The sequence below is a fragment of the Oncorhynchus nerka genome, linkage group LG20 (assembly GCF_034236695.1).
Source record: "Oncorhynchus nerka isolate Pitt River linkage group LG20, Oner_Uvic_2.0, whole genome shotgun sequence".
Taxonomy (NCBI): Eukaryota; Metazoa; Chordata; class Actinopteri; order Salmoniformes; family Salmonidae; genus Oncorhynchus; species Oncorhynchus nerka.
Window position 1 is genome coordinate 40,233,064 of NC_088415.1, and position 71,714 is coordinate 40,304,777.

Genomic DNA, 71,714 nt, shown 5'->3' on the forward strand with positions numbered 1-71,714 from the left:
CACTCAAATTTTGTTTTCGCATTTTTATGGAGCGTGCAATTGGAATGCTGACTGCAGGAATGTCCACCAGAGCGGTTGCAAAATAATTGAATTTCCATTTCCCTTCGATAAACTGCTCCGAACGTTGTTTTAGAGAACTTGTCAGTACGTCCAACAGACAAAGCGTATGGCGTTGTGTGGGCAAGTGGTTTGCTGATGTCAACTTTGTGAACAGAGTGCCCCATGGTGGCGGTGGGGTTATGGTATGGGCAGGCATAAGCTACAGACAATGAACACCATTGCATTTTATCAATGACAATGGGAATGCACAGAGATACCGTGATGAGATCCGGGGGCCCATTGTCGTACAATTCATCTACTGCCATCACCTCATGTTTCAGCATTATAATGTACAGCCCCATGTCGCAAGGATCTGTACACAATTCCTGGAAGCTGAAAATGTCCCAGTTTTTTTCCATAGCCTGCATACCCTCCAGACATTTCACCCATGGGGCATGTTTGGGATGCTGTGGATCGACGTGTACGACAGCGTGTTCCAGCTCCCTCCAATATCAAGCAACTTTGCACAGCCATTGAAGAGTGGGATAACATTCCACAAGCCACAATCTACAGCCTGATCAACTCTATGTGAATGAGATGTGTTGCGCTGCATGAGGAAAATGGTGGTCACACCAGATACTGACTGGTTTTCTGATCCACGCCCCTACCATTTATTTTAAAGGTATCTCAAAAACAAATGCATTTCTGGATTCCCAGTCATGTAAAATCCATAGTTTAGGGCCTAATGACAACTTAAATTGGCTGATTTCCTTATATGAACTAACTCATTAAAGTCTTCAATTGTTGTTTATATTTTTGTTCAGTATAATTAGCATAATACAAAAGTCACCATAAAAATCTGTCCATTTAAGAGAGATGTGGAGACCCCTTCAAATTAGTGGATTCGGCTATTTCAGCCACACCAGTTGCTGAAAGGTATATAAAATCGAGCACACAGCCATGCAATCTCACTGCTCAAACATTGGCAATAGAATGGCCTTACTGAAGAGCTCAGTGACTTTCAACATGGCACCGTCATAGGATGCGACCTTTCCATCAAGTCAGTTTGTCAAATTTCTGCCCTGCTAGAGCGGCCTCGGTCAGCTGTAAGTGCTGTTGTTGTGAAGTGGAAACATCTAGGAGCAACAACAGCTCAACCTGAAGTGGTACCCCACACAAGCTCACAGATCGGAACCTCGGAGTGCTGAATTGCTTAGCGTGTAAAAAAATCTTCTGTCCTCAGTTGCAACACTTACTACGGAGTTCCAAACTGCCACTGGAAGCAATGGCAGCACAATAACTTTTCGTTGGGAGCTCCATGAAATGGGTTTCCATGGCCGAGCAGCCGCACCCAAGCCGAAGATCCCCATGCGCAATGCCAAATGTCAGCTGCAGTGGTGTAAAGCTTGCCGCCATTGGACTCTGTAGCAGTAGGAAACGCATTCTCTGGAGTGATGAATCACGCTTCACCATCTGTCCGACGGAGAAATCTGGGTTTGGCGGATGCCAGGAGAACGCTACCTGCTCCAAAGCATAGTGCCAACTGTAAAGTTAGGTGTAGGAGGAATAATGGCCTGGGGCTTTTTCATGGTTCAGGCTTGGTCCCTTAGTTCCTGTGAAGGGAAATCTTAATGCTATAGCATTCTGTTGTAAAAGTTTGGGGATGCCAAAATCCTGTTTCAGCATGACAATTTCCCCGTGCACAACACGAGGTTCTTACAGAAATGCTTTGTCGAGATCGGTGTTGAAGAACTTGACTGGCCTGCACAGAGGCCTGACCTCAACCCCATCGATGAATTGGAAGGGATGAATTGGAAGGCCGACTGCGAGCCAGGCTTAATCGCCCAACCTCACTAATGCTCATGGCTGAGTGGAAGCAAGTCCTCGCAGCAATTTTCCAACATCTAGTGGAAAGCCTCCCCAGAAAAGTGGAGACTGTTATAGCGGCAAAGGGGGGGGACCAAATCCATATTAATGCCCATGATTTTGGAATGAGATGTTCAAGTAGGTGTCCACATACTTTTGGTTATGTAGTACATCCGTTTTTTTTTTTTGCATTGGATGTGTCTCAATCCACCGCATCCGCCGATGTCACACTTCCGCATCTGCGGTGAAAGGTGGCAGAGCTGCAAAACTATTATGACCCTTCTATGGAAAGATGAGACTCATGAAGAAGATGGGGTTCTCCGTTTTGCTCTACGACCCCCACAAGCGTCTTGGGACCCGTCTGAATTCAGTACAGCTGATCTGCCAACTTCTGTCTGTAGCGTCCAAACTGTTTGGGCTACACACCAATATGACCCCTCTGTGAAAAGGTGAGACTCTCACGAACATGTCGGTTGTTTTGTTCTAGGATGCACACAAGACTTGTGTGAAGGTCCCTAAGTACCAGTTGAAAAAAATGAATGGAAGTATAAATGGAGACTGTTTAGTGCCCAAAATAAGGGGTTAAATACAATGTAAAAATTATATTTAATCTCTCTCAGTTATAGGATAGGCACTTCAGTCCCCCCAAAAAAATCTAAAGGAAGTTTGTTCTGTTGTTCCTTGTAGTGAATCTGCAATTCAATTAGTTTGTATGGGCTAATAGCAGTAAAGACAAATTACATTTTTTTGTTAAAACAATTCCATAGAGCCTAGCACTTACTACACATTTTATTGCACAAAGAAATTCCAATTACAAAGATATCAGAGAACCATTTGAAATAAATATGACCTCCATTACAGTACATTGTAATTGCAACTTCATGTGTCCTTGTAAAAGAAAGGGTAAACTAAGGAACATTTTTACTGGGCCACAAACATACACATAACAAAAGGAGTAACAAATGATTATAGATTCTGTATAGCTCTTCTTCTTGATGGGAGTTCGGTCCAAAGTTCTGTGCTTTCTCATAGTCATATGAGAACATTTCCTTTACCACTGTATTCCAGCAGCAACTATAGGCCAGGATCAGATGTAGTCCTACTTGTCAACTGTCAAGTTCTGTCAACTCCATTTCCCACAATGCCAATTGATAAAGGAGAAGAAGTATCATGCAACTGGACCAGCAAAGCTCCATCAGAGCTACACAGTGAGAGATTATGTCATCGCTGTTGAGGAGTAGGATTCAGGCAGGCAGGACAACCAGTAGATCCCCTCTCTCCGTGTCTCCTGCTGTCCCTTCCTGTCTGTGTCCCTCTCTCCTCTCCTGTGAGGTGGTTTACGATGGGCCCTTGACTCCCTGGGCCTCTTGGCTGGTTGACCCTTCATCCTCAGGGGCTGGTGATGCACCAGTCTCTACTGAAAGACAGAGGAAACATGGTCCATTAAAAAACACAGAAACCACAAAGGATATTTTTCCACATAAACTGTTTCATACGGCGCAAGTGAACAGCAAATAAGGTATCATTTAAAAAAAAATGGTAATAAATGTGCAAAAAATTCAAAAAAACTGTTTTTGTCATTATGGGGTATTGCAATTTTAGAATAAGGCTGTAACGTAACAAAATGTGGAAAAGGGGAACAGGTCTGAATACTTTCTGAATGCTCTGTATAAGTCTAATATCTATGTCCATGTTTTACAGGTATGTCAATTGTAAAGTATTTTTGTCTAATGTATTTTTCATTATATGTTGGACCCCAGGAAGACTAGCTGTCGCCTAATAAAATCATAAACCATAAAGACACCTCCTGGTTATATAGCATATATGCTCACCTGCAGCCTTCAGGTCCATCCCTTCCATGCCTTTGGTTAATTCACTGGTGCTGGCTGCTGCCCCCTGTCCCTGGATGTCAGGTACTGCGTTCCTGCGGCCTGTACGATCACAATTGATGAAGTCAGAGTACGACGTTGTTGTCTCCACATCCATCATCTGTCCATGACCAGAAACCTCATTACACCTGCAGAGAGAGGGATGGAGAAAGTGGGAATGAGAGAGAGAACACAGATGATGCAAAGGACATCAATACACACTTGGGCTTTTCAAAGTCCTACTACCGTGCCAAACACGGTAGTAGCCTGGTTATGCATCCACCATAGCAGCTGGAACTGTGTAAAAATGGAAAATAAACAGTTTGGTTCTGGTTGACACACTAGTCTGAGGGTATGACTCTGTCAATGTTGAGCCATACAGGTCTGTGCCATTCTGTAGCAACAGTGAAGGAGTTCATTATTGCCATTTGTATTTCTGCACAGGGGCTAATGGAGCTGGTGTCAGTGTTAACTCACCAACCTAATTACAAAAACAAAAAAACAGGAGCGCTGTTCTGGGACTCAAACCTTCAAGCCCATCACTCACTTCGGCCGTCTAAAAACTACCCACACAAACAATGCAAGCTTGCAGGAAGTTCCTCTTTATAGGAAATAAGGAGCTTTTATTGAAGTAAAAACACAAGAAGTGATCAATATGAACCAAAGTGTCTGACTGTGCTTATAAAGCCATTCAAAAGGGCGGAGGCCGGCAAGGGGGAGAGAAAAAAAGAAAGAAAATAATGAGTTCAAGTAAAGAGCGTATTGAGCTCAGCTCACATTAGCTATCGATTCCTCCCTGCTCGGTCTTTTTCTTCTTAGCCCATATTAAATTGGGTCATGGATCCTGCCAGGGACTACAACACTGTACAACTGGTGGTTCCTAGGAGAAAAGGAGGGTGGAGGAGAAAATAAGCTGCTCCAGAAAAAAAAGACAATCATCTACTTTTCAGAGGAGGGGCCTTTCCTCTGGAAAAGAGATGGAGACTGAATCTATGAGCTGGTTAAACCAGACTGAACGCTGCACTCACCATTGTTTGAAACAACTGTGACATGTAGCAAAAAAAATGTGGACGCCAAGCTATGAATTTGTTGGCCCGGTGTGTCGGACAATTACAGGCAGCCGAACGAGTGGACCTATCCTACTCCCTCCCTCCAACCACCATTAAGAATCAGCCATGGTTGGCCTATGGTCAAGAGCCTCGTAGTGGCACTCAAAACAGCATTACAAAGAGTTGATAAGAGAACTGAATGTCAATCTCGAGCATAACAAAGTTCTACATAGTTTGATAGTCAAGGTCAGGTCGCCACAAATAAGCAACTTTGCCTGCCAAAAAACAACAACGTGTCAACGGATTCAACAAAACATTGAACCCTGAAGAATTCCCGGAGAAAAACTAAGTTGGCAGCAACAGCCTTCTCTCCTTCCATTTTAGCAGTGACACAGTAACCCTGGGTCGGGTGGTTGTCAAACACTCCACTCACATTCCTTTAGTATCACTCAGAGGAACTCATTCAGAATGGCTTCCTCTCTACAGATATTATAAATATTATAATTACCCAGTGTCCGTCGGTATGGGGCAAGGGCAGCTGTGTCTCTGCTGCTTGAAAAAAGAGGAATGAGCTGCAGGGGAGAGAGAGAGAGAGAGAGAGAGAGAGAGATAGAATTAGATTACTAGAACAGACATTTGCATTCAAGTCAACACTCTGATGGGTGGACCGGTGACCTTATTAGTCAAATTGTCATGGTCTGAAAGGTTTTATCCGTCCTCGCCTCCAGGAGAGGACAGCACCCCAGGAAATGTCACTGAGTGTAGGGCTTCCCTGGGCTGATCCAGAGCACTCATCATCCACCCATCAGCTAGTACCATGACCATGCTTCTCACAAAAAAACATCCAAAAATAAAACTAAATACCTCCTCTAATCTATTTTCTCTGCAGACAGAAATTGTGTTTAAAATGTACCTTAGATCAACATTAGAAAACTTGCTAATGCAGCACTTTCTCGGTGAAAGATGTTCCGTTGTCTGCCTCGCAACAGCGTTTGGGACCTTATCTAATTGCCATTTTTGTGGTCTCATGAGGACTTACCCACACATGCTGCTTTTCAGCCTCACACACACACACGATCATTAACAAGCTGGTTTCCATGGAGGGATGTTCTGATGTTCTGCCCTTTAGCACGTTTACTCTGCTCTGTTCCAACGCTGCTGTGGAGGCTTAAGAAGGCTGCAGCATCTCATTGAAACTACTGTGTGTGTGTGTGTGTGTGTGTGTGCATAATCTACATAGAGTATACATAGACGTGTTATTATAATGCATGGCACTGTCTGCTTGAGGCAAGCAGTTTGTTACTGTAACCAAGTTCTACCTCAGTTCACCACTTCACTTTTACTGTAGTCTATGGCTTAACAGTTTGTTTTCCCAGTGCCACAGTTTAAAAGTCACAATGGTAACTCAATACATTAGCCTAAAGGGTTCTCTTTATGTCCTGAAAGGGCAGAGCAGGGGAGGAGAGGAAACTGTACCCAGCTGCAGCTTTTAACATTACCGGAGGTCAAATGTGTGCTTTCAGCCCAGACAAAACACCTTAACTCTCTACGGGAAATGACTACTGTAGAGTGCAGTACCAGTCAGTGTGATCTGTTAGTTTAGCTCAGTGCTCGCTCTACTGCAAGACACTAATGTGTGTTTACAATGTTCTGTGAATCTCTGAGGAAGCTATGATTCTCGGAACAAGAGGCGGAGCTTTCATTGGCTCCATTTACAATACATCACTAGTTGAATTTGTGAGAGAGGGGGAGAGAGCAACCTGGAATCAGGGGTAGATGTAACATAGTAAACGTAAAGCCGAGAGACTAATTGGTATGCGTTACATTTGGCATGGCATATATTAATTTGTGGATGTTCATTTCGTATGGTATTTGTTACGAATTGCAATTTGTACAATATGTTACAAAACTTGCTAAACGTATGATATGTTACGAATTCCGATTTGTTGTGGCTAAAGCTGTTAGCTAGGTGGCGAACATTAGCTGGGTTAGGGGTTAAGATTAGGAGTTAGGTAAAAGGGTTAAGGTTACGGGAAGAGTTAGCTAACACGCTAAGTAGTTGCGACGTAACTAAAAAAGTAAGATGAAGTTGTTGCAAAGTTGCTAATTAGACAAAATGCTAAAGTTGTTCGTGACGAGATTTGAACACGCAATGTTTGGGTTGCTAGATGTTGGCGTTATACGGCCAACCAACCGTACTTTCGTTTTGGCCTTAAGTAACCTTGATCGAATCCCCGAGCTGACAAGGCCAACATCTGTCATTCTGCACCTGAGCAAAGGCAGTTAACCCACTGTTCCCCGGGCGCCGTGGATGTCGATCAAGGCAGCCCCCTGCACCTCTCCGATTCAAAGGGGTTCGGTTAAACGCAAGACACATTTAAGTTGAAGGCATTCAGTTGTACAACTGACTAGGTACTCCCCTTTTCCTTACCAAACGTAACATACAGTCTGAGTGTTCTGGGTTTACGTTTACTATGCTACGTCTTTGAAACCAGGCTGGAGCGAGAGAAGGCTCTTGATTGAATAAAGGGCTTTGTTTACAGTATTGGAACATCACTGACAAGGCAACATGATGTAATAGGACCACCATCACACATGCACCAATAATCATCAACAAATTAAATTAAATTGTATTGGTCACATACACATATTTAGCAGATGTTATTGTAGCCTGTGAGATCAGCCAGGGAACCGAATGGATATGAGTCAGCAGAATGACCATAGTGCTTTCACTGGCCATTAGGGAGAGATGCTGGTCCAATCACACCGGAGCCTTTTAAGCCTGATCACTGTAATAAACTCTACACTACCTGCAATAACCTGCACAAAGAAAAGCCGCCTTGCTGTCTTCTAAACCCCATTAGGGCAGTCTCCTGCCCAATTTGAAGTCCGGCAACTATTTCACTGCATTTATTGAGTAGAGGGGAGAAGGCCTAGGCTACACATGACTTAATCCAACTCTCTCATAGCAACAAGCTAATCTTCTGTGACTATTCTTAGCTCCTGCCTGGTTGCTTTGGGGATCTGTTCATTATATTTAAGCTAGAGTAATGGAGAAAAAAAATTAAGGTGTAATTATTATAGGCTAAACATGTTAGCTAGACTATAACAATGATCAAAACAAGAGCCCTATGCTTTGCTGATATTGGGATGAGAAACCATAGGAAACCATGTGCAACCAGCTGAGTAGGACACTCAACTTCCCTAATATTCCTGTTAAAACAGGAATGCCAAGTCCAGCCAAACACCAAAAAGCTTTTATAATCAATCCATATGCCACATTCATTCAGAATTTTCAGACAGAAAAAGATAAAGTTCTACAATTTACCAAAAATAATCTGAAGTGTAAACAAACTTGAATTTGACCCATTTTTCTCCCCAATTTCATGGTATCCAATTGTTTTTAGTAGCTACTATCTTGCCTCATCGCTAGAACTCCCGTACGGGCTCAGGAGAGACAAAGGTTGAAAGTCATGCGTCCTCCGATACACAACCCAAACAAGCCACACTGCTTCTTAACACAGCACGCATCCAACCCAGAAGCCAACTGCACCAATGTGTCGGAGGAAACACTGTGCACCTGGCAACCTTGGTTAGCGCGCACTGTGCCCGGACCGCCACAGGAGTCGCTGGTGCGTGATGAGACAAGGATATCCCTACCGGCCAAGCCCTCCCTAACCCCCATGGACCTCCCGGTCGCGGCCGGTTACGACAGAGCCTGGGCGCGAACCCAGAGTCTCTGGTGGCACAGCTGGCGCTGCAGTACAGCGCCCTTAACCACTGCACCACAAACTCCAGTTTTAGAACTCCAAACTCAGTGTGTGTAAAGCAGACAGCAGTCCATCGAGGCGCTCTCCTTCCCCTCCTCGGAGCCAGGGCTTCACAGAGACACTGGGAGTCTGGGTGCTGGCCGTTCTCATTCCGTCAGCAGCTACTGCCTGCCTGTGTTGACTACCAGCCCATTCCACAACACTGAGGAGTTGTATTTCCTCCAGCAACAGGGTTAGCATTGTTGTTCTACACAGCACTTCCGTTTCTTAAATAAATAAAATCAATAAAACAGTGTCTATTGAAAACTGGTGGCGAGTATGTGCTCTGTATATCGTTTCTCTTTTTATGAGGCCGCCGGACTTTGGTGCGAGTACTTAATTTCCCCTGGTAGTAGTGAGAAGTATAAAAGTTAAATCAGAAAGATAGCCTGGTGTGAGTTGAGGGAGAACTTGCAGCAGTTTGCGTTTGTGAAGTAACAAATTCCCTGACTGACACAGGGAGGCTTAGGCTCCAACATCTTTGCCAAGTTTAATTTAGAAGAGTAACTAAGGGCTTTTTCAGAACCTCACAATTGCAGTTGCCCTCATTGCTCCCTGTGGCGCACTATGTAAATCCCTATGTAAATCTAGCAAAAATCGTTCCCATAGCTACAGACCTAGCCTATCATTAAGGGATAATACACTACTTAATGCAATCTGTTTTCTCCCTCTTTTGATGCTGAAGAAACCATGTTGATTGGCAATATCCAATTAGCATTTCTTGAACGATCATTTGGGTCATTGTGTGTTGGCAATAAGTGGTGGGGTGAGCTGAGCAGTGCTCTGGGGGAGTAACAGTGACAAGGAGACCCAGGGGATGTGGAGTCCTAGTGGGCAGCTTGGTTCGTGTTCAGTAGCAAAACATTTTGCAACAGTAAACAAAATCTTTGATCTTATTGGACAAGTTCAGCTGGTAATTTACTGTTTCAGAGGGACTGTTTCAAACACAACCATTCTGCTTTAGGACCTTCAGCTGGAGGATGACATCACTGGAGCTTCACCCGTCGTCCCTCACATGACTCACCACATCTCAGGAAGTCCTTCATAACTTCCACATATTCTCAAGGCGCCTAATCAACTAACACAGCTTCCCTAAAAAACTTGCTGCTCCCAGGCCCACTGAATAAAAATCAACCACATCTACTGTAACACACCAATGGCAGGCCTGACATCCACTCGCGTTATGGAATTTTGACTACCTGGAAACTCATACATTAATTAACATCTAAACAGCCTTTTGAATCTTTTAAAATCCTAGTAGGCCAAAGATCCTGAGGACGTCAAACTAACACAAAGTTTAATATTCATCTTGCTTCATAGGTTCTTCAAGTCATTTCAGAATCCTCCTTGATGCCCAAAACCAGAAGGCAAAGTTAAGGTCATGAACAAGAATAAAATAGTCTCACAATACAGGTAGAATACATTCTTTACAGTAGGCCATTCTATTCTCTATTTTGGCCTAGTTCAGTGTGTTACAGGCTACCGAAAGCTAGGTCAATATCAGTGCCTGTGGACCACAGGCTTAATGCATTATAACAATGTAGGGCCCGTGGAGATACATAATGGTTGGTCTTCTCACAATGCAACCACACCACATGACCACAATGCAATAAAGTGACTTCCATCTTGAGGGCAAAGTAGAACAAAAGCAGAAAGTGTATAGTTCCTCTGGTGAATGAATGTCATCCATGAGTGGAAATAGAGTGGAGAAAGGAGCTGTACAATTAAATAAGCTTTTCCATTCTCTTCTCCAGAATACATTAGAGGGATACGTGTGTAGATTACCCTATAACCCTGCTCCGCTTTTTGTAGGCACTAACCGAGGCTAACTCCACCCTGGCTCAGTGTCCAAAGCCTATGGGGAAATGAATGGGTGTTTTGGTTAAATGACTAAAATAAAGCCTACACAGGCTTATATAGATCTTATAAGTTGTGTTCTATAAAATAATCTTCATCGGCTAACGTCAGCTAAACAATTAAAACGCTAACGATGTGCTAACATTTAAACAATAAAACTATAATTCTGGTTGCATGCCTTTCACATCTAGCTAACAGGCTTCGCTTGCCTTATCAGACGGACTCAATGTCTCCTCTGGACAACATTGTTCAGGAAGCGATAAAACGAGCACCTTCCCCCTGAAGAGATATGGTTGCAGCCTGGAGTAAATCAACATACTATCCTTGCGTTTTCGTTCAAGCTGGTAAGCAGAAAGCTAACTAGCTTTTTGTCAGACTAGTGTAGCGTAGACTAGTTTGCGTGGTCCGCGTTGTAAAATTACGCGACTAATGTTGTAGTTCCATATCTCTGGCCGTTAGCGACTAATTAGTAAATAGTTTGAGCACATAAAGGCTTCATAATTCATAAAAAGTTAATGTTAACTGACTGATATCTCATAGAACAAAACATACAAGATCTTCTAAGCCTGTGTTAACCTCAGACCTTATTTTCGGCGTATATCCCAAAACACTATTCTTTTCCCCATTAATTTCCCCCACAGGAATAGCCAACGAACCAGAGGTAGAAAATACTAACTTAATTCAGTTTTTTAGGACTACAAGCTGGCGAGCTCTATAAGTGTACTGTAGCAACATGGCCTGCCAGACCTATACAGCAAGGGGCTTCCCCAGTCCGTGTGTGCGTGTGGAGGACAGCCACAAATCACAGCTGAGGCTGAGTCAGAAGCAGGTGTTAACAGCTTTAGAAGAAAACTGCTGATGTTAACAGTCCAAAGAACTCACTCATCTCTGGGCGTCATAGAAAAGCCGCATACATATTGGAACTGGTCTCCCCCCCATGCTGCTAAATCACCATCGATTTACCATCGTAAATCAAAATGTTTAATGGGGATTAAAACATTTTTAATGTACTTTTGAGACAGACTGGGAGGATAAGCAAAGGCACAATCACTTACACTCTCCTCTTTTCTGTTGCAGAATGAGTTTATAGGAAAAAGCTAACGAGTCAGGACACCCATATATATGGTGAGGCACAGGGGTGCTTCTGAAATGGCAATCTATTCCACAAACGGTTCTGGTCAAAAGTAGTGCACTATATGGGAAATAGGGTGCCATTTTGGATGCAACCAGAAACTCACTGGAGAAGATAATGTTTCTGATATGAAATAGAAAAAAGCTCTGAAGTTCTCCTGAAGAAATGTTCCTAAAACATGTCCAAATCATCTAAGTAACATTGAGTTACACAATCAACAGATATTTTAGGATTATTTGGACAAAAACAATGTCAAACTATATTAATAGTGACATGTGCAATGTCTTTTCTTTCAGATATTATTTAATTAAAATAAGACAGACTTCAGGTTTTTAAGAGTCAATTACTCAAAAATGTCAAAATAAAATGTATAAAATACATTTTAACACACTAATCTTTAGGGGGCATTTCACCCCATAGACGGGGGCGTCTTGCCCTTATAATGGCGCAAAATCTGTTTTTATTGAACAACATAAAATATAAAATTGCCGCCTTATTTCCCTTCAAAATGTGTCTTACCAAACATAGCATTTCCCTTAAGGGGGACAGTTTCCCCCAAGTTACCTTACTGATAGGACAGAAAGAAAAGGGAGTTTTGTTCTCTGATCAGCTTTCTCTATTCAAAACTTACCTTAACATTATAATTATTTCACAATACTGACGACGGATCAGCTCCTAGAGAGATATTGCCACCTTCGGCTGCAAATATTGAGGTGGCTTATTCTAATGCTTACTCAATAAAAATGCACAAAATCACCGATTTGGCACATCATTGCGCACGTTAGGCTACACACATCATGAAAAATATAGAGACAAATTACACAGTAGCCTACAAGTAGCAAAATAGTGATTGAACATGAAATATATTTCAATATGATTGAAAAAGGCCAATACCGTTTATTTTAATGCAGTCATATCGGATTTCATTTGAAGCTTCTCTTTAAATGCCGCTTGTTTGTATAAATTGCAAAGACATTGGCAACTGTGTGTTTGTAGTCAACTTCGTTCTAAAGTTATCAGAGGTCACAGAGAGAAGGCTAAATGTGATTCTATGTTTAGCAGAGATCTTCTGTGTATGAAGTGACGCGGGGGGGTAAGCATCTAATGATGCACAGCTGTTCTATGAGTGGCCTGAGGCAGGCGTAAGATTCCGAGTATTTTCAAGTGAAACGATAAAGGGAAATTTAAAAAATGGTCACCTTCATATTCATAATTTCCAGCACTACCTGAATATCAACATACTGTATGTGAAAATGGCACATCTATGTTTTGTAGTGCAATTAGTATGCAATTAACAGGCGATACCTACTCATAATTGATTAAAATTACAGGATGCACACAGATGTCATTGGAAACACTTATCGTCTATTTTACTACAAAACATAGGAACGCTCCATTTTCACATATGTTGATGTCGGGGTGATGCTGGAGATTAAGTTGAAACTCTTTGACATTTCCCTTTAATACCAATGATTTTGGGAAACAGCTCTGAGATTTAATGATGCTCCTACGAAAGGTTCTAACGGTCAACTTACATGCTGACCACACCACTCGCGTTGCAAAATAAAATGCACACATATATTATTTAATCATTGCACCCACACTGCTCACGAGCGCCTGCATGGCCAGGCACTAAAATAGAATTTGCTTCTATTTGTGACGCTCAACGCGCTGAAAGTCCGGCCTCTCCCATCTCCTCATTGGTTGTTAGTAGCACATACACACGTGGGTAATTGAAAGATGAACTGAGGTTCCCGAGTGGCGCAGCGGTCTAAGGCACTGCATCTTAGTGCTAAAGACTTCACTACAGACACCCTGGTTTGAATCCAGGCTGTATCATAACCGGCCGTGATTGGGAGTCCAATAGGGCGGTGCACAATTGGCCCCGCGTCATTCGGGTTTGGCCGGTGTAGGCCGTCATTGTAAATAAGAAATTATTCTTAATTCTTAACTGACTTGCCTAGTTAAATAAAGGTTAAAAAGAACTGAGGTCCACACTCCAGTCAGTTGTGGTAACGCACCGAAAGTTTGTGGCCAACCGCCATATAAAATCCAAAATATGAAGAACCCTAAAGGAAGGAGAGACGACTGGAAGCCGTTTTATCTGTGGATTAATTGTCGGAGTAGAGATCCTTGTGCATTTTAGGTAAAATAACAACCCAATGTTTATATCCCAGGACAAATGAGCTAGCGACAGCAAGCTAGCTAGCTAAATTGCCATACATGCTTAATGCTTTTCGACCCGTCCCCAAATTAATATAATTGGTTCAGAGTTTGTTTTGATATTTCAACCCGTATGTCCTGATCGCGTCCGGTGTGGGTGGACAAAATCAAATTGCGCGCGATGGCGCACGCGGTCTGGTCAACATGTTAGCCGTAAGATGTTTTTTGGGGGGAAACCGAACACAGGCGACATTGCAAAGACGAGACAAGCAGATAACTCTGAGAAGGAGTCAAGAGAGTGGGAATATTTAGACGTCTCTTTAGCTCTGTTCACTATCACGGTGGTAGAAAGGGATCATGGTGACAGACTAAGTATATTTCTGCTCCCATATTTAACATACAACTCTGCTAGAGTTGTTTATGGACTGGCTTCTCCAAACCACCCCGTCAGACTTAAAAGTAAAAAGAGGATGGGACTGAACAGGACCACCATGCTTTACTTCTTAGAATAAACAAGGGGAGGGAAGAGAGGAGAGGAAAGAATGCATGTTTATTATTGTGGTTGTGGCCAAATAAGGCAATCTGTTATTGGATCATACTGGAAAACACCCTGTTATGCATGTATGTGTATAGCGACTGAACTGGTATCTACACAAAACAACTAGTAGGTTGCAGCTTTTTTTCAACACCTGTTACAGTAAAGGTCCTCCCCAACCAAACTGAACACATCTCAATCACTTACCAGGGCTAAAACATATCCACAGCTGCACCAGGTCTCGCAGCCGCAGCCTTGTCCTCTCCAACAAATCTACCAGGATGTGGATGTCCAGTGATTCGATTTGCTTTGTAAAGAATGAGGAGGGTGGAAGTGAAGGCCCAACATTCCCCGTAAGCAGCAAGCCTTGAAACAGCAAACTTGGGTCATCATTATGGTTTGTTAGAAGTAATCAAACCAGCTCTTCACTATAATAACTACTAATGTAGTACATGAAGATTATTGAGAATTGTAATCTTAGTAGCTAGTTATTTACTCAGGTTACCCAGTCATGTTAATGAGTTTTTAAAGTCAATCATAACCGCTTAGCACTAACTAACTAACCCTTTACATGTTCTTAATGACTAAGCCTACGTAGTTATTTTGCTAAACCAATTAGCATCTAGACTTCCTGAAAAAGTTTGAAAACACAAAGTGATGTGTAATATGAAAATCATGACTCAACTTAACTAAAGTAATGCCACGATTAAGTTAGAGACTTAAGAAGCAGCAAACAAGCACATTCGGACAAATCTTAAGTCTGGTCTACAGATGAGGTGAGTGTACGCATATCTATGATGTCTTTGTGCAGTAAAATACATTTATCTTCCTGCCAGTCATTTGGTCATGAGAAAGTGAAGGAGCTAAAAACAGACACACAACCAAATGTCCTCCAGCCTGGTCTAACTACAGAGCATATGCTCTACAAGTCCATCAAATTTTCAGAGGGAGCTCACTAGTAATTTTGAAGGTAAAATCAATTATGAGCACCACCAACACAGTGAATGGGAAAATGGATTCAAAGAGAACTCTGCTGGTGATTTGCTGAATGTACACTATTAAAGGAGGGCTGCGATTGGTTAATGACATACACTACCGGTCAAAAGTTTTAGAACACCTACTCATTCAAGGGTTTTTCTTTATTTTTACTATTTCCTACATTGTAGAATAATAGTGAAGACATCAAAACTACGAAATAACATATGGAATCATGCCGAAACCAAAAGAAAAAAAAGTGTTAAATCAAAATATATGAGATTTGAGATTCTTCAAATAGCCACCCTTTGCCTTGATGACTGCTTTCCACACTCTTGGTATTCTCTCAACCAGCTTCATGAGGTCGTCTTTCTGGAATGCATTTCAATTAACAGGTCGGCCTTGTTAAAAGTAGGAATTAAGAAGGAATTTATTTCCTTCTTAATGCGTTTGAGCCAATCGGTTGTGTTGTGACTAGAGGTCGACCGATTATGATTTTTCAACGCCAATACCGATTATTGGAGGGCCAAAAAAAGCTGATACCGATTAAATTGGCCGATTTGTATTTATTTTTTATTTGTAATAATGACAATTACAACAATACTGAATGACCACTTATTTTAACTTAATATAATACATCAATAAAATAAGTTTAGCCTCAAATAAATAATGAAACATTTTCAATTTTGTTTAAATAATCCAAAAACAAAGTGTTGGAGAAGAAAGAAAAAGCGCAATATGTGCCATGTAAGAAAGCTAACGTTTAAGTTCCTTGCTCAGAACATGAGAACATATGAAAGCTGGTGGTTCCTTTTAACATGAGTCGTCAATATTCCCAGGTAAAAACTTTTAGGTTGTAGTTATTATAGGAATTATAAGACTATTTCATTAACCTTTGACTATCTATCGGATGTTCTTATAGGCACTTTAGTATTGCCAGTGTAACAGTATAGCTTCCGTCCCTCTCCTCGCTCCTACCTGGGCTCGAACCAGGAACACATCAACAACAGCCACCCTCGAAGCAGCGTTACCCATGCAGAGCAAGGGGAACAACCACTCCAAGTCTCAGAGCAAGTGACGTTTGAAACGCTATTAGTGTGCACCCCGCTAACTAGCTAGCCATTTCACATCGGTTACACCAGCCTCATCCCGGGAGTTGATAGGCTTGAAGTCATAAACAGTGCAATGCTTGAAGCACAGCAAAGACCTGCTGGCAAAACACACAAAAGTGCTGTTTGAATGAATGCTTATGAGCCTGCTGCTGCCTACCACCGCTCAGTCAGACTGCTCTATCAAATCATAGACTTAATTATAACATAATAACACACAGAAATACGAGCCTTAGGTCATTAATATGGTCAAATCCGGAAACTATCATCTCGAAAACAAGACGTTTATTCTTTCAGTGAAATACGGAACCGTTCCGTATTTTATCTAACGGGTGGCATCCATAAATCTAAATATTCCTGTTACATTGCACAACCTTAAATGTTATGTCATAATTCCGTAATATTCTGGCAAATTAGGCGGCCCAAACTGTTGCATATACCCTGATACTGCATGAAATGAACGCAAGGGAAGTGACACAATTTCACCTTGTTAATATTGCCTGCTAACCTGGATTTCTTTTAGCTAAATATGCAGGTTTAAAAATATATACTTGTGTATTGATTTTAAGAAAGGCATTGATGTTTATGGTTAGGTACACATTGGAGCAACGACAGTCCTTTTTCACGAATACGCACTGCATCGATTATATGTAACGCAGGACACGCTAGATAAACTAGTAATATCAACCATGTGTAGTTAACTAGTGATTATGATTGATTGATTGTTTTCTATAAGATAAGTTTAATGCTGGTTAACAACTTACCTTGGCTTACTGCATTCGCGTAACTGGCAGGCTCCTCATGGAGTGCAACAAGAGGTAGGTGGTTATAGCGTTGGACTAGTTAACTAAGGTTGCAAGATTGGATCCCCGAGCTGACAAGGTAAAAATCTATCGTACTTCCCCTGAACAAGGCAGTTAACTAGGCAAGTCAGTTAAGACACAAATGTAAAAAATACATAAAACATCCTTCCTCCCAATTAGTGTGAGAATTGCTTAGGTGGGATCACACATTCTTATTTTCAATGACGGCCTAGGAACGGTGGGTTAAATAAAGGTGTAAAAAATAAATAAATAATAATCTGCCAAATCGGTGTCCAAAAATACAGATTTCCAATTTGTTATGAAAGCTTGAAGTCGACCTCTAGTTGTGACAAGGTAGGGGGTATACAAAAGATAGCCCTATATGGTAAAAGACCAAGTACATATTATGGCAAGAACAGATCAAATAAGCAAAGAGAAACGAGAGTCCATCATTACTTTAAGACATGAAGGTCAGTCAATACGGAACATTTTAAGAACTTCGAAAGCTTCTTCAAGTGCAGTCGCAAAAACCATAAATCGCTCTCATGAGGATCGCCACAGGAATGGAGGACCCAGAGTTACCTCTGCCGCAAACGATAAGTTCATTAGAGAGTTACCAGCCTCAGAAATTGCAGTCCAAAGAAATGCTTCAGAGTTCAAGTAACAGACATCTCAACATCAACTGTTCAGAGGAGACTGTGTGAGTCAGGCGTTCATGGTAGAATTGCTGAAAAGAAACTACTACTAAAGGACACCAATAAGAAGAAGAGACTTGCTTGGGCCAAAAAACAAGAACAATGGACGTTAGACCGGTTGAAATTTGTCCTTTCTTCTGGAGTCCAAATTGAAGATTTTTGGTTCCAACCACGTCTTTGTGAGACGCGGTGTGGGTGCTTTGCTGGTGACACTGTCTGATTTATTTTGAATTCAAGGCACACCACATCATTCTGCAGCAATACGCCATCCCAACTGAATTGGGCTTAGTGGGACTTTCATTTGTTTTTCAACAGGACAATGACCCAACACACCTCCAGGCTATGTAAGGGCTATTTGTCCAAGGAGAGTGATGGAGTACTGCATCAGATGAACTGGCCTCCACAATCCCCCGACCAACCAAATTGAGATAGTTTGGGATGAGTCGGACCGCAAAGTGGAAAGGAAAAGGAGCCAAGAAGTGCTCAGCATATGTGAGAACTCCTAGAATGTTGGAAAAGCATTCCAGGTGAAGCTGGTTGAGAGAATGCCAAGTGTGCAAAGCTGTCATCAAGGCAAAGGGTGGCTATTTGAAGAATCTCAAATATATTTAGATTTGTTTAAATCTTTTTTGGTTACGACATGATTCCATATGTGTTGTTTCATAGTTTTGATGTCTTGACTATTATTCTACAATGTAGGAAATAGTAAAAAAATAAAGAAAAACCCTTGAACTTTTGACCGGTGGTGTATGACATTTTATACGTAGAATATCTTTAATAGTACCTGAGAGCCCACTATGGAAATGTAACGTCTAAAGAGTATTTTGTTCCAAACAATATGTCTAAAAAAGGTACTTTTCCGATAGTAATATGAATGTTTAATGTTGAAGAAATGTATGTGAAAATTGTTATTTAAGAATCTGGACATACTCCATATTTGAGAGCACACGATAAGGAGTATAATGACACCAAGATGTTGTCTGTATCATGTACAGTTCACAGATCATAGGATCTTGCATGTATAGCTCTAAAAGGGTCTAAAATGGCCACTTTCATCATGATTTTCTCAAACACTGTGACACAAATGTAAAAATACATAAAACATCCTTCCTCCCAAATAGGTTCCTCTGTGAGAATTGCCAGAACAACCAGAGACACCAAAATAAGCCTATCCTGGCGTGGGATCGCCCACGTAACCAGATTTACACTAGAGACTAAAATAATGTACTTCCTGAGGGAAGAAAGTGATGGCCACCACACCCAAAACGATAAACAACCATACACAACAACAAAACACACACACACACAGTACTTTACACTCACCCAGAGTAGGCCTACTCTACAGTGGATTCAATCTGAAATTTTCCTGGCTAATAATGTTATTGTTACTTTGGCAGCTATCAACATACACACAGATATGACATCCATTAGCTGAAGTGGGAGTTGTAAAAGAAAGAAGAGAGTGGTTCTGCTGGTGCTACTGCAGATACACAGTACAGACTTACAGTACATTAGCATTATTGTTGATCCATGAAGCCTTAACTTCATCTGAAAGATAGAAAATGACTCATGCTTTTCACCCCTGGTCTTAAAGGTGTGTGCAGGCTTTTGTCCAAGTTCATATCATCGCCTACCTCCTCATGCCTTTTGCACACATTGTATATAGACTCCCCCTTTTTTTTCTACTGTGTTATTGACTTGTTAATTGTTTATTCCATGTGTAACTCTGTGTTGTCTGTTCACACTGCTATGCTTTATCTTGGCCAGGTCGCAGTTGCAAATTAGAACTTGTTCTCAACTAGCCTACCTGGTTAAATAAAGGTTAAATTAAAAAAAATCTGATTCAGCTAATGGTCTTGTTTATCAAGTGATTGTGCTGCTGGCCTTGGAACAAAAACCCTGCAAATACACATGGCATCCCTACAGGACCAAGAGGGAACATTGACCAAAGCAAGAGGGCTATATTTTTCTAGCAGAAACATGGAGGGTGTATCCACTAGAAACCAAACGACAAGTGAACTTGTCCACTAAGAAATTATTGTTTTTTGGTTACAGTTCGCACTAATTAATACACCCCAGGTTCCCTTCATCTACTACTGGGTCAATAGGCAACATCTCCATTTACACAAACACACCCAAATGATAATCATGTGTTCATACAGATAACCAGATACAGCAGTACCTGTTCACAAGAAATCCCCCTGTCAAGGCAAATTGTAAACTGCATATGCAAATGTGATGATCATGATCTTAACAGAGGGTATTTGTTGAGAATGGTTATTTTAAAGAGGACTATGTGAAAACACCAATAGCAATCCTCTTTAAAGTGAACTCTTGGGGTAAACAAAAATAATTAATAAAATAATAAAAACTCTTCTCTTTGTATTGATGCTCCCCTTGCCTTTGAAAGAGGACTCAACTCTTTTCCCAGTTTACTTCACCATTTTGTGGTCTGAGTCCCCTTTGCATTCACTATGTTTAGAAAGGAACCAATCTTTTTTTTTCAAACATTCACTCAATGCAGGACAAGCCATTCCGTCAGAACGTGTTATTGGACAGCTAGATATACCTACTTACATTTTGGAAGCTAATAGATGGCGCTTATTATTTGACCCTGCTGGCCATGTATGAAAGTTTGAACATCTTGAAGAACAATCTGGCCGTAATGCCCATGTACTAAATCTCCACCCGGCACAGCCAGAAGAGGACTGGCCACCCCTCAGAGCCTGGTTCCTCTAGGTTTCTTCCTAGGTTCCTTTACCTTAACCATTTAAACTGTCAACTTCAATGGGGTCCCAGGAATCCAAGATAGCAATTACCTTTATTTTGTACGCTATTTTGTGACTCTCACCAAATATGTCGTCGTCTTCTCACACTATTCAAACCCCACAATCGCATAAACAGTTTATGAAGCTCGCTTAACATATAGAACACATAGTGCAAACTAATAATCTGAATGTATTAATGTATCAAAACGACACATATATTTCGGAATTTCTGTGCATTCAGTCGCTAAATTGACAGTCGCTAACCAATATCCCAAAACAGCACAGTTTTTTTCGAAGTTCCTTTGGAATGTTCACACTGCACACAAAACATGACTCGAACCGCACTGACTTCAAACAAATTGGCTGATAGGGGCCAAGTGTGAAAACGCCCATTCTTTTGAAACTGTCATTGTACAGGATCAGTTTTATCGGTGCTGAAAGCTGAACTTATTTATGTGTTTACCTGATTATGGTGCGCAATACGCAAAACTGAATCGAATGTTGAAATATTGGACGAGTACATAAATCGCCCAGAATACTGAAAAGAATAATAGGCATTGATAGGCTATTTCACCAGACGACAGTACTTTCGGGTCAGATAATATAGCCGCTATAGATAGGAACTCCAATGAGCAAAGAAACAAATAAAACGTCCCTCAAATCCCCAAATGCTTGCCACTTTGACGAACACACGGCCTGCATCAACATAAGAATTGTAGGCTAATTGCTCTTAGTCTAAAAGCACATCCGCCGAGGTCGTGCCGCTACAATCATTTTCACAACAATGTGTTATACTGTAACCAAAATACACATTACTAACCTTGATTCGCAAGCCTTTCTTATCTACTTGTTACAATCGGATCAAACACCAATTAAGTTTCCGGGATCATCTGCAACACGTAGTGTAAATCTTATAAAGACGTTGGTCTGGATTAGTGATAAAAAAGTATCCGAAAGCGGGATGTTTCTCTGGGAACCTCAGGGAAACAATGAGGGAAGGGTACTTCTCAAACAGCTGTTTCCAAAATGGAGTTAGCCACCCCACAGCCAATCAAACACCGTCTTGTGTTTCAGGCGTATTATTGTATTGTGTTCTGTTCTGGGCCCGGTTTCCCGATATCGATGGAATTGAGTCTTTTCGTGATCTTTCCTACAACAGACCGAAAGATGTAGGCAGAGAAAACGGTCGTTGTTGGACCATGTGTCAATACTGACAGGATCGAAATAAATGGAGTGCTGCTCTCAGATTAAAATATTTCCTTAACATATAAAACGTTTAAAATTGATTTAACACACGAATCTTTAGGGGGCATTTTGCCCCATAGACAGGGGCGTTTTGCCCTTATAGTGGCGCAAATAACAACATAAATTGTCCACTTTTTTCCCTTCAAAATGTTGTTGCCTAAGGATAGCCAGTATGCACATATCTAAATCTTACCAAAAGTAGCTTTTTTTTTTCTAGCCTCCTTTTTCAATTTTCGCCTAAAAGACATACCCAAATCTAACTGCCTGTAGCTGAGGCCCTGAAGCAAGGATATGCATATTCTTGGTACCATTTGAAAGGAAACACTTTGACGTTTGTGGAAATGTGAATGTAGGAGAATATAACACAATAGATCTGGTAGAAGAAAATACAAAGAAAAAAACAACCAGTGTTTTTTTACCACCATCTTTGAAATGCAAGAGAAAGGTCACAGTAATAGTGGTTGTAATTGTCCACAAGTGTCCACAAGATGGCATCTTAGTGTCCACAAGATGGCAGCAGTGCATGTGCAACGTTTCAGATGGATAACTTGAAGTGTGACTGAACCTCAAGACTTTTAGTGTGAAGTCCCCAGGTACATTTGGACAAATCGTGAAGGAGACATTCACATTAATATAAAAAATTTCTGCAAGAATATCATCAAATCAGTATACTTGGACTTTGATTTAGCTTTCCAAGTATTACTAGCCATATCATAAGCTCAAAATTTGCAAAACAAACAGTTTTCATAACTTCATAACTCTGAAAATCCTTGTAATTTTTATCCAAAATGAAAAGGCATGTGATTGTACAATGTTAGTAGCTACATTTTACAACATATACATGGTGTCCAGATACTCCCATAAAGCCCCGCTCATTGACTATCTAGCTAGCTTTGCTTGGCCCCGATTGGTGCTTATTTGACAAAGATACAGTCATTCAAGTGATGGCCGCCTGAGTAATCGGCGTGCCATGAAGGCGTCGCTCTCTGACCAAATATGGTGTCCTATAGGATATACTACATCCCTAATGAAATAGTGAAGTCTTGGTACCTTCTAGGATCTCTGAGGAATAGATACAAATGTGATTTTAGTCGTTAAAACAATGTTTAGGGTGAGATTTTCACAGATTCCTTTCATTGCAAATTGAACAAGTAGAAATACAAAATCGATTGTGCATGCTATATAGACCTTTTTAGGATAAGAAAAATGATTTTATCTAACAAAACGACACTTCATGTTACCTCTGGGACCCTTTGGATGATAGATCAGAGCAAGATTTCAGAATGTAAGTACACATTTCACATTCAGAGGGGAATTTATCAAACCTATCGCAGTGGAAAACTGTTTTGTTGTTAGGAGCTCTCTTCAAACAATAACATGGCATTTTTTTCACAGTAATAGCTACTGTAAATTGAATAGTGCAGTTATATTAACAAGAATTTAAGCTTTCAGCTTACTGAAATGTATTGGTTCTCTAAATTATGCGATCTTGACATAACGTGCTGCATGATTTACAACTGTCCTGTTGACGGGACACCGATCCTTAAGAAGTTTTAATTTAAGGGGAACAGTTTCCCCCAAGTTACCCTACTGATATGATCGAAAGAAAGGGACTACTGCTCTCGGATCAGCGTTCTCCATTCAGATCTTACCTTAACATTATAATTATTTCACAATACTTACGATGGATTAGCTCCTAGAGATATTACCACCTACAGCTACAAATATTGAGGTGTCTTATTCTAATGCTTACCCAATACAAATGCACTAAATTACCAATTTGACACATCATTGCGCACGTTAGGCTACACATCAATAAATCTATTGAGACAAGTGACAGACAGTAGCCTTCAAGTAGAAAGAAAGAAATTTCAGTGTGGCCTACTTGTGCACCTGACATTAAAATGAGAAACTTAAAATAGAAGTCAAGTCAGAAATGCAATGTATTTCAATATGATTGAAATATGCCTATAGTCTACTGTTTATATTTTAACACAGTCATCTCGGTTTTCATTAGATTATGAACATTTCAAGTGCAATGTTAATAATGGTTTTGGGAAACATCTCAGCAATTTAATGAGGGGACTATGGAGATTCTAATGATGAATTTAGCCTTAATTAAGGATCTGACCCTTTTTTTCTTGCCAAAAATGACATACCCAAATCTAACTGCATGTAGCTAAGGACCTGAAGCAAGGGTATGCACATTCTTGATGCCATTTGAAATTAAACCATTTGAAGTTTGTGGAAATGTGAAGCTAATGTAAGAGAATATAACACATTAGATCTGGTTAAAGATAATATGAAGAAAATACTGTTTTTGTTTTTGCATCATCTTTGATGAGAGAAGGGCCATAATGTACTTTTCCAGGTTATGCACAATTGAGCTTTTGGCCATTAGATGGCAGCATTGTATGTGCAAAGTTTTAGGCTGATTCATTGAACCATTGCATTTCTGTTCAAAATGTTGTATCAAGACTGCCCAAATGTGCCTAATTGGTTTATTAATACATTTTCAAGTTCATAACTGTGCACTCTCCTCAAACAATAGCATGGTATTCTTTCACTGTAATAGATACTGTTAACTGGGCAGTGCAGTTAGATTAACAAGACTTTAAGCTTTCTGCCCATATCAGATATGTCTATGTCCTGGGAAATTTTCTTGTTACTTACAACCTCATGCTAATCACATTAGCCTATGTTAGCTCAACCGTCCCACGTGGGGACACCGATCCCGTAGAGGTTTTAATATGCATTTGGGAGGCCGGTCCATGTTCTAGTCTTCATATGCATACCCTAGGACATGGATCATCAACTAAATTAATTTCCAGGATAATTTTTACTTGGCCAGAACATAATTACAAATCATTTCTAGACTGCAAATTGACCGCAGGAAGCCCAAGCATATATAACATTTGACTAAAACATAATCATTTTAGACCTTGCTTACGTTTGTATATGATCACATATTATGTGTGGGAATACTTCGGAACCGATTTCCAAAATTAAAATCACTTGGAGCCGATTTGCTGGTGTTTTTAGTCTTTTATGTCCAACAATAAAATAAAAACTTTTTTTGCTCAGAAAACTTGGGGGGCCAAATAAAATCACCCTTGGGCCAAATTCGTCCTGTGGGCCGCTAGTTGGGGAACACTGCCCTAAGATCTCTATGTGCAAACCATCCTCTAGGCCTAATGGACATGTAATGGTTTTGCAGAATACATAACATCTGCATTTGAAATGAGTTTATTAATCTTTTGATCGATATATGTTTACTCTGCAATATGAGGGAGGACATCTGCATTGCATTGCAGACATGCTTAGAAAAATAAATGTTTTAGCTAATTACAATATAAAATTGTGCAATGTAACAATGACAAAATAAAATATTTTAAAAACACTTTGGCCTTTCATAAAATAATGAATAATAGGCCTATAAATATATATATCCAGTACCAGTCAAAAGTTTGGACACACCTACTCATTTAAGGGTTTTCCTTTATTTGTACTATTTTCTACATTGTAGAATAATAGTGAAGACATCAAAACAATGAAATAACACATGTGGAATCATGTAGTAACCAAAATTTTTAAACAAAACTAAATATATTTTATATTTGAGATTCTTCAAAGTAGCCACCCTTTGCCTTGATGACAGCTTTGCACATTCTTGGTGGCAATATAACCTAATCTCTAAATGACCTGTGGTAATAATAAAATATTTGGCAAAAACTGACATATAGCTCCAGTGTTGCTGGATAGGGTCCCCTATAGAACTGGCTTCTGTACCCTGGGTTTGCAATTAAAACAAAACATTATGGGCTAGTTTTCCAATCACAGGCCTAGTTCTGTACTAATGAAGAATTTCCATTGAACATCCTTTTTAGTCTAGGACTAGGCTTAATCTGTGTGCAGGAAACCAGCCTGAAGTGTTGTCACTATTGGTATAATGCAAAGAAAACATAAAGCAGGTATCTGTCTGTAAATATGAAAATAATGATCTGTCTGTGGATTCAAACTTGTCTAGAACAATGCATTAACTAGGCTGTTTCATGTAGATAAAGCTATGTTGCCGTCAGCTATGTTGACGTTAATATGTAATATTGTAGTTACTATTTTTGAACTATCCACTATCTACAATGCTAGTGGGTGAAATCAAATCAAGATGAATGAGAAATAACCAACCTGGACTCAGGGGTAGATGTAAGATAGTAAACACAAATCTGTCTCCCCCCATTTAATATATTGGCTCCCAAGTGGTGCAGCGGTCTAAGGCACTGCATCTCAGTGCTAGAGGTGTCACTACAGACCCTGGTTCGATCCTAGGCTGTATTACAACCGGCCGTGATCGTGAGTCCCATAGGGCGGCGCACAATTGGCCCAGCTTCGTCCGGGTTAGGGGAGGGTTTGGCCGTCATTGTAAAATAAGAATTTATTCTTAACTGACTTGCCTAGTTAAATAAAAACAATTACAAAATATGTATGGTATGTATTAATTTGTGGATGTCCACAATCCATTTCTTATATGTTACAAATTGCAATTCGTGCAATGTCTTACAAGTTGGCGATACGTATATGTTACGAATTCCAATTTTTTGTGGCTAACGTTAGCTAGGCTAGAGGTTAGGGTTAAATTTAGGGGAAGGGTTAGCTATCTAACATGCTAAGTAGTTGCAAAGTTGCTAAAGTTGTCTGTGATGTGGTTCGATACACGTGACCTTTGGGTTGCTAGACGTTTGCGTTATAATCCCACCCATCCTCCCCACTTTAGTTTTTGGCTTAAGTAACCTTCTGTCTTATGTAACCATACCAAATGTAACATATCATACTACTGTAATTTGAGTGTCACAGATTTATGTTTACTATGTTACGTCCTTGAAGCCAGGCTGTATTAACTGATCAGGACTAGTAAAATGTGTCTTAATAAGAACGAATGCACATGTCATACTGTAGGCTAGGGCTCTCAGTAACTCAGACATTACAGGTCTTGAGTGGCTCAGTTAGTAAGAGCGTGACACCACCGATGGCAAGTTCATCACAGGTTTCAATTACTGCAGGGATGACATACACATGCTAAAATTGTAGGCTATCCACTCATTGCACTGTAAGTTGCTTTGGATAAAAGTGGCAACCTTGCATGGTTACAAATTAAATCCCATTCATAACCCCTTGCACATCTATCATTATCGAAAATAGATTAAGGCAAAGTATGGATCCGGTAAGGCTACAACATGGTGTTTGAATATGACCACGCAGAGGAAGTCTAACAGGAACAGCCTCAGTACATGTATTCTGAGAAATTAAGGAGAAAGCGGAAGTGAGTGGCATTTTAAATGGGCACAGTTGATCGTCTTCCTCTATAGGAAATAAATGTAACACTGGAAATTGTTTGAAACCGAGAGGCAGCTCCTATTAAGCCTCTTTGCCAGAACCTGAAGCTGCCTTATGCTTGGCCATGTAGCAGGCCCTGAACTCGTAAAGCATCTCCCATGTCCATATATTGTATTAATTATGATCTCAAAGGTAAAAACCAATCCTATATCAGCACTCCTACTCTGAGACGCTTTTTGAATATGGGCCCAGACGACTATTTAGCTCCTTCTGTAGTGATTTCTACTAAATAACATTGAAAACTTGCCCCATGGGACCATGATAAAACATAGATAAATGTTTCAAAAGAAACAGTAGTGTTCTCATAGCCTAGTCCCAGATCTAGTTGTGCTGTTTAACCAACTCCTATGGCCATTGTCACATAAAAGACTATAGGTGTTGGTAAGACAGCACAAACACATCTGGGACCAGGCTAGTGTCCTCACAGTAGTTAAACGAGAGAGAGGTGATGGTCAGTATCAGTAACAGTAGTAGAGCTGAGAGCGTAGACCCCTGAAGGTGTCATCATCCTGGGCAGCACCACCAGGCTGCTGCCCTTCAAACAGCATGGAGTTTGGGAGAACTACGCCCTCTAGAGGATCTGGCTGGCAGAACTCCACTATAAACTCCTCCTCGGAGTCCAGTAATGTCTTCGACCAGGCTGACATGTCGAGGTGACCGGCCACCCCACCATACTCCTCTGGCAGGACGGATCGAGGGATGTTGCGGTGCAGAGAGTGCAGGTCTGACCCATGGAGAACGTACTGTATGAAAAATAAAGGGAATTATGTTAGGCTGATGTGTCACAGAATCACAAAGGAGCATACAGTACTTCAAGTATTCCTGTTCATTTGATTAAGTTAATTCATAATGGCTTTCAATACATTTGAATTCATTTCAAATCATATCACTGTTAACCCCTGTATATAAAAATAAAAGAGCAGCACACTCTAGCTCAGATGCAAAAAATGTTATGTCCAACGTTTTGACAGACACGCTGTCTTCATCAGGGTATAACCCCTGTATATAGCCTCGTTATTGTCTTTTATTGTGTTACTTTTTAATTTGTATTTAATTTTTTACTTTAGTTTATTTAGTAAATATTTCATTAACTCTATTTTCTTAAAACTGCAATGATGGTTAAGGGCTTGAAGTAAGCATTTCACGGTAAGGTTTACACCGGTTGTATTCAGCACGTGACAAATAAAATGTGATTTTATTAAATTAAATCTGAATGCAGTGATCAAAATTCAAAAGGCTACTGTGTACAGAAAAAAGGAAGATAAGACTCACCCTCTCTGCCATCTTCTCCTTCAAAAAAGGCTTAATTATTGCAAAGATCCCTTTGAAAATCCGGGGCTCATTTATGATGTTAACAGCCTTGATTCTTATTGGGAAGCTATCCTGAAATGCAACATTGAAATTCAAATCTATTTATATTATTTACAAAATACACAAGCCAAGAGTATCTTCCTTAAGGGTGTTTGATAAGATAAATATTTGAGATCTGATTTGAGTGTACTTTGATCTTGTTTTTATGGGTGATAATATCAGAACAGTAATAAGGTTACCTGAAGGATGCTGACAACCTTCTTGGCCAGGAATGGGCCCGGATTGGATGCCTGAGACAAGCCCACCCCAGTGTAGTCTGCTAAGATGACGATCCCATTAACCTGAGTCTCCTCTGGCTGAATCAGCTTCTCCAGAGTCAGGTAAATTGCCCGGATGTTGTCCTCAAATGGATAATCATTCGCTTTCCATTTTCCTGTTGTAAAATAATTTGTATTTAGTAACACCGAAGAAGGTCAAGCATAGGACAATTTTAATCTGTTATATCAAGGCTATTGGCAGACATGTTTTCAAGATTCCAATTTTTGTTTTTGCTGTATATGTTTATGAGCAGCTATTAGCTCCTATGTCATGCATTATAGTGTATTATAAACTGGGTTGTTCGAGCCCTGAATGCTGATGGGCTGACAGCCGTCGTATATCAGACAGGATATCAATGGTATTACAAAACATTTATTTTTACTACTAATTACGTTGGTAACCAGTTTATAATAGCAATAAGGCACCTCGGGGGTTTGTGGTATACAGCCACTCCGCTTTGCGTCGTGCCTAAGAACAGCCCTTAGCTGTGGTATATTGGCCATATACCACACCCCCCTGTGCCTTATTGTTTCATTATACATAGCCCATAGGGCATTGTAAATGATCCATTTCCATCCCCTATGGATTAAATAAAATGAGATTCTATTCTTCTATTCTTCTACGATGAGTATGTCCATATGAAGTGTTACCAAATAAAGATGAAAAAAAAAGTTAGAGCCCTTCTTGGACATGGAAATACATTAGATAGTGCGAGCTAACACACTGACCAGGTCTGAGACAGAGGATGTAGCGTCCATTAGGGTCTGGATGGGGCAGGACAGTGAGGAAGCCCAGGTCTAACACATGTTTGATAGTGGAAGGTTTCAGGTCCTGGAAGACCTCAGGCCAGGCCCGCCGACTGGTATGGTAGTTAAGGAGAAGCTGCATGGCACGGTCATAGTCAAACTTCCTGGTGGTTGGACAAGGACATGGGACAGGTGACAGGACACCATTATGTTAGCTTCAAGATAGAACATCTTCAATAAGAAGAAACCAGGGCCCATATTCATAAACAGTATTAGAGTATGAGTGCTGATCTAGGATCAGTTTTGACTTTCAAATCATAATTACATAATTATATGGACCGGGGGCCTGATCCTAGATCAGAACTCCTACTCTGAGACGCTTAGGGACAGTTACCCAGAGAATTGTGGCTAGGTACTGTAATACATCATGACATACCTGGCCCGTAGGAAGCGCAGGAGGAAGGCATCGTCCAGCCTGGTCCGGAGGTTAGGCTGCTCCTTCAGCACCATGTCCCTAAGGGCCTGCACGTCTCTCAGCCTCCACTCGGGCTTCTCCTGTAGCTCCTCCCGGGCTTTGGCTACCAGTTCAGGGGTCAGAGTGCAGGAGTAGATGGGTGGCGGAGGGCCGGGGAACCTGTAACCAGCCGCTGGTGGTTCCAGAGCAGGAGGAGACCCAAGATCAATGTGCCTCATAGGTGCACTTTCCTCAGACATCATTTTGGCCACTAAAATATAAACAAATACTAAATACATGTCTGGATAAAACAACACAGCAGAAATAGTCGTGGTACAAGAAAACCTGGACTGGAGAGCATTACAAGACAGTAGAACCACATGAGAAATACCACAATTACCACAGGACATCTCTAAGGTTGTTATCAGCAATTAGTCATACACGGTAGCCACAAAATTGTGTGTATTCTCTAGTCTAGCCTACAGCAGTGGCCTAAACAACATAAATGTCACGACAATATCTTGAAAACACTGTATTGTAAACACTATCCTTTATTTTCCATACATCCTGCTTTTGACCGCGCTGCACTCGAGAAGCTGTGCTTGCAAGCCACTGCGGATTCTGAATACCAACCAGTATGACGATAGTTTTTTTTTTGTATTTTCAGAGTCAAAAGTGTTCTCCAGACGAATGCTTAGTAAATCAAAACAGAAGCTGCCCACAAACAAACCAACATTTCTGGGTTTCCACTAGTTACCACAGCCACAGACAAAATTGGCTGTATCGTAAAAATTCATTAAAACAAAATTTGCATTTTGGTCTTAACTTAAGGTCAGGGTTAGGCATACCGTTATCAGTGTGGTTACTGTTAGGGTAAGGTTTAAAATCACATTTTGAGAAGGTAAATTGTAGAAATGGGCGGGGTTTACAACTTTGTGGCTGTAATAACTTGTGACGACCTTCTTTCTGGCGCAATCCGCGGCGAGTTCCGGGTGGCGCGAGATTCTTTCTCTCTTTGGTTACTCTGAAGCATGTGATGAGCTGCGTCATTCAGTACTTGCTATAGTACATTGTAACAACAAATCATCATCAAAATTATACATCACCCCCTAAATAGGCTATTATGAATTGTGTTGGCTTTAGTTTTTTTTATTTCTGATACATATTTATACAGAGGAAATTAAAATAAATGTATGATACACAGTTTATATTTAATCATCTTCAGAATAAAATGGTTAACCTAGGCCTTCTATAATGTGAAGTAAAGTCCATGCGCGTGATATGCACCTGATAATGGGCAGGTTTTCTGCGGTCATTGGATCCGATAGATGGCGCAATTGCACCACAAACGTTGGTTGATAGGCCTAGAGACTGAGCAAATTGGATTGAACTCTTGCGTTACAGTTGTCCCATTTTGGCTTCAATTGACAGGTCATAGAAATTCTAAATAGACAATAGCCTTTTATATTGCACTGTCGCTGCTACACGCTCCTAAACATGCCTGTAAGACCACACTACTCCACACACTGGAGCGCAATGAACTGGTAAAATATTTTATTTCACTACACTTGTTAAACAAAACTCGATGTTGGCCTATTACTGTAACGATAAATGGAGGGAAGGTGACAGAGATAACCAACAGAGCCTGGAAGAAATGGGTGCACCAACAAACACAAAAATGTAAATGCCTTGTCTTGAATCTATCGATGAAGATATTACTGACTTTTTCTTTAGCTTACTCAAGTAGAAAAATAATCTATGAGAAGCTTTATTTCACAGCTATCTGCAATTACTTTATGACATGTTATCAGCCTGAAGAAACACCCCTTGTACTATTTATCCTGACCATGCACTGCCACGTAGGCCACGGCTTTTCATTCGTCAGAGACTAAAACAGCCGACAATCAATTCAAGCTGGTTTTGAAATGTCACTTTAATTCTTTAGCCAGGGTAAACCCGTCCTCGATAAAGAAACATCGAATATCATTATGGTCATTGACCATTATCCATATCATAATACCATGCTAATAATAATTGAGAAATACACATCTTGAGGATTGTAGGCTATCTTCAATACCATAGCTTAGTAATAACTAAGAACAGTAAAATGAAGATAACAAATCATCTAGTTTTCTCATTCACTTAACTTTTTGTACAATATTGACTTTGCCAGACAAATGTGTGATAGATATAGGGTGACAGGAGGAGACCTCTGAAATAATGTAGCAAATTATATTTTTCCTTCTGACATAAAATCAGGGTTTATTAACAGTGGATAGGCTATGCCTTCTACATTTTTAATTGAGATGTTATTGGTCTCATACCATATAAGTTAAGGTTCCATTAAGTACTTGTATTGTGTAATTTAAACAAGGGGCAGTGCAAAGTGATTTAAAAATAAACATTGACATTTTATTCATCTTCACATTGTAAGGTGAACCATATTGCCCATCTTTCCAGTGTAAGGCAGTATTGAATGAAAGGCACAGTTTATTCTGTAATTTAGTAGTTATAATACCATGACACAAAAGGATTCTATAGTCAAACAAAATACACTAACATGTCTTTACAGTAAAACTGCAAATATTTTGTTATATCTAAACACCAATGCTATGCATTTATTTCAAATGGGAAAACTTTGTGAGTTCCTCAACCTGTGATTGTCTTTAAGCTTTTATGAGGTGGCTCCACAGAAAGTATACAGCATTAAATGGACTGAGCTGTTTTAATTCAAACATTTAAGCATGTTACTACAGAACTAAATAGCGATTTTTTAGAACATATAGACAGGGACATATTAAACCATATTAGACAGGGACATATTTCAATGAAACACAAAACTGTCATACAGCAAGTTGAATAGAACTTGAAAAAGTAAAAAATAATAATAATTCTGAACCAATTGACTACCTATTATATAGCTATCTCTGTCACATTATTACATTATTTAAAAACATGACAATGTCACTTCTCATCTCTTGTCTGCTTGATACTACATTGTACATGTAATAATATTATTGGGCTTGTGTACCTCTGGTGGGGGTCAGTTGACTAATGCATCCCAACTGTACAGTACACTCCTGAGATTTGTTGAGAATAAGTGTTTCTCACATATGAATTGTTTTTCATCTATATACTGAGTATGTATAAAGAAATAAGAGATACTAGCGAAGATTATGAAATTGTGAATGCTTTGTTGGATGGGGTTTGTGGGGTCCAGTTCTGTGTTAGATGGCTTCTTGTTTGGTGATGGTTGGCTGCGGGACGGAGCTAGTTTGCTTGGGAACGGTGGCTATAACCCCTTGAGCCATCTTATAGTGTTCTGAACTGGAGGCTGTGGGAGGAGAGGGAATTGGAGTTTCAGGAGTGGCTGCAACAAACCAGAAAGAATCAGTTAGTGGAGGAATAACACTGAACTACGCAGTCAGTTAGGTACACAGCAAAGCAGCATATTTACCTTGTGGCATGACATTACTTGGAAAGAAAACTTTTTTTTTTCCAGACAAGGAATAAGCACTTTTGTGAAATTTCTGAGGGCATTAAAAATGTTAAGAAAAAAATAACAGACGTTTTCTTTGACAAAGTAAGCCTGATTAGTCTCTCTGAAGAATTTAGTGGATTATTCTGCCAAGCTTGTTTGTCCTTCCAACTACCTGACTGTTGCAAATGGGAGTGGATTGATGCCACTGAGCCCATCGTTGGTTGAGAATCACAGGCATTTTTAGGTACATTTTGTGGTCGGTGTCCCAGACACAACTTTCAGTGCTTTTGAATCCAGGACTAGGCTTAATCTGTTTTTGGGGAACCTGCCCTCAGAGTTGGACATTTAAAGTCGGGCATATGTAGTTATTGATACTCACAGATTTGGACGTTATGGATGGGAGTAGCCATGTTGCTGGCCACAATGACATTGTTGCTGAGGTGTTCCTGAACCAGATGTGGATGCAGAGAGTGAGGTGTGTGAGTTGTCTCGTTAGCAGAACCTGAGGGAAACCACAAAACATGCAAAAATCACACAAACAGTTAGTTTCCTCATTCACTGTGACATTGTCCATTGGTAGTACAGTATGATAACTAACTAGCATGTTATCCTATTGAAGAGCGTACACTTCTTTAGACAATAGAACTCCTGGAAACTAGTTTGTACTCAATTCTTTTGGCATTACTTTTGGCCATAGATTTAGAATGGTTGTTTCTCAGTAACAATATCAAGACGGCTAACCTCCTAAGAGCATCTCTTGGAGCAGGTTGTCAATCTTGGCCATCCCAAATAGCTTGACAAACTGTATCTGTTCGATCATCTGCCAGGTGATGCTCTGTAGTGTGGGCAGCAGCAGGAGCAGTTCTCCAAAGCGCCCCCGGGAGTCATACTGCCGGTCGTTGATGTAGTCCTCTAGGCTGACCTGAATCTGGTAACGCATCCGCTTGATCTTACTGGGGTCACTCAGACCTTTGGCATCTGGAGCAGGAGAGAGTAGGTGTTTGGTCAATAGCTTGGTCACTCACTGCCTGGTCATATTGCTCGTAGAACAACCATTTCTAGTCAATAGTTTTATTACTCACGGGTAAAATCATTTTTATTTTTAAACACAAAAGTTACTGCCCTCGAAGGATAGTCTGTTTATTTTAAAAGTGATGTTGTGTTTCATGTAGTACCTGGATCGAAGAAAACAATGGCTTTCAAACAAGCATATTCATTGTCGTCTATCTGGTGCTCCTGGAAGGACAGCACTAACTCGTCCAGAATCCTAACTGCTACCCGGATCACTTCCAACTCGGGGCAGTTCCGGGGAATAATGTGGTCATTTCCTATAAAGAACAGAAAAAAATAACTGTCTTGTAGGGTAGGATCACTCTGTGTTTGATGACCCCCCCCCCCCCCCAAAACAAGTATCATATTATTGCTATCATAAACTATTCTGACAATTATAACTAGTCTGTTATATGACATATGTGATGTACTGTAGCTAAGATGTTATCTTCACTTTACCTAATAGCAGGAGGTCCTTGTACAACATAGACCTCTTTGCAACTCCAAGCAGAAGATGCTCTCCAGCATGAGCTCGTAGCAATGCCACCTGAAACAAAGTAAAGTCATTTCATTATTAGCTTTAACCTTGAAACTGTCTTGCAGCAAAACACCTCTTACCAGCATACATGCTAGTCTCCATGTTAACTGTCTTTTCTATGAAACCATGTATTTGATAAGACATGGGAAATATTCAGGGTTGGGGAGTAACTTATTACATGTCATCTGATTACAAAATAGCTTACTGTAATCAGTTGTTACCAGCAAAAATATTGTAATCAGATGACAAATACTTTTTAAAAACTAGATGATTACTTCTTGGATTACTTTTAAATTCAGAAAGGATGTTTGTGGAAAAAAATACATTATGTTTTCTCAATTACATTGAATTCAGCATTGAAAAAAGTTTTAGTTTGTTACACCTGAGCGAGTCCACTATGAAGACACACCAAATGCATTTGATTTATTTGAGATTTTTTATTGCACCTTTACCAGCAGGGAGTCATGCTGAGAACAAGGTCTCTTTTACAGAAGAGCCCTGTAATTATGTTTAGGAAGAATATTTTCACAGTTTGATGGGTCCTTTTTGTCTTCTTCTAATGCCTCTTAAGGGGAAAGTAAACAAAAGTAACTAAAAGTAATCAGATGACGTTGCTGATTACAATTTTGGACACATAACTAGTACATGTAAAGGATTACATTTAGAAAGTAACCTACCCAACCTTGGAAATATTATACCTCTTATGCCACTTATACCTAACCATTAAACAAGGAATCTTTCCCACCACCTTTTAGGTCACTGAAGAGCTGACCAGAGTCAAGTAAGTGTGTGAAGATACACCTGTTGGATCCCTCACTAATTCAATTTCAGCAAATCAGTTACCAAGCCCTGGTCATCACAGTGTTAATGATTCTGGAATGGTTCTGAGCACGGATAGAACTTTCAAACCAGCTCATCATATTCTAACTGGTGATTCAAATACATTAACCCCTTCTTTGGATTCAGAGGTCTTTAAAAACAGCAGCAGCACTCCCTCCTCAAGATGCTGATTGGAGAGATGTATATTCTCTGGACACATAGCTTTAAGTTGTTCTTTTTAGGAATGACAATAATACTCCAACATCATTTAAAAAAAAATCCCTGCCCCCGTCCCCACAGGAGGCCTTTTGCTTCTTGCTAAGCCTCCATTGTAAATATAACTGTTGTGCTTAATTGACTTGCCTGGTTAAATATAAGTTTAATAAAATACTTGAATTATCTATCAGACTGGTTTCCTGCCCTATATTGCAGGCTTTTTAGTCCAAGACAAAATGGCCCATAAAGTGCAATACCCCAGAATAAGAGTAGTATGGTTTAGTCCAACCTAGTTTAGTCCAGTCCACTAGACACTGTAAAGTCTAGTGCAATGTCTTACCTGGTCATCCAGAGGCAGATCACAGAAGGCAGGGATGTACTTGGCCCATTCTACCAGCACCAGCAGCTGCTGTTTCATTGATTCACACACATCTGTGATGGTCGCTATCTTTTTCGTCCTGATGTCACCATTCAGTATGGGCCCAGGTGAGGATATCTACACACACACACACACACACACACACACACACACACACACACAATAATAAATACATGTGTGTACCTATTCATAGACAAGTTATCAACACCACTTATTTAACCAAAATAAATTCAATTCCATTCCTTTCAATACAAATTTGTTTTTACCCATTCTGGGGCAATCTAAAATGACTTTAAAATGCTTACAATGATTTCGATTGAAATAGCCATATCCATGGGCCTTACCTGTCTTGAGAGTACATCTGCCTGGATGAGTGCATTGATAGATGGTAAACTGCTGTCTTCATAGCTAGATCTTCTGGTGCTGATTCTGTCTCTTTCGTTCTGTACAGCTGAGAAACAAACAAACCGTAGCTATCAGGAGAGAATAGATCCTTGATTGTCTATTATTCACCAGAAACTGTTCAGTCAAAGCACTCCCCATACTGTCATTCTGACTCAACTTGACAAACCTTCAAAGTCATACAACTCAAATATGCCATTCTTTTCATAATAAACGGTGCATACAATATTATCTGACACTCATTAACAATTATTATGGGGATATTAGCATTGACTTTCGAGGGAGACAAAAGTCTCCCAAGGTTGATGTGTTTATCAGTATGTGTGGCTATAATTCCCCCACAGAGCTGTTTGCTCAGCATAAGCTGGTCATAGACTTTAGTGCATCATGGAGTCAACATTAACAAAGTGCTGGTCTCCTGGCTCTTGCAACATACCTCATACCTCAGTCCCAATGGCTCTGCTTGGCTCTACAATGCTACGATAGGGACTGGCTGATAAAAATGGGACGTTCTAGTTCTAGGATATCCTTTATCAGAGATTTTGAAATAATAACTGCTAGTTTCATCACGTTCTTGTACAAAAAGTAGAGACTGAGCATAATACGTACTACCACAATATGACCACATAGGCCTCAATCATCTCAATCATTTTTTCACTCTTTCACTCTTGTAAATTACCATTTGAATGAAGTTGAATGAATTGTATACCTTCTTTTTTCATGCCAGCTCGAAAGCATTTCTTCAATCGACAGTATCTGCATTGATTCCTTTTGTCTTTGTCCACAATGCACTGTCTGTTGAACCTGGAGAAGGAAGTTAGAAAGAACGCTTTAGATTAATTGTGTTGCAGTAGAGAGAGCGCTGTTGTTGAATATGCCAGCGTCATTATTGCAACCGTCTGTTTTAGTCATTCTTTCGTTGTTATTTCTGGCTCTAGAGGCATAAATCAGCAATTGCAACTTTGTCATTATTCTTGCAAAATGGACCGGAATACGGTGGCTCTGTTGTTTGCCCTTGCGTATAATGTACTATAAGCCTGATCCTCACCTGCATGAGTACATGTGGTTTTTGCGAACACTCCGGCGGAAAAAACCTTTGCATCCGTCACAGCTGGAGGCCCCGTAGTGCTTTCCCGTGGCCCTGTCCCCACATATGGCACACAGGGCGACCACACCGAGGTGGTTGGCTGTGTTCATGTTGGCACTCTCAGCCGGTGAGGAGTCTGAAACAACAGACAGAGCGATATTGTGGGTGCTAGACTATGTAAAGCATTTTGAGCTGTGGAAAAGTGCTATACCAATCCAGTCTTCCTCTTCGGGTCAGGAGGTCTTTGGGTCATCAATGTTTGACTTAGGGAAGAGGATATGTATGTGTGCAGTGGGATAAGTAGTTACTAGACATTTTTGATGACTGAATGAAATCATTCACAGCTTGGAACTTTTGGGAAGTTAGCCTGTGAGTATAGGGATGGATGGTGTGGAGTGACTAGTTGAAAAGAGTTAGAAAGGAAATGTTATGTGATGCTGAAATATTTGTTATTTTTAGCAGAATGTTTGCCCTAAAACGTGAAAAAGTCATGTTCGACTCATTAACTTAACATTAACTTAACATATTTTCAAAGCAAGCAGATACTTTGATTAATTTAATTTAAAAGGTGAGAACAACCGGCATCAAATGATTGCATTATGATCAGTGTCATTGCTTGTTAATCAAATGGGCTAATAGGACTATCATCAGCCTACGGTCTATTACAGTAGTATTTACTGTCTATCTGAGTAGTAGCTGAAATCCCAGTCAAGGTAAACAATAACTGATCCAGGCTTGATTACCTCTGGAAAGGCAATCAGTGGAGACAGGCAGTCTCACCCTCCCTCAAAGTCATCAATGAGATGACTGGTTCAATCAATCATACAGTATGGAAGGTTTCTGCCAACACTTTACATTGAGTTACTCACAGTTATACCTGTGTAGTAAAGCTGCAATTATACTAGTAAAAACATTTATTGTTGAAATAAACTAAATACCATGTACTGTATGCTTTTTACGTATCATTAAAAATCAGAATATTTATGTGTATAAGCCAGTACAATGAGTAAGGAATAACAAAGATGATATTGGCCATGCAATTCGATTGTCTTTCAATGGTCATTGCCTTTTCTTCCTCACACGAAATTGTTTCATTTCAGAATCAAGTTCACAGCCGAATGTCATGGGAGACTAGAAAGGCCAATGTTTCACTTTCAAAAAAGCTATCATGCTGTCAAAGAACTCTGAGAAATGCTTTTTCTTATTGTATGGACCTTGAAATGCGTGGGAACATAAATCATATAATTAATATCTATTCGTTGTAACTATATTTTAGGTCAAATATACAGTCTACAAGTTACAACAGGATAAGGTCATTCTCTACCAAACAGTTGTTTCACCACCAAATCATCCAGATGCATTGGGTGTATTGTGCAAAACCCCTGAATGTTTTACTATTGCAACAAAAGGTGATCATATTATCAGAAAAGCACATTCTCATCCTTTTGCATCCAATACAAGATTGGACAAATGACAGATACTTTTGATGACATCAACTTAAACCCTCTGTCCAAATGTTTAGTAGCCAAAAGTCTCAAAAGTTCAACCAGGCAACGTATGACTGACTCACCTGTGCCCATGGAGAGCACTTGCATGTTTTCAAACTCCAATGTGGTGTAGGCTGGGTCCAGGGCGTCACTATAGTCTGCCATGTCCATGTCTACCAGTGCTTTGGACAAACAAATTCCCTCTCAGCTACCTGACAGTTGATCAAAAAGACTTGTCCATGAAGCTAAGTGCCTTCCCTCCTCACTCCCCCCCACCCGATTATTTGGCCAGGCTCCTCCTCCTAAAAGTAAAAAGAGATACCCCTATGCTATGGGGACAGTCTCTCCTCCAGAGCTCTGGAGGAGGAGGCCATGAGAAGCCTGGGTCAGACTGACAGGAGGAGCTTCCTCCCAGGCTCCCAGGAGGGGTGGGGTGGAAGTCTGGTTGATGTTTAACTAGACTCCTTCTCTATTGGAGAATCATGGTTGTTTTTCTCTCAAACATAAATTGGATCTCTCACTCTTTTCCGCATCTCTCTCTCTCTTTCTCTCGCTCTATCTCTCTTTCCCTCTTTCTCTTTCCACGTTGCTGTCAGTAATGGATCAACAATTATATCATGAGAGACATAAAATGAATGTTGAATCTCAGCCAAATCATTGTGCTTTACTTGCTTGAAATCACCTCTTGTTGTTTCCTGCCATTTAAAACCATCAGATAACTAAATGTCTTTGACCAAAGAATTGGAAGCTCAAATTGTAGGCCAAAGCACTCTTAGCCAACTCCTTCATCAGGGCACCAAAGAGCATCTTTTCATATGAATTCTTATTGCAATCTGAGAGCATACAGATTATTTTGCCTTTTAGCTAGATGTTTTAATCAAATCTATACTCAAAGTGAAGAGAGGTGCAGCTCAACTGGAAGTACTGCATCATGAGGACGACTCGGCCTACAGTCTGGATTCAGACCTACAGACCTATTTTCCTTACACAGCTTGGAGTGTTGGGTGTGTTGGGTCATTGTCCTGTTGAAAAACAAATGATAGTCCCACTAAGCGCAAACCAGATGGGATGGCATATCACTGCAGAATGCCGTGGTAGCCATGTTGGTTAAGTGTGCCTTGAATTCTAAATAAATCACCAACAGTGTCACCAGCCAAAAAACCCAACACCATCACACCTCCTCCATGCTTCACGTTGGGACCACACATGCAGAGATCATCCGTTCACCAACTCTGCATCTCACAAAGACACAGCGGTTGGAACCAAAAATCTCAAATTTGGACACATCAGACCAAAGGACAGATTTCCACTGGTCTAAAGTCCATTGCTTGTGTTTCTTGGCCCTAGCAAGTCTCTTATTATTATTGGTGTCCTTTAGTAGAAGTTTCTTTGCAGCAATTTGACCATGAAGGCCTGATTCACGCAGTGTCCTCTGAACAGTTGATGTTGAGATGTGTCTGTTACTTGAACTCTGTGAAGCATTTATTTGGGCTGCAATTTCGGAGGCTGGTAACTCTAATGAACTTATCCTCTGCAGCAGAGGTAACTCTGATTTTTCCTTTCCTGTGTCGTTCCTCATGAGACATTTTCACCATAGCGCTTGATGGTTTTTGCAACTGCACTCGAAGAAACGTTCAAAGTTCTTGAAATGTTCCGTATTGACTGACCTTCATGTCTTAAAGTAATGATGGACTGTTGTTTCTATTAGCTTATTTGAGCTGTTCTTTCCATGATATGAACTTGGTCTTTTACCAAATACCTTCTTCTGTATACCACCCCTACCTTGTCACAACACAACTGATTGGCTCAAACGCATTAAGAAGGAAAGACATTTCACAAATGAACTTTTAACAATCACACCTGTTAACTGAAATGCATTCCAGGTGCCTCATGAAGCTGGATGAGAGATTGCCAAGAGTGTGCAAAGCTGTCATCAAGGCAGTGTGTCTACTTTGAAGAATCTCAAATATCAAATATATTTTGATTTGTTTAACACTTTTTTTATTCTACAATGTAGAAAATAGTTTTAAAAAATAAAGAAAACCCCTTGAATGAGTTGGTGTGTCCAAACCTTTGACTGGCACTGTACGTCCACATGTAATCTGTCTCTGGTAAATCTCACTTCATTCTTGCATATTAAACCAGATAAATAACTATTGCTGGATTTTCTTTTGTTGCCTTTATGTAAAAGAGTTAATTGTTTCACAAAATTCTGTACGCACATAACAAAGTAGTGTGACCCAACTCTTCCGAAACTTTTTTTGTTCTAAGAAACTTATGGTCAAATGTAATGCTTTTTAGAGCGCTGTTTGGTCACTAATGTCATTGGTTTGTCACCACTATCCGGCATCCGCCCAGTACCCTGCCCTGAACTTCAGTCACGGTCACTAGCCGGCTACCACCCGGTTACTCAACCCTGCACCTTAGAGGCTGCTGCCTATGTACATAGACTTGGAACTCTGGTCACTTTAATAATAGAACACTGGTCACTTTAATAATGCTTACATACTGTTGTACCCATTTCATTTGTATATACTGTATTCTAGTCAAGGCCATCCTATTCAACTATTGCTGTACATATAGTATTCTATCCACGTATTCTTCAGATATACTACATATTCTATCCACATATTGTCCATAATGTCTTCACATCCCATACCATCACACACACACACACACGTACATATATATATATACAGTGCATTTGGAAAGTATTCATACCCCTTGACTTTTTCCACATTTTGTTATGTTACAGCCTAATTCTAAAATAGATGAAATTATTTTTCCGCTCATCAATCTACACACAATACCCCATAATGAAAAAGCAAAAACAGGTTTTTATAAAAAATGTCAAATGTATTCTAAATAAGAAACTGAAATAACACATTTACATAAGTATTCAGACCCTTTACTCAGTACATTGTTGAAGCACCTTTGGCAGCGATTACAGCCTTGAGTCTTCTTGGGTATGACGCTACAAGCTTGGCACACCTGTATTTGGTGAGTTTCTCCAATTCTTCTCTGCGGATCCTCTCAAGCTCTGTCAGGTTGGACGGGGAGTGTCGCTGCACTTTTCAGGTCTCTTCAGAGATGTTTGATCGGGTTCACCTCTGGCCTCTAGCTGGGCCACTCAAGGACATTCAGAGACTTGTCCCGAAGCCACGCCTGCGTTGTCTTGGCTGTGTGCTTAGGGTCGTTGTCCTGTTGGAAGGTGAATCGTCACCCCAGTCTGAGATCCTGAGCACTCTGGAGCAGGTTTTTTATCAAGGATCTCTCTGTACTTTGCTCCATTCATCTTTCCCTCGATCCTGACTAGTCTCCCCGTCCCTGCAGCTGAAAAACATCACCACAACATGATGCTGCCACCACCATGCTTCACAGTAGGGATGGTGCCAGGTTTCCTCCAGACATAACACTTGGCATTCAGGCCAAAGAGTTCAGTCTTGGTTTCATCAGACCAGAGAATCTTGTTTCTCATGGTCTGAGAGTCCTTTAGGTGCCTCTTGGCAAACTCCAAGCGGGCTGTCATATGCCTTTTCTGAGGAGTGGCTTTGGTCTGGCCACTCTACCATAAAGGCCTGATTTGTGAAGTGCTGCAGAGATGGTTGTCCTTCTGGAAGGTTTCCCATTGCCACAGGGGAGCTCTGGAGCTCTGTCAGAGTGATCATGGGTTCTTGATCACCTCCCTGACAAAGGCCCTTCTCCCCCTGATTGCTGAGTTTGGCAGGGTGACCAGCTCTAGGAAGAGTCTTGGTGGTTCCAAACTTCTTCCATTTAAAAATTATGGAAGCCACTGTGTTCTTGGGGACCTTCAATGCATCAGACATTTTTTTGGGTACCCTTCCCCAGATCTGTGCCTCGATACAATCCTGTCTCGGAGCTCTACGGACAATTCCTTCGAACTCATGGCTTGCTTTTTGCTCTGACATGCACTATCAACTGTGAGAACGTATATGGACAGGTGTGTGCCTTTCCAAATCAAGTTGTGGAAACATCTCAAGAATTGTCAATGGAAACAGGATGCACCTGAGCTCAATTTCAAGGCTCATAGCAAAGGGTCTGAATACTCACAGTATTATTCAAAAGTTTGGACACACAAAGGGTGGCTACTTTGAAGAATCTCAATTTTGATTTGTTTAACACTTTTTTGGTTACTACATGATTCCATATGTGTTATTTCATTGTTTTGATGTCTTCACTATTATTCTACAATGTAGAAAATAGTAAAACTAAAGAAAAACCCTGGAATGAATAGGTGTGCCCAAACTTTTGACTGGTATTGTACGTAAATAATGTATTTTTGTTTTTATATTTAATACATTTGCAAGCATTTCCAGAAAACCTGTTTTTGCTTTGCCATTATGGGGTATTGTGTGTAGATTGATGAGGAAAAATAGTTATTTAATACATTTTTGAATCAGGCTGTAGCATAACAAAATGTGGAAAAAGTCAAAGGGTCTGAATACTTTCTGAATGCACTGTATGTGTGTGATGGGATGTGTTGAAATTATGGACAGTATGTGGATAGAATATATAGTATATCTGAAGAATACGTGGATATTATACTCCGGACTCCTAATATTTCTATATTTCTTAATTCCACTATTTTACTTTTTAGAGTTTTGTGTATTGTTAGATATTACTGCACTTTTGGAGCTTGCAACACAAGCATTTCGCTACACCCGCAATAACATCTGCTGAACATGTGTATGTGACCAATAACATTTGATTTGATTTGGTAGGAGCCTATGTTTTTAGGACCACATTGGGATTGGGATACGAGTCTCAAGCCATAACGGGTTCATTTTGGGGAAAGCAAGCACCGTATTAGAAAGCTTTCAGCAGGATTTACCAAACTAAAGTGGCGTAACAAGAATTTGAGAACAGAATGCGCTGCGAGAAAAGTATTATAATACTCGAAAGTGTATCATAAGTTCATAAGACGACATCATCTTTAAAGGTCTAATACAGTCAACAATTATATAAAGCAACTGATTTTTAGAAAAATGAAATGTTGCAGAATACGCAAATAATCTGGCCCCACTGTGTAAGTAAATGTGACATGGTAAACAGCAGTGTTGTATTTGAAGAAGGAAGGTGCCAGTACAAAGCGATAGGTCAATGATCTTGGGTTCGCCGAGACCTCAGAGCAGTAAAACGCAGACTGGTGAAGTTGATAACTTCCCACCCAGAGCATATATAGGATTCAGCAAATAAAATCTCCTCCCATATCAAAACATTCCTGTGGTTAAGTCGGTCACAGTGATCCGCCTGATTGTCCACTATAACCGGTCAGATGGATGAACACCGATTTAGAATCACAAAGAAAATGTCACTGAAGAATCTTCACACTTCTTTGAGCTTGAGATAGGAAGATGTGTAGCCTGCCACAAATTGTTTTATCAACGGATGACACGAGGTGGTCAAATAGAACATGCGACTAATCTAGGGCCTTGCCAGAGCTACTAGGTGTATATCATACAAGTAAGTCTGAACAGAGGTCATTACAATTGATTACTTCTCCACATCTTTGGTAGACACAGACTCTAGTGGAACACCCCTCAAGTGCCCATATTTGTTCATGTTTGCTTGAGCACCACGGCAGCAATGATCATGAAGCACTTCGGCTGAGTTCCCAAACAGCACTCTATTCCCTATACAGTGCACTACTCTTGGCCAAGGCCCATAGAGCTCTAGTCAAAAGTAGTGCACAGGGGAATAGGGTGCCATTTGGGCCACATGCAAAAGACTGTTAGAACGCCCCTCAAGTGGCCATATTTGCTCAATCACCACGGCAGTAATGATCGTGAAGAACCAGAAGGTAGCGAGAGGGAAATCTGTGTGACGGAATGAGGGGAATGAGTCACTTAGAAGAAATCTTATCTCCTTAGCCATTAAATGTCTTTATTATCACCAGCTCCCATCTTAATTTTCTGTGAACTCGTCCAAGAACAGTCATATACTGCTCTATAAAGTGTAATCTGCAAGGTTAAGGTTTTCTTATTCACACTCAGGCAGTGACAGACTCTTCGGGTATAGAAAGATACTGATTGCTACTTTTTGGATCCTCACCTAAACTGACATAACTTGTCTACATTTTAGTAACTTTCAGTATTTTACTAATGATCATTTATCTCATGTTGTGCAAATGGGAGATTTTTAACTAAATGTGGGAGTTCTGGAAATGTCATTTTCATGTCATTCACATGCTGCTAACACGATTCCATGTCATAGTACGCTAAATATAATCGCCAATGATCATTTATCATCTCAGTAACTATATGATCTGTCATGCTTTTTCAAATATAGAGAGTGCTATTATATGAGGTCGTATGTTTAACATTAGTTCCTGTTAACCTGTATGTCGTACATTCCCACGGCACAGAAACGGCAACGATGGGATGGGCAGAGGTTATCATAGAGCAGCCGAAGGAGCCTCCTGTGAGTATCTTATCACAGAGTAATCAGAGAAGCTTGCTGATTTAACCAGTTCACTTTAACCTGTTTTAACCTGCACCGGCAACGACCCTAACACAAAAGTCAGGAGACTAGATCTTTAGCCGTAACATGCAGTCCATATAAACGCTCAAAGTGAAATTTCTTCTAGACAAGTCATTTATTCCTGTGAAACACACAGGCATTTTTTTTTCAATGAGGTTATTCCATTTTTAAAAAATGTTATGAAGGGTTAACATGACATAACGTGTTCCCTCACGCTCCCTTTTGACACAGGAAGTCCTCGTCACACGCATATGAAGTAGCCATGTTCATCTGTCTATGACGTGTGTATGGAAGTCTTGTCCTGTCAGTCTTATAATCAGTCGCTCAGTCTTATAATCAGTCGCCCAAACAGCCCGGGGGCTAAAAGTCAAAGGACTGACTGCCGGAGAGACCTGATGTAACACCAGTGTAATTCTCCCCTTTGAAGCTAACTTCAAACTCCAGTTTGTGAACAAAGTCCTGTCTGTCTTCTGAATAGGAATCTGAATAGTCCGACCACTGACCAAACTCCATTTGTTAACCACTGCCTATTTGTACCTTCCACTGAATGACTCTTTTTCATTCCACACGTCCGATCCCAATGGAAAGAGCTAGTGAGGATAAAAAAACAAATAACTGGAGGTAACAGCCGGGGGAAACCAAGAGTCAATGATATTTGGAATATACTCTATATGGGAACATATTATTTTTAGAGAGCTTCAAGCGCAGGGAAAATGTAAGTGTTTTTGATGTGTGTACGATACAGTGCTGTAGATATTGATAAGAAGAGTGGAAGCGAGAACAAGGAGGCAATGTGCTCGTAGCAGCATATTTTAGGCCAGTGTTGAGCCTGCGCTGCCTCTGTCTGTCTGTCTGTCTGTCTGTTAGATGTAGGAGATACCATGTGAGTAGTAGTAGTGTCATGGCAGGCGAAGACCTTGTCAACAGATGATAACTATCTGCAAATCACACATCTTGTGCAACTACAAGCCCCTTCGGCTGACCAGTGGGATTATCACTGTGTCTGTTCTGTTGGAACATAGTTGACTGCATGTCTTCATGTTGACATTGGTTGAAATTATTCTTATATTTGGTGTTTTAGTGGTTGCTTTAGTGTTGATGATACAATTGAAATGTTGTGTTTACAAGTGAAGGTGACATTGTTGACTTGATTCTCCTCCCCTCTGTTTTAGCTAGCACTGACCAACACTTATTCCTCTTGTGACTTGTTTGTTAAAACGTAGAAAATAAACATTTAATTTTTCCAGATATGCTGAGGTGAAATATATATATATTATTTACTCAAAATAATTTTGTGCAAATGCCTTGAGCAACACTGAAGCTCAAACTTGCAGTGGTAGTAGACTCCCAGAGGCCTACCCAGTAAGAACATGTTACTCTTTTCAATGTGCCTTTGTTTTTAGACAGCTTTTAGTCTGCCACCTCAGGTTGGAGCGGAGAACCACAGAGTGTTATGATTGTGGCACCAATGGTCAACTTCAGAGATTTGAACGTGTATAATTTGGCCCAGAGCTTTATCATTGAATCAAGTACAGAGGAGGAAACTGCAAGAAAAAGTGAAAATGCATACATCTTCATACGAAAAACAACTGAGATTGTTCAAATAGTTATCTGAAACAACTGAAAAGTTGTCATCGTCCTGACCCATGACTGTTTGTTCTTAGGGTAATGATAAACTACTAGGATCTAATTTTGCTCAGCCCCCATAACCCCAATAGTATTGGGCAATAAACACATTTGCAAATAGAGCTTCAAATGAGCTAGAAATTGAGGAAGATTATTCCTTGCTCACAGTCCCACACTCCAATTTACCACAGAGAAATCCTATTTGTTTGTCACTGGAAATCTCTAAACAATACAAGAGACTCATATTATTGTAAAAGTAAGGTTTAGACTTCCACTAGGTAATCATAAATCATTTGTTAAAGCAAAATTCTCTACAAAATAAAACATTTAAAAAAAGGTGAAGTTATGAAACTTCTTCACTCTGTTTGTAGATAACTTTCAACAGTCAAGGATTTGACATGTAAAATGTAGACTACCGTCTACACGCAAAACCTTCGAAACTAAAACAGACCACCATTGGAATATATTCTTACACATCCACCACTAGTTGTTTTTTTCCACCATGCGAGAGGAAAACTCAAGTAGCCCCATGTCTGTACACTAAATAAGTAAACAATTGCATCAATAAACATTTAGCGCGATGCTCCACGTAAATCAATTGCAGTGTCTTGATAAAGCCCTTTAATCATTAACCACTGTTTTGCTGAGAATTCATTTTGCCTCTTCCTAGCCCAATCCTATCTGTCAGCACATGGCTGCCGTGACCGGTTATCTCTGTCTGCTGTAATAGGTTCTTTCTTCTGTCATCAACCAATCAATAGTCATTTGACCTCATGATCAGGAAGAAAACACAAGATACTATAAGAGAAGGATTTCAACCTTATCCTTCATCTTCACAAGAATTGTTTTAAAATTAACAAATACCTAAGTAGCATCAGAAGCTAAGACAGCAACGGACATTGGGTGCCTCTTTCATAAACTCAACATTCAAACAAACTAATTGGCCCCATTATGACAGTTCATCACCCTTTCACCTATATTCTACTGACTGAGCTTGATGAACAGTTCAACTCTATTGGGAGTTGAAAAAGGAGGCCTAATGATGAGAAGGCCTAATGTAGGCCTAATGATGAAGTAGATGTCACAGACTGACCTGTATAATAGAGAATGGAATCACTGGGTTGCAGTGCCACCTTGTGGACAAAGGATTCAGTATCCCATTATTTTTGTAGGTGATAGTTGCCCAAGAAGACAACTTTGCGGGGGACGTTCAGCTTTTAGAGCAAATTAGTTAATCGGCAGTTTTCCCAATTTTTTATGAATAATCTCAACATAGAAGGTAAAATGATACACAACAACAATAATACACTGTATAACTTTACCTTTTACATGACCAATATGGTATCACCACATCAATAACTACTGACCTATAATAATGTGTCCATTTTCATACACAGCAAAAATGATCAAGTCAGAATGTGTTAATTCAACTAACGAACGAAACGAATCTTCGTTCTGTGAGCAATCCGTCCGCAGCTTTACTTCGGCTGCTCTTGGAACACAGTCCCATGGTTTGAAACGTAAACAAACAGCCAAGTTGCTTGTTGTGTGGTGGGGTTAATCTACCGTACACACTGATTAAATTCCTCTCTCTGTAGCCATCAGCTATGTACAAGTATGTGTAACAGGTCATATGGTCAATATCTGTTGAGCGGTTGTAGTCGGAAAGTTATAGTGCTACAGTACTACAGTCATAGCACAACAGTTCTAGAACTACAGAATACTTGTCTGTTACATGTGTTCCTGACTGTACCTGGAGTGGTGAGGTGACCATGTAGTGTTCCATGCTTCTCTCCATACATCCTCCTGACTGTGGATAGCTGAGCCCTGACAGTGACCAGGCCCAGTGACGAGACCGTAGACCAATCAGCCTCCCTCTCCCCTCTCACTGGGAGCACACTACAGTGCTCACCCAGGCCCTGCCCGGCCCTACACGAGCAGAGTGAGGGTGAAAGAGTGTGTGTGGGAGTTTGTTTGTGAGGGACGGAAGCTATGGAGCTGTAGCCGGTGGGGATGTAGGGCCATAAGCTAAGCCACTTACCCAGTGTGTGTGTGTACGTGCGTGTGTGTGTACTTGTTTTTCTACCATATCAGGACCCCAGTGTCCGAACAATTCACCCACATGTCCTGACAAGGAAAGAAAACTTTTTTTGAAAACTTTTTTGAAAAGTGTGTGTGTGTATGTGTGTGTGTGTGTGTGTGTGTGTGTGTGTGTGTGTGTGTGTGTGTGTGGGGTGGGGGGTGGGGGTAGGTAATCTTATAATGCCTGGCACAATGAGATTTGATTGGAGTGTAATACCCCCCATCCATGCACACTGCTAATGGGGAGATCTGCTTACCTGGCTTTAACACTAACACACACACATCTAAATGTAGATGTGTCTGTAATTTTGTGTGCTGCTATTTTGGCTAGGTCTCTTGTGAAAGAGATTGTTAATCTCAATGAGACTACTTTTGTCAAATGAAGGTAAAATAACAGAAAGAAAGAAAATCATCTAGACCATGTTAACTTAGTATATGAGTTGAGCCCAGATCTTGAAAAAGAAATGCCAGTCTCAATTTGACTTCTATGGTTAAAAATAAAGGATAAATAAAACTAATGCACGCACCACTGTTCAAAAGTTTGGGGTCACTTAGAAATGTCCTTGTTTTTGAAAGAAAAGCACGTTTTTTTGTCCTTTGAAATAACAAACGTCAACAGTGAAGAGGCGACTGGGATGCTGGCCTTCTAGTCAGAGTTCCTCTGTCCAGTTGTCACGACTTCCGCTGAAGTTGGTGCCTCTCCTTGTTTAGGCGGCGTTCGGCGGTCGTCGTCACCGGCTTTCTAGCTGCCACCGATCCACGTTTCTTTTTCCATTTGTTATGTCTTGATTGTACACACCTGGTTCTCATTACATTATTATTATTTCCCTATTTAAGCCTCTGGTTCCCATGATGTTTTGTGCGTGATTGTTCCTGGTTTTGTGTTAGTCTTTTGTGTTAGGGTTTGTTATCCCTGCGTGGATTTATTGGCTGATTATTTTTCAGAGTAAAGTACGTTATTTTACTCAGTTCTGTGTCCTGCTCCTGACTCCGTCCTCACGCCTGCACAAATGACACTTGACACCAGTGTCTGTGTTCTTTTGTCCACACTGTATTTCTTATCAATTTGATGTTATTTTAATGGACAAGAAATGTGCTTTTCTTTCAAAAACAAGGAAATTTCAAAGTGACCCCGAACTTTTGAACGGTAGTGTACATGGCGAGGAAAAGTTCAAGCATGTAGCCTGTCCAAGCATAGAGAGCTGTCATGAAATAGCTGAAGAATGACGAATGAGATGGTTTTGAGATGATGAATAGAGAGAAACAGGATGTGTCTGTCTGTGACCTAAAGCATACGTCTACTGCTCCAGATTAGAAAACTCTCTCCACTTTAGAACTGTGTTGTGCCCAGTGTCTCTTTCCAAAAACCCTTCATTCACATCCTGTCATTCTCGTTAGAGGGATTTGTTTTCATTTTGATTGATGACAGTATGTACTACTGTAAACTGAAGTGATTGACACGATCAGCATTCACAAGCACTGCCTCCTAGCAGACAACAAGGTGTATATGGGTCGTACTGTATATATGGCCCGTACACCAAACCTTATTAAATAAAGGTTAAATACATATATATTTTTTAAATTACATTCTGACTGACAGTAAACATACAGAAATTGCAGATTGCACCCAGTCCTAAGCAATAGAAAGGTGAATTAAATTGCATTCCACTAACTTTAATTATATGTTAACAAATGAGAGGGCTGGCCTGTTTGAGTTTACTTGAGTTGCTTTAGTTCATTCTTGTCCTGTCACTGGAAGTTAACTGGTTCAGCCAATCAGAGCCCACCACAAAGTCATTCAGCATTTTGGGTAAACAGATCCGTTCGCTGAAGGGCTGTTCTATGGCTTTTGTTGTGTTTACATTTGCCAACTGATTCTGCAAGCATCAGAGCGCCAGTAGTAGTTTGTCCAAGTTATGACGGTTGAGCAATTCATCTCAATATATGACCTGAAGCTAAGTGAAATATACATTTGAATTTTACACTGAACGTATGGTGGCTTGTTGCCTCAGGCAGCAGTACAATCGGTTTGAGAGGAGGGTTTATAAATGACAAGAAAACCCTCCATCTTAGCTGTTTATTATTGTTATGTGGCTGTTGATAATTGTTTATAGTGTTGATATTACTGTTGAGGAGGGACTAGCTCTGTCCAACCCCATAGAGATGCAGACATATCACAGATATCACAGACGTATCTCCTTAACTCAGTTCAAAACAGGAACATCTATGTAGATTCACTTCTCGGTTTGATCATTGCACTGCTTTTAGCATTGTTGTATTTACTCTATGTGTGTAATAAACTGTTAATAAATAATGGCATAGCCTTCCATCTCAAATGGCAGATCTCTCCTGTCCAAGTCCAGAAAAACGGATGTTATTGTCAAAAGTCACATCCCAGGATTGCTGATAGTGCTTCTGATTTGGCACCCTATTCCCTATATAGTGCACTAACTCTGGTCAAAAGTAATGAACCGTATACTGTAAGGTAGGGGTATTCAACCAGGGGTCGAGGTACTGGTGGGGGTCCGTGAATCTATACAGTATATATTATTATTGACTTTTTCCACATTTTGTTACAGCCTGAATTTAAAATGGATTAAATGTAGATTTTGTATCATTGGCCTACACACAATACCCCATAATGTCAAAGTAGTTTGTTTGTCGACATTTTTACAAATTAATTAAAAATGAAAAGCTGAAATGTCTTGAGTCAATAAGAATTCAACCCCTTTGTTATGGCAAGCCTAAATATACGGAATAAAAATATAAATGCAACATGTAAAGTGTTGGTTCCCGTGTTTCATGTGCTGAAATAAAATATCCCAGAATTGTTCCATATACACAAAAAGCTTCATCCTCTCAAATGTGGTGCACAAATTTGTTTATATCCTTGTTATTGAGCATTTCTTCATTGCCAAGGTAACCCTTCCACCTGACAGGTGTGGCATATCAAGAAGTTGATTAAACAGCATGATCATTCACAGGTGAGCCTTGTGCTGGGGAAAATAAAAGGCCACTATAAATGTGCAGTTTTGTCACACAACATAATGCCACAGATGTCTCAAGTTTTGAGGTGTGCAATTGGCATGCTGACTGCAGGAATGTCCACCAGAGCTCTTTCCAGATAATTGAATGTTAATTTCTCTACCATAAGCAGCCTCCAATGTCATTTTAGATCATTTGACAGTACGTCCAATCAGCCTCACAACCGCAGACCACATGTAACCATGCCAGCCCAGGACCTCCACATCTGGCTTCTTCACCTGTGGGATCGTCTGAGACCAGCCAGCCGGGCAGCTGATGAAACTGTGGGTTTGCACAACCAAAACATTTCTGCACAAACTGTTCTTTAACTGTCTCAGGGAAGCTCATCTGCATGCTCATCATTCTGACCAGGGTCTTGAGCTGACTGCAGTTTGGCGTCGCAACCGACTTCAGTGGGCAAATGCTCACCTTCGATGGCCACTGTCACGCTAGAGAATGGTGCTCTTCACAGATGAACCGGTTTCATCTGTATCAGGCAGATGGCAGGCATATGGGTGAGCGTTTTGCTGATGTCAACATTGTGAACAGAGTGCCCCATTGTGGAAGTGGGGTTATGGTATGGGCAGGCATAAGTTACGGACAATGAACATAATTCCATTTTTATCGATGGCAATTTGAAGGCACAGAGATAACATGACAAGATCCTGAGGCCCATTGTTGTGCCATTCATCCACCTCCATCAACTCATGTTTCAGCGTGATCACCCCCCCCCTTAAAAGACCTTGATGCACTATTGTAAAGTGGCTGTTCCACTGAATGTCATAAGGTGAAAGCACCCATTTGTAAGTCGCTCTGGATAAGAGCGTCTGCTAAATGACTTAAATGTAAATGTAATCATGCACAACCCCATGTCGCAAGGATATGTACACAATTCATGGAAGCTAAAAATGTCCTAGTTCTTCCATGGCTTGCATTCTCACCAGACATGTTACCCATTGAGCATGTTTGGGATGCTCTGGGTTGACATTTAGGGCAGTGTGTTCCAGTTCCTGCCAATATCCAGCAACTTCGCACAGCCATTGCAGAGGAGAGGGACAACATTCCACAGGCCACAATCAACAGTTTGATTAACTCTATGCGAAGGAGATGTATCGCGCTGCATGAAACATTTGCTTAACAAGTCACATAATAAGTTGCATGGACTCACTCTGTGCCATAATAGGATTTAACGCTTGATTTGTATTTTTTTATTGAAACATTTTTTTTGCCCCAATTTCGCGGTATCCAATTGGTAGTTAAAGTCTTGTCTCATTGCTGCAACTCCCGTACAGACTCAGGAGAGGCGAAGGTCGAGAGCCGTAGTCCTCCAAAACACAACCCAGCCAAGCTTCTTGACATGATGCCCGCTTAACCTGAAAACCAGCTGCACCAATGTGTCAGAGGAAACACTGTACACCTGGCAACCGCACCCCGCCTGCCACAGGAGTCACAAGTGCTCAATGGACAGAACATCCCTGCAGGCCAAACCCTCCCCTAACCCGGACGATGCTGGGCCAATTGTGCACCGCTCCGTGGGTCTCCAAGTCACGGTCGGCTGTGACAGAGCCTGGACTTGAACCAGGATCTCTAGTGGCAGAGCTAGTACTGCAATGCAGTGCCTTAGGCCACTGTGCCACTCAGAAGGCCTTACCTTGATTTTTGAATTACCTCATTTCTGTACCCCACACATATGCTTATCTGTAAGGTACCTCAGTCGAGCAGTGAATTTCAAACACAGAATCAGCCACAAAGACCAGGGAAGGTTTTCCAACGCCTTGTAAAGAAGGGTACCTATTGATTTATGGATCAAATAAAATAAAAGCAGACACTGAAAATCCCTTTGTGCATGGTGAAGTTATTAATTACACTTTGGATGGTGTTTCAATACACTCAGTCACTACAAAGATACAGGTGTCCTTCATAACTCAGTTGCTGGAGAAGAACGAAACCACTCAGGGATTTCACCATGAGGCCATTGGTGACTTTAAAACAGTTGCAGAGTTTAATGGCTGTGATAGGAGAAAACTGAGGATGGATCAACAACATGGTTTTCAATAATACTAACATAAATGACAGAGTGAAAAGAAGGAAGTCTGCACAGAAGAAAAATATTCCAAAACACGCATCCTGTTTGCAATAAGGCACTAAAGTAAAAATGCAAAAAATGTGGCAAAGAAATATACTTTATGTCCTGAATACAAAGCATTATGTTTGGGGCAAATCCAACACAACACATCACTGAGTACTACTCTTCATAGTTTCAAGCATGGTGGTGGTTGCATCATGTTATGAGTATACTTGTCATTGGCAAGGACTACAGAGGTTTTTTTTAGGATAAAAAGAAACGGAATAGAGCTAAGCACAGGCAAAATTCTAGAGGGAAACCTGGTTCAGTCTGCTTTCCAACAGACACTGGAAGACAAATTCACCTTTCAGCAGGACAATAACCTTAAAGACAACACCAAATATATACTGGAGTTGCTTACCAAGATGACATTGAATGTTCCTAAATATTTTACAGTCCAGTTATGTAAAGATTTTAGAGATTCATCCAGAAAGAGTCAAAGCTATAATCGCTGCCAAAGGTTATTCTCACATGTATTGACTCAGGGGTTTGAATACTTATGTTATTGAGATATTTTGGTATTTCATTTTCAAAAAATGTGCTAACGTTTCTATAAACATGTGAGGGTGGCAGTTGACCTAGCGGTTAGAGTGTTGGGCCAGTAACCAACAGGTTGCTGGATTGAATCGCCAAGCAGACAAGGTAAAAATCTGTCCTTCTGCCCCTGAGCAAGGCAGTTAACCCACTGTTCCCCGGTAGCCTGTCATTTTAAATAATCATTTGTTCTTACCTGGCTTGCCTAGTTAAATAAGATTTAATTTGTCATTTTAGTGTGTGTTGATGGGTCACAAAATAAATAAATTGAATTAATTTTGAATTCAGGCTGTAGCACAACAAAATGTGAAATAAGTCAAGGGGTATGAATACTTTCAGACGGCAATGTATATATACAGTACCAGTCAACGGTTTGGACACACCTACTCATTGAAGAGTTTTTATTTTGACTATTTTCTACACTGTAAAATAATAGTGAAGACATCAAAACTATGAAATAACACACATGGAATCATGTAGTAACCAAAAAAGTGTTAAAACAAAATTATTCAAAGTAGCCATTCTTTGCCTTGATGACACCTTTGCACACTCTTGGCATTCTCTCAACCAGCTTCATGAGGTAGTCACCTTGAGTCCATTTCAATTAACAGGTGTGCCTTGATAAAAGTGAATTTGTGTAATTTCCTTCTTAATGCATTTGAGCCAATCAGTTGTGTTGTGACATGCTACGGGTGGTATACAGAAGATAGCTGTATTTGGTAAAAGACCAAATAAGCAAAGAGAAACGACAGTTCATCATTACCTTAAGACATGAAGTTCAGTCAATGTGGAACAGTTCAAGACATTTAAACGTTTCTTCAAGTGCACTCTTCAAGTGCAGTCATAACAACTGGACTCCCGAGTGGCGCAGCAGTCTAAAGCACTGCATATCAGTGCAAAAGGCAACTCTACAGTCCCTGGTTTGAATCCAGGCTGAATCACATCTGTCCATGATTGGGTATCCCATAGGGCGGCGCACCATTGGCCCAGCGTCATCTGGGTTTGGCCGGGGTAGGCCGTCATTGTAAATAGATATTTGTTCTTAACTGACTTGCTTAGTTAACTAAGGGAGGATAAGTTCATTAGAAGTTCCAGCCTCAGAAATTGAAGCCCAAATAACTTCTTCATGGAGTTTAAGTAACAGATGCATCTCAACATCAACTATTCAGAGGAGACTGTGAATCAGGTTGAATTGCTACAAAGAAACCACTATTAAAGGACACCAATAAGAAGAAGAGACTTGCTTGGGCCAGTAAACATGAGCAATGGACATTAGGCCAGTGGAAATCTGTCCTTTGGTCTGATGAGTCCAAATTTGAAATGTTTGATTCCAACCGCCTTGAGATGCAGAGTTGGTGAACAGATGATCGTTGCATGTGTGTTTCCCACCGTGGATGAGGAGGTGTGATGGTGTGGGGGTGCTTTGCTGGTGACACTGTCAGTGATTTATTAGTAGTCATAAATAGTCCTTTACAACATTAACAATGTCTACACTCTATTCCTGATCAGTTTGATTTTATTTTAATGGACAAAAAATGTGCTTTTCTTTCAAAAACAAGGACATTTCTAAGTGGCCCCGAACTTTTGAACGGTAGTGTATTTTCATTCGTTGAACACTTTTTTTTGGTTACTACTTGATTCCATATGTGTTATTTGATAGTTTTGATGTCTTCACTAATATTCTACAATGTAGAAAATAGTAAAAATAAAGAAAAACCCTTGAATGAGAAAGTGTGTCCAAACTTGTGACTGGTACTGTAGGTCTGAATCCAGACTGTAGGCCGAGGCCCCTTCATGATGCAGTACCTCTTGACTTGGACATACATTTTTGCCAACATATTGCTAACCATTGTTTAACCAGCTAAACAGCTGCTATATGCGAATGTGTTTGTAGTAGGGCTGGCACAATTATTGTATAATAGTCATCGTAATCGTCTTAATACATTCATTTTAGGAGAAGGGGGGGGTTTAAACTTTATATTCAAGTATTTATAGTTTAACCAATAGCAGTTTTTCATTTTTACATGAAGTTGGTAATCATTTTACGAGCAGAATGGCACAGTTGGGAGGAGAAGCCTCCTTTCCAAAAGTTCTAAGTGGTCAAAACCATTCTTTTTTGAGACGGGTGTAACCAAAGCTGTGTTGTATTAATTAAGTACTGTATGTCGTTGTTGTATTCAGTAGGTATGTCTTTCAAATATGCATTATGATGCATTACAAGCTCAAAATATTTTTAAAGAGAAGACAATTATGCCAAAAAACTGTTCATTTGCATGACAATTCATCATTACCCAAAATTCCATTATCGTCACAGCCCTAGTTTCACGTTACCTTTCTAGTATAGGCGATCTTAGAGTTTACACTTCTTCGAATTAGAATGTGGGGAGGTCAAAACCACGAAAAACTATCTACCAAATCTATTCATTTTGAAATGTTGATTTACTTGTCCTTGCCATTATAATTCACCGGATGATAAGACAAGATTTAAAAAAAAAAAAAACATGTTTTGCAAATATGATGGGAGTTCAAGACACTGCTGTAAGGGAATAAGGTGCAGCCCAGGTAATGTCCACCAGGGACAAGAACTCATAACTGCAGGTCATGGCTGTGATGTACTAATGCCAGTATTATTAAGTCTCCTGATGCATGAGACATTATGTCAGCACTACCTCAAATTAGGAGGAGTGACCTTGTGACATTGTGATTTGCAGCATTTTTATGTCTGCACAAAGAAACATAGTATAAAGATATACAGTATAATAAAACCAGAAAGAACCCAACAGTTTTGAATAAACAATGACGCTACTCTAGTGTGCCCTTCTTAGGACGACTAATATCCCTAGTTTGGTTGGGGAGTTTTACATCTCCCAGACTCATATGTAAATCATACCATGTGTGGTGAATGACATAATGAAAACCAACCCCAAGCTATTTACACAGTACACTCCTGAAAAGGCATGTTTTGGCAACTTTAGTGTAATTGGATCAGAGGTTGCTGATGTGGTTGGATGCTTTTCCAATTTTACCCAGGTGGTTCCCATGTGTTTTTCAGGTGAAAGCCCAGCGTTTCAGGCCTCACTTCTTCACACCTTTCTACTATCCTGGCTATGATTCCATCCTGATTCACTCTGACTCTGTCTTTTCCAGTCATCAAATACTACCCACTGCCTATATTGGACCTTAAACCGTATTATTCTACTCTTCAAAGCTTTGACTTCCCAGGTTCATATCAGTCTGAATGGAGTCTCATCCGTCAGTCTCAGCTTTATTGTGGGGCCCTTTTTAACAACTTTCCCATCGTCTCCACACCTCCTTGATTGCGGTTGTGTCAAAAACACAGACAAAAATGACGACGATATTACATTTTCTACATTGAATGGACCTGCCTGCCAGAAGAGAAGCCCTCTGCAGTGTGTATTGCCAACCACAGTTTAAACAAAGTCAACAGCTGGTGCTTCAACAGAGCTCCACCATAACGCACCGAAACCGTGAGATGATAAACGAAACTGTGTACTCACCATCAGCGAATGGAATCTCCATGCTTGTACTGACTTGTGAGTTTACATTGACCATCTCTCTCCTCCCCCTGTTTCTTTCAAATGTGTCTTTCTTTTTCTCCTGTATTCCTAAAGTTCTAGGGTTTCAAATATGGAAGTTAGCGCCCGCCTGCGTTATAGTGAGAAAGGTAGTGTTGATGCAAGGTAAGGCCCCAGCCGTAGGTAGGTACTCCTAGCTGTTATCTTATTGATTTTCCTAATCTGGGCAAATGTGGGTGGAGAGGTTAAACAGTAACCAGGCTCGTATAGAGACCAGATCTATATGACAGGCAGCTGTCGCTATAGCAACTAGATGATAGAAGCTCAAATATGGTCTGTAGACAAGTTATGTATTTCTTTCTGTATTCAATATCCAAACATTTTATTAGTGTGCAGTGAGTAAAAAGGAAGGAAGGACGAATGGAAGGCTGCATTTGTTCAACCACGGCGCGAAAGGGGGAAGGCGGAGAGAGGGACATGAAAGAGAAAGCTGGATTGGAGCATGGACAGAGGGTGATACCTCCCCACCTTCAGACGCTGAGAGTGAATGAAGTTAACGTTTTGGTTGAAAAAACATATAGTCCGTCCAGGTTATGCAATGCACAGACAAACACTGGACAAATACCGTTTGATACAAATATCCCTGTGGGTGGCCGCAAGGTGACAACATATACAGGTCTCACACTGATATCATTACAAAAGAGCGCATTTGTTTTCCTTGTGGGGACTTTCACTTTTGGTCGCATGTATGGGTCAGTTGCTGTCCCGAAAAGGAGTTTCCCATGTTGCTTTTCCTGAAAAGGAGTTTTCCCACGGAATCAAATGTCCTCTGAAAACATCGAAATATTTATTGATTGATTAGGTGTCATAAAGTTTCACTTCAAAATATTTTACGAGCATGAACATGTAAAGAGGAATGACGCATGCAGTGCAGATTCATCAAACGTACATTTGTGACACATACTACAAGGTAGAATGTTTTGTATTAATATGAACCATTGTGGCCATGAAATAAAAGAGACAAATCACTTTATATTTGACTCCCAGTCTCTCATTGTTATTGGATATGAACCAATTGAATTGTATAGTTCCCGGAGTGTCCATTGCGCAGATATCCCAATGATTCTGACCATAAAAGCCTCATTAGTCCAGTTTTATAGCAGAGACGGACACTCTCTCCGGATGAATATGGAGAATCAATGAGGTGGAAAAACATGACAGCAGAGCAGATCCCCTAGCCTCCTTTGGCCTCCTAGTTAAATAAGCACAGATGCAGGCCGGGAGCATTTGAGAGAATATGCAGCCTGTCACTGTGTCCATTTGATAATATCTACGTTCTCATGCGTACATGAATAGACTACATGAATTGACATCATACAACTGTAAATGTAAAATGGGATTGATTGGCTGTTGCTAGTAACAAACGCCCATGCAAAGATAATGAGAAGAAAATCTATTAAAAGTCTCTTGAAGTCCTCCTTTTAAGACAGACAGAGGTGAAAAAAAGCACCCTGGAACTGTAAGTTTCATTAAAACACCCACTACTGAGGTAAACTCCTTTCTTTTTTATTCAAAGAATGCTTGACAGTGTTGTCATTTTCAGGCCAATCATGACCTCTAATAAGTGAATTACAATGTTATAAAAGATAATTGGTCTACAACAGAACAATTCATAAAAATTATCTATGTTTCTAAATTTACAGTAAACATGTATTATACAATTTTTTAAAAACGAAAACAGTGAACTATAAAAGTGCTTAATTTTCAATACAAATAGCTTCGCAAAATGTCACTCGAGCGGAATAATCAACCAAAAACAGTGCAAACAGTTTGTGGACTTATCAAACACGTTGGCATAGCCCTACAAATATATTGAACTCATCTTCTCAACATTTTCAATAAAGGACATAATCAGATGAATACAACATAATTCCCTTGTGGTTTTAGGTAGCTGGGTTCTGTATGTCCTGGCCCCAAATGGAGCTTTGCAACCCAAGAGTTTATGTTCCTTAGGCTTATAATTAGGCTTATTTCCATGCAGAGGAGAGAATTGGCATCATCATGACCGGGGGTGGGGGGGGGGGGTGGGGGGCTTGCCTAAACATCCAGTGGGTGGTGCATCAAACACTTGTTAATAATAAACACAAAAATAGTGGTACTGTAATTTAATCACAGAAACTTTTTTGTCATTTTTAGTTACTTCCAACTTTGCAAAACCAGTTATTGTTTTTTTAAATTACTATTATTATTTAGAAATTCTTCGCATCTCACACATCTTCTCTTGCATTTTCTTTTTTTAATGAGATCAATGGAATGGTTCAACAGGAAACAGTTAATCATTTAAAGTCTTCCATTAAAACAGGGAAAATGTGACTGACGTCCAACTTGTTTTAATATCTTTTTCGTTTCTTGGCTTTGACTTTTGAACCAGCGGAGGAACACTGGTTTCTGTTACACGAACCTCCATATTTTGATGGACATGCAGAGCATGGTTTGCCACTCTTGTAGGGAGCCTCTCCAACCCAGTTCCCTCTGGAAGAGCAATACAACGTGGTTAACTACTGATCTTGTGTGTTTGTTTGTTTCCTTTTATGATTAGAGAATATTCACTTCAATGTAAGGTTCTGATGAATTTAGCTTGTACATTGAAAAATAAACGTATTCATCTCTAGTGGGTATATTCTATAGATTTGGCTTTTTTTGTGTTCATCATAACAAGACAGCTTACTTTTTCTATGAACAGAGAAGGATTTGTGTGTACATCACTTACTTGATAGAGTAGTTGCAAACCAGGAACACTGCTGTTCTCCAAGAGCTCCCATACACGTTCATGTTTGAGCACTTGTTGATGGCACATCCCATCCTATTGGTATTGGCCCATACCATCTGAAACAGAAAGATGCAATGTATCAATTTGTTGATGCAATGTGTAGTTCTCATAGTCAACATGATTAATTGCAGACAAGTTCTCACACACAGTCACCCAATTTCTTACCAATACAAATATCAACTATACCAGTACAGTACTTATCTTCTGTAAATAGAAGACTATGGATAGAACACATCCCAGTCAATACATTCCCATTTAGTGCAATATCTAAGCCACACACCTGTGTATAGTGGGAACAAACTGGTCCACTGCATGTGTTGGGGTAGGAGAATGAGTTTTTCTCATCCTGCCAGGACCTCACCAGCTCAATGACTGATCGGTATCTAGGAGAAGAAAGACATATTTTGGATTTTCAAAAAATACCAACCTACTTCATATTTGACCAGATATACAATAAGACAGTGTTCTTTAGGCAGCCATTGTTGAACCAAACATTCACATAAACATGGAAAGAAGAGGGACAGTTCAGTTCAAAAGTACCTGCCAGAGTTGATGGACAGGTTTTGGCCCATATATCTCATGGTCTGTGAGGGTCCATGATCCCATATGCAGCGGGAAGCCCAGGAATCTGCTGATTTTGCCAGTTTCCCATCCCACACCTAAAGCATGGAGAGAGACCAGCAGTTCAACACCTCTCAAAGATAAAAACTCATTAACCCTGCCCCTAGCATGAGGAAGGCTTTACAGATGTTCGCTGGTCCTATCTGTCTAGCGTCTCCTCGCCACATTGTTTTACTTGTGTGTACATACCTACGGGACACTTGACTTACTCAATAAATATACGTGATTAAACATCGACAAAATATATTTCTAAAATGTCAAATCTAACTCTAGTGTAGAGCAAAAACTCCAAAATTATGTTTCAGATTTTTTTCAGATTTGTCAGGCAGTCATGCGTCAGTCCCTTGTTTTCCTGCCCCGGTACAGTAGATGTCGGGGCCTCACCATGATCTCCATGTTGGCAGCTTGAGGGAAGACCTGGGAGCGGACACGGTTGTGATAATCCAACAAGGCATTCATTTCTCTGGAGGAGATGGCTCTCCTCCTTCGGCTACGAGGCATGTCAATGCTAGTAAGATTCCGATTACTCCAGTCAGACTCTGCCTCGAAGGCAGACCTAGTTAGTTGGAGAAGGTCTGTCTGGTTGGATTTGGACAGAGACAGCACAGCAGCAGCTCCAGTGTAAGGCATTGACCAGAAGATGGCAGCGAAGAGGAGCTGAGCGCAAGCAGCACCCATCTCTACCCTCAGGATGGAGTTTTGATAGCACATGGTTCTAGTAGACTTCTGTTGAGTGGGGAGAGGAGGGAAAGCATGTTGAATAAATATATATGTTTTTAGAAACTGTCATAAGCTACAATATTAGGAGTCAAAAGAGCAACAATTATTGGGGAGAAAGCTTCTATTAAGTAATGTTTCTAATTCCTGTGCAAAGTGTTGTCTGAACTCTATGAACATACTTATCAATGTATAATGAATTAATTCATGATTATAAGTCAGAATCAAGTTTACAGAGGTCAAGAGAATACAAATGTTACATTCTTAACTGTAGTTTGTTTGTAGTTAGGCAAAAAAATATACAGTAGATACTGATAGCAAGAACCTTATACAGTCACAAAATAATATACGCAAATCACTATCAATATTTAATTCATATGTAAATTGTACAGTCAGAATGTTGTCATGAAACTTGTTCATTTTAACACACATAGTCATACCTAAACTGTGAAAAATTATAGGAAGCCTATAGCTGAAACAATATTTTTACACAAGTATCTGTAATCAATATAATTATTTAATTTGACATTCTAATTCACAATGGAAAGTTATAAATGTAATATTCTCTACTAGCATCAATGAAAATGTATAATTACCATTCTTATTGCTTAATTAATCTCACATTCATCACAGTCTCTACTATATTTAATAAATACAAATGCCATGCACACAAAGCAGCAATGCCACTGACCCAGACAGTACATACCTTTATCAGTTATTCAAGCCCAGCAGAGTAGAGCAGAGTAAAGCAGCCAGCTAGGAGATGAGAAGCTCAGCAGATCCACACTTAAACACTAGCCTTTGCAAACAAGACCGTTTGACATATGTGGCAGGGAACTTTAACTGGGCCAACTCTCTCACAGGGTATCTGACGCACTCACAAGCCCTCCTGTCTTTTCTCCCTCTTCCTTTTTTTTCTCTCACAGAGGGTTTCTACCCAGGGGCCAGAAAACAATTTGATATATGTTAATATGCTCATTATGAAAACTCACTGCACTGGCTTCCAAGCCCTGTAAAAAAAACACAAGAAAGATGTTCTAGTAATCATTGAAATAATGTATATGTATTTATATATTCTGTTTCTATAGAATTCATTACACATGAATATCTCTTCTTCTCTTGTATTTTCTTGATGGCTAATATTACTTGGATTTTTTAAAAATCTCTGAATAATAAAGATTTTTCTTTAAATCAACTATACAATGAGAGTTTTCCATCAAAATAATTTGTGGGTTGGGACATTTGAGTGATATTTCATTTGAGTGCTTAGGTCTGCCTAAAGAACTGTTTGTAATCGTAGAGCACATGCTTTGGCTGCCCCTCTATCTCCACAGTTATCCCCAAGTTGTTTTAATAAAACACAATAAAACATTTCAATAAATAAGAAGCATGCTTCCAGGGAATGAAAGGAGAGAAGAATGCATATTAAGCATTAAAAGGTCCCATTTTGAAAGCGCCTGACACTGTGGAGTCAGCGTTCATCTCCAGCTGTCCCAGTGGATTCCAGGCATGAAGGTTCCTAGAACCTCTGCCATTTGTAATATACTGTACCTCTCGACTACCATGGCACTGCCAAGGTACACAGCACCAACTGTCAAAACTCTACCAGCAGTGTGGGGTCAAAGAGATCGCCAAGACACTTGCCTCCTCAGTGGAGAAAATATATAAGGTCAAAAGAGAGGTACAGTTACTGTCCAGTGTGAGCACTCTGATTAAATCAGTGGTATTTAGGCATTAAATCAAAAGGTTTTCATACCATATATAGTCACACATACAGTTGGCATGTCAAATGGTTACACTTGCATATTACATTTCTTTCTAGGAGACTGTCTACAGTATATAGTACATGAAGTACTGTATTGTGTGTGATGGAATTGCTTGCTTACATGAATCACTATACTGCACTTTCGTTTCAATAACTTTAGTTTCAATACTTCAGTTTCAAACACCATCACAGTCTAACCATTGACCACCCAAACCTCTGAATGTATGCGATGAATAATGAATGTCACAGTTGGGAAATACCTTGGATGTATGCCATGGAATCGTATGGAAAAGTCTTTACTTTGTGGAAGATTCATCCACCCTCTACCCCCATGCCATGCCCAACGAAAAAGATGTTCTGTGTACAGAATGACCAGCACTCTTTAACTAAGGCATTCCATTGAGTCTTTCTCTCACTTTGAGTGGATGGGGAAAGCACAGGATTTCGGTCAAATTGGCCTAAATGCAAACTGAAATAGGTTTAGATTTTTAATCCAAATAAAACCCCATCATTTTGTCAGTCACCCAATTACCTCAAGGAAATATAATGTACTTCCTGAAAAGCTTATATACTCACTATAGTATCATAAACATCCCCTTTCGACAAAATCATTCAGGTACAACCATACTGATGCCTGCTATAGGTACTATAACCAGACATATGCCAGTGAACTGTGTGGTGACATTATTGACTCTCCCTAAACTTTGGCCGCATTGGCTGATCTTGACATCATATTTATCAGGATAAGGTAAGACCCAGATGCAGACTGTGTCGAAGTAACAATGTTTATTACAGCAACAGAGGCAAAGGTACAGGACGGCAGGCAGGCAGGCTCAGGGTCAGGTCAGGCAGAGGTCGGAAATCCAGATATTGGCAATGGTACCGGACAGCAGGCAGGTTCAGGATCAGGCAGAGTGGTCAGGCAGACGGGTTCAAGGTCAGGACATGCAAGGTTCAAAAACCAGGAGGGCGAGAAAAAGAGAGGCTGAGAAAAGACAGGAGCTGGCCGGACAACCACTGGTACGCTTGACAAACAAGACGAATTGGCAACAGACAAACAGAAAGCAGAGGTACAAGTACACGGGATAATGGGGAAGATGGACAACAGCTGGGGTGGGGTGGAGACAAGCACAAAGACAGCTGAAACAGATCAGGGTGTGACAGTACCCCCCCCCCCCCCCCCGGGGGCGGCTACCTGGGCACATACCTGGTTGACCGGGGTGCCAGTGGTGGAAGTCTGCAATGAGGGCTGGGTCCAGGATGGCTCTAGCGGGGACCCAGCACCTCTCCTCCGGGCCATAACTCTCCCAGTCAACTAGGTACTGGAAACCCCTGCCCCCTGGTCGAAACCTCAGGAGGCGTCTCACCGTGTACGCCGGACGACCATTGACGACCCGGGAGGAGGGGTGGGCCTGGAAATGGAAGACAAGGGACTGTGAGACACGGACTTGATACAGGACACATGAAAGGTGGGGTATATACAAAGGGTAAGGGGCAACAGAAGACAAACAGTAGAGGGGCTAATGGAGATGGGGAAAGGGCTGATAAACCGGGGGGACAGTTTGCGAAACTCCATCCGGACAGGCAGATCCCGGGTGGAGAACCATACCTTCTATCCGAGATGATACCGGGGAGCCGGGGTCCGATGGCGATCCGCTTGTCGTTGATACATGGAGGTGGTCTTGAGGAGGGCCGACAGGGCCAGTAGGCGAACAAACATCTGGACAGAAGGTATGCCGACCTCCTCTTCCTGCTCAGGGAAGAGCAGGGTCTGATATCCCAGGGAACACTCGAAGGGAGATAGGCCCGTGGCAGAGCAGGGAAGGGTGTTGCAAGCATATTCGACCCACACAAACAGCTGGCTCCAGGTGGTGGGGTTGGCAGAGACCAGGCAGCACAGGGTGGTCTCAAGGTCCTGGTTGGCTCACTCCGACAGGCCGTTGGACTGGGGGTGGAACCCGGAGGACAGGCTGGCCGATGACCCAATGAGGGTGCAGAACGCCTTCCATAACTGGGATGAGAACTGAGGACCCCGGTCGAAGACCATGTCCACGGGCAGTCCATGGATCCGGAAGACGTGCTGCACCATGAGCTGGACCGTCTCTTTGGCAGAGGGTAGTTTGGGGAGAGGAATGAAGTGGGCGGCTTTGGAGAACCAATCCACCAGTCAGGATGGCGGTGGTGCCATCAGATGGGAGAAGACCTGTGACAAAGTCCAGGGAGTTGTGAGATCAGAGACGGTGGGGGACAGGCAGAGGTTAGAGGAGACCAGCCGGAGTTTGCCGAGGAGTCTTATTCTGTGCACAACTGTGCAAGCTGTGACAAATGTGGACATGTCAGGGACCTTGGTAGGCCACCAAAAGCGCTGTTGCACAAAGGCCAAGATCTGCGGAGTCAATCACCACCTTCCGGAGACACCTGAAACCCCACCTCTTTCAGGAATACCTAGGATAGGATAAAGTAATCCTTCTCACCCCCCCCCCCCCCTTAAAAGATTTAGATGCACTATTGTAAAGTGGCTGTTCCACTGGATGTCTTAAGGTGAACGCACCAATTTGTAAGTCGCTCTGGATAAGAGCGTCTGCTAAATGACTTAAATGTAAATGTAAATCTGACGGGCGCCTGTGTGGCAGGCCAGCCTGGAGGAGTTGGCCCACTCCAGGACTGCGGAATGGACAGTGTCGGGAACGAACATCCGGTTATCAGGGCCGGAGATGAGTGGTAGAGGGTAACGGTTTTTAACCGTAATGTTGTTCAGTCCCCGGTAGTCAATGCATGGGCACAGGGTCTTGTCCTTTTTCTCCACGAAGAAGATGCCTGCTCCGGCGGAAAGGAAGAGGGACGGATAAATCCAGTAGCTAGGGAGTTCCCAATGTAGGTACCATAGCCTTGGTCTCCGGTCCCGACAGAGAGTACAGACGTCCCCGGTGCGGTGTGGTGCTAGGGAGAAAGTCAATCCCACAGTCATAGTGCGGCGGAAACGATGTGGCCCAGGCCTTGTTAAACACCTCCCGGATGTTATGGTACTCCGCGGGAATGGCGGAGAGGTCCGGGGCACCTTCCAATTCCCCAGGAAGACGTCCCAGGGCATGTTGTGCTGACTTCAGGCAATGGGCCTGGCAGAACGGGCTTTAGCCCATGATGACACCAATAGACCAGTTAATGAGGGGATTGTGTCGTTGGAGCCAGGAGAATCCCAATACCACGGGAATCAGAGGAGACTTGATGAGCAGGAACTGGATCGTCTCGCTGGGGTTCCCTGACACCCGTAAGTGGATGGGAGTGGTGTTGTGAGTGACTCGGCCTGTAGAGCGCCAGTCCAGCGCTCTAACGTCCATGAGAATGGAGAGGGGCTGAGTGGGGACGTTCAGCTCAGACGCCAGGGTAGCATCCAAAAACTCTCGTCGGCCACAGAGTCAGTGAGAAGATATATACTTTCCCAAATAATGACCTGGCAAAAAGAATAGGCCAGACAGTGTGAGAGTAGTGTGTGTCCATGGAACGTCAAATTCAATAAAGCAAGCTTGAGAAAGAAGATTCTTGGTATTTTAAAAATAGGTACTCCGTCTGTACAGGAGCACGACAGCATAGACTGCGAATATACAGTGCATTCAGAAAGCATTCAGACCACAGATTCACTTTTTACACATTCTGTTACATTACAGCCTTATTCTAAAATGCATTAAATCGTTTCCCCCCCCCTCATCCATCTACACACAATAACCCATAATGACAAAGCAAAAACAGGTTTTTAGAAATGTTTGCAATTTTATTTAAAAAAAATGTAAACTGAAATATCACAATTATTTTTTATTTCATCAATTTTAGAATAAGGCTGTAAGGCAACAAAGTGTGGAAAAATTGAATGTGTCTGAATACATTCCAAATTCACTGTATGCATGTAATTCCTTTCTATTAAACAAAGCTTTGGTGTTTAGAAAAGCTGTTGTGGAACATCTGTGACCTCTCTACCTCAGATGTGCAAAAGATGTTTGGAACCTGCCAGGTGAAGTTTCAGATACTTGAGGTCACTATCTAAACACTAAATTGTACAGCCGTCACTCATGAAAAGCTTATATAATTAAGTGACAGTTTAAATGTCTGTTAACTTTGGCCTTAATAGTAGATGTGGGATGATGAAAACACAGGGTATGAAGCAGAATCAGCATTCTGGATTCAGTGTTCTCATCACACATTGACTTGTTGTGAGTCCGATTGACTTCAGAGGTTTTTACATGTTTTAGTCTGTAAATCAAGACTTAACTCCAGGTTGATTTAGACCAGTTGGATCAGCATGGTGACTGATTAGGTTCTGGATAAGGTTGCAGAGATTTCCAGAACTCTGCTCTGTGTGCACCTGGGTGGAAACACAAGCATTTTTGCTCTTTTGAGTTACATCTTACATGCTTTTGTGATCTGCAGGTACTGTAACTGCCAAAATAAAGGAAACACTTGAGCAAATGAGGGATACAGAGTATACTGAAAGTAGGTGCTTCCGAACAGGTGTGATTCCTGAGTTAATTAAGCAATTACTTAACATACCATTATGCTGAGGGTCATGTATAAAAATGCCCAGTTGCCCATTATTTTGGTTACCATGGCTAGAAGAGATCTCAGTGACTTTGAAAGAGGGGTTTAAAGTGTGTGTGTGTGTGTGTGTGTGTGTGTGTGTGTGTGTGTGTGTGTGTGTGTGTGTGTGTGTGTGTGTGTGTGTGTGTGTGTGTGTGTGTGTGTGTGTGTGTGTGTGTGTGTGTGTGTGTGTGTCTCACAGTCACCAGATCTCACCCTAATTGAACACTTATGGGAGACTCTGGAGCAGCTCCTGAGACAACATTTTCCACCACCATCAACAAAACACCAAATTATGGAATTTCTACTGGAAGAATGGTGTTGGCCCTATTAAGACCCTTTATGTTGCTGATTCCTTTATTTTTGTATTTACCTTTATGTTTGTATGTGGAGTCAGCGGAGTCAATCACCACCTTCCGGAGACACCTGAAACCCCACCTCTTTCAGGAATACCTAGGATAGGATAAAGTAATCCTTCTCACCCCCTCCCCCCTTAAAAGATTTAGATGCACTATTGTAAAGTGGCTGTTCCACTGGATGTCTTAAGGTGAACGCACCAATTTGTAAGTCGCTCTGGATAAGAGCGTCTGCTAAATGACTTAAATGTAATGTAAATGTATGTAGGTTATGAAAAGCAAGGTGCATTCATTTCCCTGCCTGTTGATTCATTACATTTTCCTCCTCTTTTTTTCCCCATTTAATGTGTTTAGAACCGGATTACTCAGATATAACCTACATCCCAATTTCAAAGCCTTCAGAAATACCTCATCACAGGCTAGTAAAGTGTTGTCAGACTCTTATTCAGTGCGCTCCTTCGAAGAGTCAGTGTAAACTCAAGAAGGCATAGGAGTTCACCAAAGAGCTATTAGCCCGCATCTGGGTCAAGGTTCACCTCAAACCCTAGTCCCAAAATAGATGTTTCTCCTTTTGAAGCACTATATAGATGTCTCTAATTTTGGATAATGCGTGTGAAGAAATGTTTAGTATATTGTCCGTATGTTTCATAATAGATAGGTTGTTTAATGAGAATTTCCACTATTACATTTTCCTACGTTAAAATCTATTTGTCCTGTGTAAGCATTGAAAATCGTTTATTTTCTACTTTCTTTTTTTCTTATAAAACATGTGATTTATGTGTTGCTATTGTGCCGGCCCCTAGTGGCCAATATATGAACTATTTGTGAGTCAAGTAAAAGGTTTTGCATGGTCAGTCTGACGTCTGTAGTGACCTACAGAATACAGCATTTACTGCAATACGGCCTCTGCAGAAGGCAGGGCATTCATACGTCTTGCGCTTTGCATTGCAGCGCATAGCTGTTGAGCAGCACTGTTATGAAGGAAGTTGTCAAGGAAGTGAGTTTGTATTTATACAGGACCCTCTACCGTCAACCCACTCATGTCAATGTGGAGCTATATGGAGTAGGGTGACCAGGCGTCCCCGTTTTTGGTGGCCTGTCCCCGGATGTGCGTTAAAAACAGACCGCAAAGTGGAATATTTTACTTGGCAAGAAAGACCGGGCAGAAGAGCCTACCGGTTGACGTCTCAATCGCGTTGTGCTTGTTTTGTCCAGCAGAGGGGGCTGCTTGCTATAGCAGCTTCATTCACTCTTCTTCTTCTACTAATTACTTGCTCGCGATAGTTTTTAGAGAAAACTGCTGTGGAAAACTCGGCCAGAAGCTAGCATTTGTCAGGTGAATCCACAACATCACCACAAACGTATTTTCAAGCCAGGTAAGTTACAATCATTTGAGATACTAGCTAGTGATGTTATAATGTCACAATTTATTATATAGATAGATGATCTGCTCTATAAGGTTTTAAATATGGTATGCTAGCGAACGTTAGCTATGCAGACTAAGTTAGCTAGCTACTATTATAGCTAGGTTAAAAAAAGTTCCCATGTAAACATGCAGTGGACGGGCTATTTTGAAAATATGATTGTATTAAATGAATGAACAATTAATTCTGAGAATATTTTTGTAGATTAACATTTTAATGGTTTGGCATGATAATAAGTAGTGTGAAAAATAGTTAGAAATGTTCATGGATAACATTAGCAGTGGAGAGGAGGAAGACTGCATAGGAAGAAGAGTGAAGGAGACAGGAGGAAAGGTAAAGATATGATTACAGAGCCTGCCAATTTATTTTTCCAAACAATGTTTTTGAGATAAAATACAGAAATTAGCAAGCG

The 71,714-nt window shown here is 40.7% G+C and overlaps 4 protein-coding genes across 15 annotated transcripts; all 4 read right to left on the bottom strand.

Annotated features, from left to right (window-relative positions):
* Positions 1–2,678: 2,678 nt before the first annotated feature.
* LOC115102507 (cAMP-dependent protein kinase inhibitor gamma-like) lies at positions 2,679–21,783 on the bottom strand. 6 transcript variants are annotated; one of them, XM_029622537.2, is made up of 6 exons: positions 21,489–21,728; positions 14,526–14,625; positions 5,331–5,394; positions 4,551–4,653; positions 3,738–3,922; positions 2,679–3,322 (listed from the first exon to the last, which is right to left on the bottom strand). In XM_029622537.2, coding segments are annotated over exons 4-6 (267 nt in total). In that variant the 5' UTR covers positions 4,553–4,653; positions 5,331–5,394; positions 14,526–14,625; positions 21,489–21,728; the 3' UTR covers positions 2,679–3,242. The 6 variants fall into 6 exon arrangements, with proteins under 6 accessions (XP_029478397.1, XP_029478396.1, XP_029478399.1 ...); XM_029622536.2 differs by having other exon boundaries at positions 14,526–14,684; XM_029622539.2 differs by lacking the exon at positions 14,526–14,625 and having other exon boundaries at positions 2,679–3,319; positions 21,489–21,783.
* Positions 21,784–25,393: 3,610 nt separating this feature from the next.
* Positions 25,394–31,047, bottom strand: LOC115101692 (alpha-tocopherol transfer protein-like). 4 transcript variants are annotated; one of them, XM_029621159.2, is made up of 6 exons: positions 30,982–31,047; positions 30,116–30,404; positions 29,662–29,843; positions 28,855–29,048; positions 28,577–28,687; positions 25,394–28,047 (listed from the first exon to the last, which is right to left on the bottom strand). In XM_029621159.2, exons 2-6 carry the CDS (start codon positions 30,394–30,396, stop codon positions 27,763–27,765), a joined length of 1,053 nt encoding a protein of 350 aa, XP_029477019.1. In that variant the 5' UTR covers positions 30,397–30,404; positions 30,982–31,047; the 3' UTR covers positions 25,394–27,762. The 4 variants fall into 4 exon arrangements, with proteins under 4 accessions (XP_029477019.1, XP_029477017.1, XP_029477018.1 ...); XM_029621157.2 differs by lacking the exon at positions 30,982–31,047 and adding an exon at positions 30,767–30,945; XM_029621158.2 differs by lacking the exon at positions 30,982–31,047 and adding an exon at positions 30,698–30,945.
* A 994-nt stretch (positions 31,048–32,041) lies between these two features.
* On the bottom strand, positions 32,042–59,167 carry LOC115102509 (hepatocyte nuclear factor 4-alpha-like). Of its 4 annotated transcripts, none has more exons than XM_029622544.2 (10): positions 59,003–59,167; positions 38,067–38,241; positions 37,698–37,822; positions 36,961–37,067; positions 36,578–36,733; positions 35,124–35,211; positions 34,790–34,942; positions 34,356–34,592; positions 33,994–34,116; positions 32,042–33,503 (listed from the first exon to the last, which is right to left on the bottom strand). In XM_029622544.2, the coding sequence occupies exons 1-10, from the start codon at positions 59,055–59,057 to the stop codon at positions 33,361–33,363; spliced, it is 1,362 nt and encodes a 453-aa protein (XP_029478404.1). In that variant the 5' UTR covers positions 59,058–59,167; the 3' UTR covers positions 32,042–33,360. The 4 variants fall into 4 exon arrangements, with proteins under 4 accessions (XP_029478404.1, XP_029478403.1, XP_029478405.1 ...); XM_029622543.2 differs by lacking the exon at positions 59,003–59,167 and adding an exon at positions 39,676–39,851 and having other exon boundaries at positions 37,728–37,822; XM_029622545.2 differs by lacking the exon at positions 59,003–59,167 and adding an exon at positions 39,676–39,851 and having other exon boundaries at positions 32,042–33,467.
* A 1,973-nt stretch (positions 59,168–61,140) lies between these two features.
* Positions 61,141–63,194, bottom strand: LOC135562977 (peptidase inhibitor R3HDML-like). The gene is made up of 5 exons (XM_065005495.1): positions 62,856–63,194; positions 62,391–62,509; positions 62,131–62,233; positions 61,791–61,906; positions 61,141–61,552 (listed from the first exon to the last, which is right to left on the bottom strand). Exons 1-5 carry the CDS (start codon positions 63,180–63,182, stop codon positions 61,411–61,413), a joined length of 807 nt encoding a protein of 268 aa, XP_064861567.1. The 5' UTR covers positions 63,183–63,194; the 3' UTR covers positions 61,141–61,410.
* Between the last annotated feature and the right edge of the window lie 8,520 nt (positions 63,195–71,714).

Coding starts and splice junctions, on each gene's coding strand:
- LOC115102507 (XM_029622538.2), bottom strand. Junction 3,323..3,737: donor GATGGACCTGAAGGCTGCAG/GTGAGCATATAT, acceptor TCTGTCTTTCAG/TAGAGACTGGTGCATCACCA.
- LOC115101692 (XM_029621156.2), bottom strand. CDS start 30,543: ATGTCCTGTGGTAATTGTGGTATTTCTCATGTGGTTCTACTGTCTTGT. Junction 29,844..30,115: donor CTGCGCTTCCTACGGGCCAG/GTATGTCATGAT, acceptor TCCAACCACCAG/GAAGTTTGACTATGACCGTG. Junction 28,688..28,854: donor AGGTTGTCAGCATCCTTCAG/GTAACCTTATTA, acceptor GTTGCATTTCAG/GATAGCTTCCCAATAAGAAT.
- LOC115102509 (XM_029622542.2), bottom strand. CDS start 39,763: ATGGACATGGCAGACTATAGTGACGCCCTGGACCCAGCCTACACCACA. Junction 35,212..36,577: donor ATCTGCCTCTGGATGACCAG/GTAAGACATTGC, acceptor ACTTTGTTTCAG/GTGGCATTGCTACGAGCTCA. Junction 34,593..34,789: donor CATTGTTTTCTTCGATCCAG/GTACTACATGAA, acceptor CTCCTGCTCCAG/ATGCCAAAGGTCTGAGTGAC.
- LOC135562977 (XM_065005495.1), bottom strand. CDS start 63,182: ATGTGCTATCAAAACTCCATCCTGAGGGTAGAGATGGGTGCTGCTTGC. Junction 62,510..62,855: donor CTGCCAACATGGAGATCATG/GTGAGGCCCCGA, acceptor TCCATGCTTTAG/GTGTGGGATGGGAAACTGGC. Junction 61,553..61,790: donor GTTTGCAACTACTCTATCAA/GTAAGTGATGTA, acceptor TTGCTCTTCCAG/AGGGAACTGGGTTGGAGAGG.